Source organism: Centrocercus urophasianus, unplaced genomic scaffold, assembly GCF_019232065.1.
Source record: "Centrocercus urophasianus isolate 14NV4802_14NV808 unplaced genomic scaffold, USGS_Curo_1.0 seq_15, whole genome shotgun sequence".
In the NCBI taxonomy this organism is placed as follows: domain Eukaryota; kingdom Metazoa; phylum Chordata; class Aves; order Galliformes; family Phasianidae; genus Centrocercus; species Centrocercus urophasianus.
In genome coordinates, this window is record NW_024884697.1 from 32,943,262 (window position 1) to 33,012,410 (window position 69,149).

The following is a 69,149-nucleotide window of genomic DNA, read 5'->3' on the forward strand; positions in this document are numbered from 1 at the left end:
AAGAAATCACAAATATCCAGAAATTCTCTAGAAAGTGTTCCAACTCTTGGGATACGTAACAAAACAAAATAAATCAGAAAATAGATGTTTATGTAAAACAACTTTGAAAACTGTTGCTGCTGGCGTTTTGGTTCTAGAGGTTTAATTTCCCTCCTGTGAAACAGTTTCTTTCAGACTGTTTTGTCGCTATTTATTTGCCAAACTTGCAAATCTTGTCTGGTTTAGGAGAAAGCAAAACAAGAAGGCTGTTGTAATGAATGGTGAATTATAAGCCCAAAGTGATTACAACTTGTTTGTGGATCGGCATATACTGCTATTGAACAGCTGGAAGCCAATACAAATGATAATTTTCCTAAGTCACTGCATGAATACATAGGATGTTTCTCCATAGACTGCTGAAATAACAAGAGTGCATAATCACACTGGGGAAAGGAAATGTTACTTGCGTGCTCTATATGAGCCGCTGACGTGCCTTTCTCCATGCCAGTAAATTTAGGAAAAGTAAAGCAAAGAGAGAGCCCTTGATGGGAAATTATTCTGTGTTTTGCTGTGTCAACAAATGTGTTCCGCCTTCAACAACAAGATACATCCACTGCAAATCTTGAAAATGAATACTGACAGTGCACTTCATGTATTTCAGAACAAGCACATTCTACTTACTAGGCCTATTCTAAAATACAGTTCAAATACATATGACAGATGTATAAATAAACACATCTCCTGTTACTGTATTTTGAATTACATGAATTTTCCCCATTGTTTAAACTATGTTGAGCTTTTCCTTAATGAACAACAGACGTCATTAAACTGGAGTTTAGCTGTTTCAGAGCATGCCATATTCATGTGTGAGCACATGTTGCCATATTTAAACATATGAAGTGCTTCTATGGAGAAAATTGAAGTGATTCCATATGCAAAATAAGCATCTAAAAATTGAGTTTAGCATCATATTAAGAAAACAAAGGCCCTAAAAAAGCTTGCCTGCAACCCTGTGGCTGCAGTCCACAAGCAATGTGGCTGCCATAAATCCCTGTGCATCCCAGCAGTTCTAGCACTGGGGCTCTGCATGGCTTTTCTTTGTAACAAAATGTGACTACAAGTTCAGCATCTCCCGTATTTGTCGAAGTCTCAAATTCTGCTCCTTGCTTTTATGCAGATGTTTGCACCAATGTAAATAAAACACGCTGTAAAATAAATACAGTTTTGTTGAATTGCAGTTTGCAGGTAGAAAAATAAGCAATAAATATTATGAAGAAAAATGAATTTATAAAGAAAAAAGTACAGAATGTCTATTTTCTTTTGAATCAAGAAAATTAACTGCGGTTTAAATATCTTTAAAACGTGTATTGTTTCAATGGCAGATCCACTTCCAACCATCTTGATTAGCCATTATGCATTCTGAAGAATTGGAATGCTTCTTTGGATGAAGAGCTCCTTGAAGGTATCTGATTCCTGTCTTCATTACTGATTTTAGTAGTCAGAGAAAAAGAAAATAGGGCTGAAAATGTGTAAGATATGACAGCGCTTGATATATAAGTTGAATAAATCATTCACTATTAATCATACCACATCATATTTGGAAAATGGAATCCAAACATTCTAAAGTTGTTTACAGTTTTTCTGTGCCTCTGACTTACAGTTTCCATCTTCAGATACAATGATAACTTCATAAGGAAGCAGTGCCCTTAATTCACGTGTACAGTCAGAGGCCAGCTCTCTGAATAGCAACGTACAGGATTTGCCTCTGAGGTTGCTTCTTTCAGAAGCTGTATCACATCTGATACAGGCAACATGAATTGCCACTCCTGAGGCTGAAAATGAATGCTTAGAATATACTGATCCCTCTTGGCTAAAAGCCATGCTTTCAATTTATCAGGCATCCTTTTCACTAATGGGTTAACCCTTATAGACAGTTAATGTTCACTCTGCTTCTGGTGGAGTACATTTAAGATAAAATATTTATACCACTCCATTGGAATAAGCAAAAAAAAAAGTAAGAATAGATTGTTCAAAATAAAAGAGGCAAAGCAAACAGAACCAAAAATAGGCTAATACAATCCTTATTTTTTAAAAAACAAAACAAACCAACAACAACAAAAAAAAAACAACACAGACATTCAGGAGGAAAAAAAGGAGGATATTTGGATTTTTTTTTGTCTCTGACATTGATACAGTGGAAGATTTGGTATCACTGGTCAACAACAAACTAGAGCCTGCTGACAAGCGCAAAGTGGCTTGTGACAGTCTGCATGGATTTAAAAGGGTAGATTATGGCTAGCAACATGGATTTTGTAAGGAGAAGACAGAAGAAATTAATGTGTGTGCAGACAGTTTGGCTCTCACTGCCCTCCTCCTCAGCTCATATTTATGCACACGTACAAATCAAAAGATGAGGTGACTCCCAGCCTGTGTCACTCCGCTGGTAAAAGTATTTCAGGAAAAGCTTGGCATTTTCCTATGCAATCACCATGAGGAGCAGGACTGAGCGGGCAGTGTGGCTGCAGCCTCCAAGCTGAGTAATAGGAAAGCCAGAATGTAGGTCCCCTAGAACCAATGGCCATCTCACAGCAGTGCTCCTGTTGAAGGCCAGCAAAGGGATCTGTCTGTGCAGTCCCCCTTCCCCTCTCGCTGACACAGAGCTGGTCCATCAATGAATATGGGGTAAGAAAGGGAGTTCCTTTCGTATTGTTGTGTTGACAAAAGCCTTAAGATGACTTTCCACTGTCCATTGCCATACTCCAGCCATTATCCACCTTCACTTGCCAGTCAGCCCCAAGGCCTCAATGGGAAAAGGGAGTAGTCTTGGGCCAGGCTGGGTCCTCCAGAGCATCTGAGCATGTGAGGAAAAGGGAACCATGCTCCCACAGGTGGGTGATCACTGCAGATGAAAGGAAAACGCAAACCCAGAAATCCGTAGCAGTGGGTAGGCAGATACAAGAGACAGCCAGGCAACTGTAAGTGGCTCTGGAAAGGCCCTTTGCAAACTGCCAGTGACTTCTGCAAAACACATGGATATTTTTTTCTAACTGAATGAATAACATGATGTTATAAAATCTATACAGGCATTTGCAAATAAGCTGAAACAATAGGTAGTGCAACAGATACACTAGCTGGAAACACTGGGAAAAGTTTTTCTGAGCCACTTTAGCATCACCATCAAAACAAAAGACTATTAGCTTAACACTACTCGCATGTTAACCAATACTCTGCTATCTCCTTCGGAAACAGAAATGTGAAAGGATAAGCAGGAGGGATGATTTCATGGCTTCTCTTGGGTGCTGGATAGTTTTTGGATGGTTTTGTCTTTTATCTGGAAAGGTAAAAATGAATACCTGGAGAGAGATGTGTGGAAAAGCAGAAGTGGTAAACATAAGGGGAAATAATTAAGCTGGTAGCAATTATTGTGTAAGCCTCAAACTGTGATTTAATCAGATATCACAACCTAAGCAGGATTGGGCTGCCTTAGTACTTAAGGGGGAAAACCCATTTGCTACTGCAAACACTGCTGAGGATTCAATAGGCATAAGTCTTTCCTCTGACTAACAGGTGACAGTATGAGTTTAAGAGGGCTTGGATATATTTACTGCAAATCAGCATAAGAGAGTCTTAACTTCAGAGAGGATGCTTAGATTCTTCTTCTCTACCACACCACTGCAGTTTTATAGGAGTAAACTATTTTCACAACTTTAAAATGTTCCATACTATTTTTGAATGCTAAACAGCAGTTGTATTTCATGTCAGAAGTGGTTCCTATTTAGGGGCTAAGCAAAGCGATTCTTACATAAATGCCACAAGCTTTACACGCTTAACAAACAAATAGAACAATTTAAAAATTGATGGGACTCCTTCTGTGAGACAGCAGCTAGGTTTTACCCAGGGTTTATGCAATCCCAATGAAAATCTCCAAGGCAGACACTGAACAGCTGGGCCATGCATCAAGAAATCACACGTAAACGCTGCATTCTCTCGGCTGGCAAATGAGCTGCATGGGAGTGAGTTTCACCCTCAGACTGTAACGCCCTTTGGAGACTAGACCAATAAAGCTTTCCTGTAAGTACATAATGATTAATACTATTAGAGCAATATGAATGACCAGTTAGTGAAGTAAGTACAATTAGAAACACTCAGACATCGTGGAAGAACATTCTGTGGGAACGTAGACTAAAAATCTTGGGTCTTCTGTTGAGCGTAATGTACTGCTGCAGTGGATAAGAGGTAATAATTCATTTTACATACAGGAGATAATGTGCCGGAGGGGGAGTAAATGGACCACATCAGTTAAGTCTGCTAAACAAAGTAAGGAATTCTAAAAATGTCTTCTCTGAGAGTTAGAGCCATCCTAGAAAACATGCTGTATCAGTTAACAACACGTAGAAGACAGTTGGATGTAGCAAGAAAAGGTTTTACTACTGGTAGTGAATGTGATGTCTTCAGTCAGTTGTGTATCCAGACATTGGAGTGGTGGCAAATGTCTGTGTCTGAAATATTACTTACACAGCCAGAGAATATGTTAAAGTTTGTACAGTTTGGCACAAGAGCAACGAAGTCTGTCTTGAATATATGTATTATTAAACAGATTTTGACACAGATGAACTGAAGAAAAGAAGCTCACTTTTGAAATTCCTCTATAGGCTTACACTTAGACACAAAGGCCAAATTCCTACCATGTAACAAAGCACCTCAGTCACAGCAAACCTGAGCCAGCGAGTCTCCAGGCCAGAGCACAAGGCAGATACAGCAGGTCAAGGCTCAGGGCAGTTCAAGAGTGTTTGCCGGCTGCATTAGCTCAGGGCAGTGCCGTGCTAAAGCAGCTACATGTTTCCAGATCTAAACAGCCTCTGTGAGTTTACGTGATATAAATTCTTGTATTTCCTCAGCAGGTTAACTCCAACAAAGCCTTTTCTCAGGGCTGAACAGACCCAGTTCACTCAGCCTTTCCTCATAGGAGAGATGCTCCAGGCCCTTCACCATCTTTGTGGCCCTCCGCTGGACTCTTTCCAAGAGATCCCTGTCTTTTTTGTACTGGGGAGCCCAGAACTGGACACAGTACTCCAGATGAGGTCTTACCAGGGCAGAGTAGAGGGGGAGGATCACCTCCCTCGACCTGCTGGCCATGCTTTTTAATGCACCCCAGAACTGTACTTGGTGTGGTCTCTGAGGAGGTGAGGTAGGGAACAAAAACAGCAGTCGAAAGTGGCTACTTAGGCCCCACCAAATATTTCGGGCCAAGCTGTCTTAGAGATCCCTCTAACTTGCATCAGCCAGACCACGTAGATTTGTTCTCATCCAATTTATACCTGGCTGACTTAAAGCCCAATTGTTTTCCAAAGTTATAGATTATGTTCTTGAGATGCTCTGAACCTTCATGTTTCACAATCAAATTCCTTGACTGCATTTTTTCTAGTCTTCCTATTGCATGCAGTGCCCCACTACAGCTATTTTGGAAGCGCTGGTACAAGTGCAGACCCAGTATGGTGCAAAGTGATAAAACTGGAGCCCAGTGATGAGTCTCACAGAGGAATTAAGCTTCAAACCTAAAGGTAGATGGCTGCATGTAAGTATCCGCTAGTGAGCCACGTGTCCCAGCCCTCTGGACTCCAGCGCTGCCTGCCTGCATGGACTTGACCTCCACTGTTCATAACAAGCACTTCAAACTCTCACATAGGCATCTGTGTAGAGACATGGACATTCAGGTATCTTAGTTCTGAAGTGAATAATATCCTTGGTGGATATTATTATGCACAAAAAAGTATTAAGTGCACAAGCCCTGAATTGCTTTTTTGTGAGACACTTGGAGCCCTCAGTACAGAAAAGGTACTTGGTGTTTCTGGACAAAGTGAGTGTGGCAACTACTTCCCCAACAGGTAATTGTAGTGTTTAGCTGTCCTTTGTTTTTCTCTCTTCAGGCAGAAGATGTGGTACAAGCAGACCTTAAAATAAAGGAGGAGCTGGAAAGGATTTGGGGCACAAGGAGAAACTGTGATATGATGGCTATAGAAGCACATGCTTCAGAGCTGAAACGTGTATGAATTAAAGGTTACAATAAGTGAAACAGATTCACAGAAAGTACAGGCATTGTCAGCATGCTTCTTCCTCCTTCCCATCCTTTGAAGCTTGCCAATATTGTGGAAAGTAGCCAGAGAAACGGAAACAGTCTGTATTTATAAGCCTAATAAGCAAGCATAAGACTTTGGACTAGTTTAAGAGAGTGTTAGGAAAAAAAGGTGCCAAAACCAGTTTTCAACCACTTCACAGCATATTTTTTGTAGAAACTGGACATTAATCTTTCTACTTGATGTGTAAATAAAGATGTCAGCAAAACGCAGACCATTACAGGCATGTGGATATCATGGCCACTGTCATCCTTTCCTCACATTTTTGGAAAGCAGCTATTTTATCCATGAGCAGTATTGCTTTTTCGAACATCAGTCTCTGAGCAGATAAGAGAGCTCCTTTCCATTTGGTACAGACTTCCACAAAGGTCTAAAAATGATAAGAGTGGAGATATGTATATATGTACTATGAGTTTTACTGCTGGGAAGGAAATGTGTATATATATATATGTATGTATATATGTATGTATATATATACACATTTCCTTCCCAGCAGTAAAACTCACAGTACAAACTACCTATCTTGGGTTGATCGGGTTGGTTTTGCTGGAACATAATCACACTGGAAGACTGGATATAAGAATGGCAATTTTTAAAGGTGGAATAATGTGTTGTCCATTTCACTAGTACTTCATGTCCTGTAACTAACACTAGGGAGCCATTTAAAGGCTCCTTTTAAATTAAGAGGGATTTCTTTATAAAGAAATCTAGGTGAAAGAAAACAAATGTGCATGAGATTGGCAGGAGTATTAATTTTGGTGACTTTGAGATGTAATGCAGAAAAGCTACTGGAAACAGTTCCAGCCTTGACAGATTTAAAACCACATAACATTCAGATTAGAATCATTTAGATTAGAAGCCACAGAGAATGAGGAAGCAGTATCTACTAAAGAAGGAGCTCAGAGGTTTTTTGAGCGGTCAGCAGTCCAAGCACCTTTTCTTATTAAGTAATTCAGACTGAGTAAGCACAGCTTTGATTTCCTGATATTCATTCCTGTACGAAAAGGCAAGCTGTTTTTTTTCTCATTTTTACTATTTGATGCCACATTTTAAGAAGGTTGGAGAAATGGAAATGAAAGAAGATGATTACATCTAATTAATCTTCATTAGGATGCATCGCAACCGATTGATTGAATGCTATATTTGGTTAAGTTCTTCCATTTTCATTCAAAAGATTTAAAATCCAACACTTTACCACTGAGCATTTCACATTAACCTTATAAAAGCAAAAGAACCTGCTGGAGCTTTTTTTTTCAATTATTTCAATTAACAAAATGCTCCAGAAAGTTTAAAAAAAAAACAATGCACAGATTTTGGTTTTCAAAAGGAACTTGGGTGCACAATGATCCAAGGGATTCCTGATATTTTTAATGGATGTGATAAGTTATGCAGAATGGAAAATGTCTGGACTTCTCAGTCATTTGCAAACTTTTTTTAAAGACAAATAATGTGTGAACCATGCAATTGCAATAAATAAATATTCTCCAAATTCCATATGGTGTATTTGATCAATTTAATGCATAGTTTCAATAGCTTTTTCAGTGACTGCTAGTACATTCTATATTAAAGGAGGTAAATGATAGCTTGATAGGGAAATCAAGGATTTCCATTTGACTGCCATTCACCTCTGCTGAGTTGAAGAGAACTCTGAAAATGTCTCACACCCTCACTATAAGAGACCAGCTATGATCTTATCCGAAGTTATATCTGACATTTGGCTACTCAGTTCCCCTTTTCCTTTTTCCTTTCCTCTCTTTTGACACACTAGGGTCAATTCATATCTGCTGTGCACTTCAAATTGCATTTTACACTACTATAAAGTGAGTATAAGTGCTGCTATTCTGATATGTATTTATTTTTCATGGTTATTAATAGTTGATAAAAATCAAACTTCAGAGCTTAAACTACATACTGAAATGGAGGCTTGGTGATGCTGATTTTTTCCCTGGTTATCTTTGAGTGAGAAAATACTGTATTCAGCTTACATCACTTTATTGATCCACCATGGAAAATCTGACTGAGTCAAGACTTACCTTATCAACTAAATGATCAGAGAGCAAGTTGAGCCAACAGCTTGATCAGTCATTCTGCAAGCTTAACAAATTGCATTTGAGAATAGGCTTTGTGTACTGCATCTGTAAGTAACGTACAAACCAAGACTCTGGCTGAAAAGAGTTCTTCTAGGTCTCTGGGAGAGCAACTTCCAAAGATAAATGCATTCCGATATCAAATGACATCAACGAGAACAGAGCTTAAAAACATACAGAATCTGTTCAAGGAGAAAAATTGAACACGGTACACCTGTTATCACATTTTGTCATAGAAGATGACAGGAATCCTTTGTTGTTTCTGTAGGATTATAATCTCATTGGGAAAAAAAAATGAAGAAAAGTCCTGCAAAAAAATAATTACTTATTTGGGGGAAAAAAATTGCATCATCAACAGAAACTAATGAAATATTCCTTGTTAATTTGGGGTCTCTATTTTTCTGTACCGTGATGTTCTGATAAAAGGTGGGGAGCCAAGAGGACAGGCAGCAGCCTATGGGGATCCTTCTGGTTGCCTTCTGGTTCCAACACCAGCCACTGCTTCGTGGTGACCAACAACAGCTGGCCTGTATGGGACAAGCTGGATGGTCTCAGCCCAGCATACATTAAAAAATAAATAAATCCCACACTCTACTACCACAAATTAGATGCTTAACTGAAACTCCACCGGCATTTTTGGTTGTGAAGGCAAGAATTAAGAATTTGCCAAGCTGTGACAGGGAATTTTCTCCTCGCTTCCAGATTAGCTTTGAGACAAGGCAGCATATGGAAGCAGACTTGGCTGCAGCAGCCTCTGCCTGCTCTGTGAACCTCTGCCAGCTGCCTGGGACTGCATGTCTATCACCAGCTCTACAATTCACAGAACACCAAATGTACGCTGTGTGTTTTGCCTCCTCCAGAGCAGGAGCCTCTCACTTGCATATCAGGCTGCCTTCTCCGTTTGAAGTAAATATCCATTTCTGCTCATATGTAGCCCTCAAATGCCATGGCTGTGTCTTGCTGGTGTGTTTCATTAAGACACCGCTTATGATGCATTACTAATGGACCAATTCAATGAAATACTAAGATTAAACAGCTGAGTGTTGGCCAGTTTAAACCAGTGGTAGTGCAAGAATGGGAACTGAAAGTGCTCAGCTGCTCCATAGTGGCTTCTGGAGCTGCAACACAGCAGCTATATGTTTGAAAACCACACAGTCTCAATGACCATGACACAACACTCTGAAGGTACTGCTCAAAGCAAGGACAAATATTGAATAAGTGACAAAATGAGCATCTTTAAAGAAAAATTCAGTCTCTTACTCTTGAGTGATCTTTAAAGCAATAATTTGAGCTCTCCATCCTGTACGTCTGTGTTTAATAATTCATGCTAACATTCTGAATTTCCCATCATTGCTTTTCTTAATGATGAGCAACAAGAGTCCTCTCAATATGTGCTAACAACTTCCTTTCTTGTTCTCAGGAATGGCCAGAGATCCTGAATGAGGTCAGGAGCTGTTGTAGTAAAAGGTGTTGTGTGCAGAATCAGAACACCACTCCTGCTACAAATGTCTGCAACCAGGGACTAAGGGGGTTGGCACAAAAGGAAGAACCTCGGTAGCTCCTCTCAGATGAATTAGCATTTCCCAACAATACAGGTAGAGCTTTTCTGCTTTCTGTACTAATTTCTGGGAAGTAAAGAAGGCGAAAGAAAATAGTTCCCAGCATCATTTCACCATTCCTTGTGTGCTGGCTTTTTGATCCAGGCATTCACTTAGCTCTGATTTGGGAAGAAAGCTTTTTTCAGGCTGGGTTTAGGGATCATAATTGCACGCCAAGTGTGGTCAGTAGAAAAGGAGAGATTTTGCTGTATGCACAGAGGCCTTCTTGAGCCGGGCCCGCTTGAGGTTAGTGGTGTGACAGCAGAGCGACACACAGGAGCATGGCCTTGGGCCTACGGCAGTGGGAGATGGACAGAATGCAGGGCTCACCAGCCCCTTGCTAACCTTGCTGTGGTCATCTTTTATAGGAACGGAGGAAAAAGGAAAATACAACAGAAACGAGAGAGAGAGGGGAGCCCGGGCTGCAGCACCATCTCCCTACCCACAGTGCCCCACAGCCCGGCCTCTCGTAACGTGGCAGAGAAGCTCTGTGCAGGTAATGTGTATCTGCAGCAGGAAGATACTGAGTGTAGGGTTTGTGCTTTGAAGCAGTTGAAAAATCTGTGTTAAATCTCAGCAGAGGGTTGTTATTTTTTTCTTCTTGGCCTGCAGGCATTCCTAGTAGTGGAACATTACTTTCCTGCCAAGACAAATTCCAACTCTCACTTTTATTTTCTCATGCCACTTCCTGTGCCAATCCGCCTTTCAGTTCTCCTTCAGATCCTGCTATAAATGCACTTCTTAAGCTTTTCCTTCCATCACAGCTCTCTTCTCCAGCACGGCATCCTAACTCACATCGATTGTAACATTTATCTTAAATGCTAACTTTGTCCTCCTGTTGATAAACATGCTACACACTCCTGGTGCTCCTAAATACATGGAGATGAGCATTTCCCCAAAGTACTTCTCTTTGCACTGATAGGCACCCCTTTACACATTACACTAGATTGCACTGTACTTTCCTTTTCACTATTTTGTATTATATGAGGACAGCAGGGGTTTAACAACAAGCTTGAACGAGAGCATCCACAAACGGAGAAAGGTGGCTGTGACCCAAACCAAACCCATGAAGGATTCCAAAATCAGGATCCAGTTGTGGCCCCTTTAATTCTATGCCCATAAATGCTTCTTGCAATCAGCCAGGAGGCTTCAGTGAAGAGCAGCACACTGATATTTTCCACCAGGACTGAGTATACCACCAGTATTCCGTTTCAATAGAACAGCTGGTGCTTAAAAGGCTGGTAATTACAATTTTATTCAAAAATCAGAACTGGTGGAGCTAAGAAGATCATTGATTCAGATGGTTGACCTTGAAAGGCAGATTGCAATGAACTTGTTGAACTTTGGAAAACATAAAAAAAAAAAAAAAAAAAGGTAAAAATAGATCTCTCTGCAACATCTCTGGTACTTTCTGGTAACAAGTGACAATCTTCAATTTCCCCCCAAAATACTGTCATTATGAAAATTGACTGAAAAATATTCTGAAAAGCCTCATTATTTTACTATTCCTTCCAAGGGTGTGGATGACATTCTAAAAACTGCGCTTCCCTGTAATTAAAAGCTCTGCAAAATTTGAGGTTTGAAATAGTACATCATGTTGATGGCGTATTTTATAGAAGAAAGAACATAAAAAGAGCTGGAATGGTTTGAGAGTTGGGCAGCCAGTCCATCTAGCCCAGTAACTCCTCTCTGACTGTGGCCAAAAGCTGCTGTCTGATGAAGAATATGAAATTATAGCAAAACTACTGTAATATTTTCTCTGAACGTTTCCCAGCCTCCAAGTGATCAGAGATAGATTCTGTTATAATTAATAATTATCAGATGTTTTCCTTTTGGCGATCCTGCCCAGCTTCTAAAACCTATGTTAACCTTCAGTGTCTGAAGCATTCTGCAATGGAGTTGTACAACTTAGATATGTATACACTGTGTAAAACAGGCTCACCAGGTAATTCAGCCTGAAAGGGACCTCAGAAGTGTCTAACCTCCTTCTCAAAGATGGACCATCTACAAGGTCAGACCAACTTGCTCAGGACTTTCTCCAGCTGAGTTCTGAAAACTTCCACGGAGAGAGACAGCACAACCCCCTATTCTCAATATTTCATTATTGCCATTGGAGAAATGATTTTCTTTAGAGCCAGTCAGACCTGCCTCTGTATCACTTTCAAAGCCAGTGCTGTTCTCCTGGCACACATCACCAGGAAGAGTCTGGCTCCAGGTCCTGAACCTCTCTATAGGCACAGGTAGTGGTTAGTTGGTACTGCTGCTATGTCCGCCAAAAGCCATTATTCCTCCAGGCTGAAGAAGTCCTGTTCTCTCAGTCTCTCCTTTCAGGGCAAGTGTATGTAGCATATGCAGCGTGTAATGTACAGCCCCAAAGTGGACAGTGTTCCAGCTGTGGCCTAATGAATGCTGAGGAATGGGATATAATCTCCTGATCATGGTGTTTCTTCTGACACAGATGAGCATTCTCTTGGCCTTCACCACTGCCATGGCGCAAAGCTGGCTCTTGTTTGCCCTAGCCCTTTCCTGCAGAGCTGCTCACCAGCTGCTCAGTCTCCCTGTACTCATCCAGGCAACCTGGGTTCCTCTGCATTCATTATTTACACAGCAGCATTAGGCTGGTCTGTTTTCCTTCCTATTAATAGAATTATAGAATGGCTTGGACTGGGAGGGACTTCAAAGACCATTCAATTTCAAACCCATGCCATGGGCAAGGACATCTTTCAGTAGACCAAGACAGCAAAAATACCATCCAACCTGACATTCTAAGAAGCTACTTGTATTCTGTTAGCTACTTTTGAGCATTTTAGCTAATAGTTGCTTAAAAATACAGGTATTAATACCCCTAATTTCTGAGTAGCAAGTAACAGTCAGATCATAACCCACTGTTTCATTTGTGGAATTACTGCTGGTTTTCCCCATGTATCTGGGCTTACATTTACCCACACTAAATTGTATCTGCTATTTTAATATCTAGTTACTGAAATTTGTAAAACCAGTCAGATATGCAATAAATAAAAATATATCCAAGTGTATATTGGATTCACGCTGTTTGTATTTTTAGGTAAAAAGCACATAAACCCCTTTGTAAAGCTTCTTGATGTTCTGTGGTAACCACAGCCCTTGGTTCTGAACACATTTACAGAGATGACACATTGTTTTCTGTCACAGTGATCAGCTTCATAATGCTGCTCAATTCATCTGGAGTTGCCTCTGTAACATACCTGCTCATCTCTTGCTTTCTGCTTGAATTGTCAGGTGCTTACATTGCTAATATAGAAGGCACAATGCTTCTCCATGTTCCAGAATTCTATTTGCAAGGTACCAAATGTTACTAGTCATACACTTGCTTAAAATGCAGTATTGTGAAGGGCTGCCAAAATATGTACAAATATTACAAAAATGAATTCCAGGGGAAACATGATTTCAATTAAGGTATTTTTTTGTGTGTGTTTGTGCTTCAAATAACTAAAAAGGGGAACTGAAAGTTGAAACCAAAAAAGAAATGAAACGAGGGGCATCAGTCATGCACTGTAAAGTCTAACAAGTGTGAAATAGCCAACGGACTACACCTCATCCCATCCATCACATTGTGATAGATACAGGACATCAGACAGATACAGGACAGAAATAAACTTTCGTCCGACATTTATTTTCCGAAAGGAAGGAATGAATATTGTAAGGGAGAATGGGAGATGCTCTCGGCATGCACTCAGGTATCTCTACTAATTTTGCTGGAGATCTAATCCTTTGCTACAGCTGAAGACCTCACCTCAAAACATCTGATTTGGAAGACCACATTTATGGTGTCATGGCATTTTGGTTTCAGCCCTTGCTGTGCATACTGACACCATTGCATGTGTTTCAAGACACTGGGTTTTCACACATCTTTCCACTGTTCTCCATTTCCAAATACACCACCTCCAGTGATGCCTGGTAGATTGACTAGCATGTGATGATGCTCTTCACGGTAAGATTAATTACTGAGCTTTGCTGCAATGCCCCCTATTAAAATGCATTTGCAGAGCCCAGGCAAACTATAGCAAACAGGTGCAAATAGCCTGTGCATCAAGAAAACTCCAGTCTGAGGGCAAGATCAATGATGGACCTTTTCTTTATTGATATCTGAGTTATGCCTGTACATATCATGTGAACACAAACACACACATACGCATTTAAATAGCTTGTATAACTTTCCATTCAAGCTGTTGGTGTTGGAAGGCTAGATAATCATTCCACACTGGCCATCAAACTACTACACGGTTATCATGCTAATCAAAGCCTGCTTTGAAATGCTGTTTAGTTTCATTACCATCACAAAGAAGCAGCTAAAGGACATCTAAGGCAGGCTGGGAGGGAACTGAATGCTCTGAGACACTATAATCTATTTGAACAGCCATGTTTATTGGAAACAGGAGGAGACATTGTTTAGCATAAGCTGGTATCAATCACTGAATGGATTCTTTTCCTTGTTATTAATGTGTAGGCAGCCGGGCAGGGAAGAATGAGCTCGGGAGAAAGACAGACATCTCCCTGCTAAAAGGGGGAAGGATTTTCAGCCCCACACACACCAGATGGACGCCTGCAATCTATCATAAAGGCTAATTTTTTCCCAGATTAGGACAGAGAAGTGATAGCTTTTCATCGCCCAAACGATCCTTTGTTATTTTGTAAAGTTTTTTCCTTTTTTTTTTTTTCTATGCACAGACGGAATTCTGGAGGGAGGAACAGGGACATCCTCTAGAAAGGACACTCCATCCAGTAGGGCAGGAGGCTCTATTAAAATATAAATAAGACTGCCTTTCTAACTGTGCTTTGCTAGCCTCTGTGTAGGTGTGAACGCTTTAACTGTGTTATTGGGTTTGTCGCTTTTCTTATATTATTATTAAAGAAACACACCCTTTCTCTTTAAAACAAACTTGCCTGGGTGGCTCTCTGGACTTTTTTATTTTGGTTTATGGTTAGCAAATTAAAAGTGCACATGGATTTCAGAGGAATTAAATCTAATGCCCGCAGTTACAGTTATGCAATAGATTATAGGTGTGAAAACTACAACCTCCTTTGATGCTGTAAAACTACTGGTAAGAGCAGCATAGGCAGTGATCTATAGGACTTCAACCCAACAGGTACAGCCTTATAAAAGATTTCCCAGACTCCCTGATTTTGGCTTGAAAGCTCATTATGGAGCCACGGTTGTATATATTCATGATAAGTGCTAGAGGATGCTTTTCATCATATTTGAACTGTAAAGAAAACAAGTTTCCTGTTATGTCAGATTGAAAAATTACTTAAACATGCAAATAAATTTAAAAAATACCACAGCCTCAAAACAGATCCTGTTTTCTGCTTATAACAAATCATAATGCATGCTCAGAGTTGGATGCTTAGAATAAAAAGTGGACATATTTTCTTCTGATGAATTCCGAAGTATTACAAGCCATACCTGCCAGGCCGTAGTCACGTCAGGTCTCATAAGCTGTGTGAGTTTTGATTAGGTCAATACTTAGTTGGAAAGACCCAGCAGGTGCATCCAAAAGGAAATTGTTCACCACTAGACAGCAGAATCCCTTTCATATGAGCCTTAAACCAGTATTTGAAAGGGCACGGTGCCACTACAAGTCTTCAGGTTGACATAGACAACTGAGATCTACGTGTTTTTTTACAGGAGCAAGGGCATTAAAACTGCCATTATTGTATTCTGTTCCCTGCCTGTCTTAGAGGGATCTCTGAACTTGGTTCCTGATCTGTATTTTATTTCCTAGTACTATAATACAAACAGGTACAAAATTTCTTTGATGTGACTCTATCAATCATACATGCACTCCTTTTTCTACACCTTTTTTTTGGTGGGATGGCTGACCCATTGATAATCGATAGCAAGGTTTACACTAGAGAACTGGCATTGCATAACTGCAATGTAAACAAGGCAAAAAAAAAAACAAACAAAAAAAGACAACAGCCAAAATATCCAAATATGATAAAGAAATCACGCCTTATGGACTGGGATGATGTCTTCTCTTTTCCAGGCATTCTCCTTCTTCCTGGTTATCCAGGAAGCCACCATTTGCAAATCTTTTCTCTGATGCACATCATAGGGGACAAGGGAACTTGATAGTAATTCTTCTGAAATTGCGTGTTTTTGTCCATACATAAATGGACTGAAACATTTCAAACTGAAAAAACTGTCAAAAAAAGTGAGACATTCTGGTTCCCAGTGAGCCCATGATCAGAGAGATATTCAAGCACTTTTCTTGAACGTCTCTTTCAGAAAGAGCTCTCTGTATTAATCATCAGATCTATTCCTTCTTTCCTATATGAGCTGATTGATTGGAATTCTGCATTTTCTGGTCTAGTAACTGTGCTTGAAATTGCAACATTATTTTTGGAACAGAAAAACCATGTTCCTGCAGACAGATAATTAAAGTTTCTATTAAAACAATTACAGAAGACCTTTATAGATCTCAGTCACCACCGGGTTTCTTTGACTAAGAAACATAATTTATGCTAACTCATGAAACTCGGACTATTTTATGATAAGAACAGGAGGCAGCATGTGGCCAGGCCACTCAGCACACACTGATGAGCAGTGACCTGTCCCTGGTTGGAATTTAGATTTTGAGTGTAGGCAACATCTGATCGCATGCCATTTAGGTAACTATTCACTGCACGGGTATGATTTTATGTTTAGTACAAAGATAGACTGGAGAATCAGAGCGTTAAAAATGGCCACTTCAGCTGGAAGCTCCACTATAACCATATCACTGAAATGAAGTTTCATTTGGTGCAGTTTTACTTCTATTTATAAGGCTCCATCACTCATACAGCTGAGAAGTCCAATGGACTGGAAATAAGTTGTCATCACTTTCAGTCATCTCAGAATGGTAACCAAATTATAAATTCTTTGCCACTAAATTGTCTGCCACTAATTGCTCTTTTGCGTGTAATTATCAGCGCGCATTTAATAAGTATGGAAATATCACTCCGTGCCAAAAGTAAAAATAAGACAAGAAAAAGCAGACTTCAAGGATGTCTGGCAGACAAACTCTTTAATTAATCCTGGAATGCCACTGTGGCTGACATCTCTCTCAGCGAGCATCTCTGGCAAAGAGATCCTTCAAGTAAAATGAGTAATACATTTGCTTCTATAGCTAGAAAGGTGTTGGACTTTGCCTCCAGGTTATGAATTTGAAAAAGAGCATCAACACAGGTGAGAGCAAGACTGAACAGGTCAAGGGAAATGCAGAAAATCTTAACATACCTTAAGAATAGTCACTCCTAGTGAAGTACTGATTCAAAACCTAGAACGGCATCTGAACTGCTGCCAGGCTTTTAGGCATAGCTCTGTCTTTCATGTTCTTTGCATGACCTGTCTCTTAACAGCCATACGGTTTATGTAGTAGCTAGAACAGGAGGTAGGGATGCAGAAACCTGATTGTTCTCTTGTTTCTGATTAGCAAACAAACAAACAACACAAAATGGACAAGAAACCTTACAGTTGTACTTTCTGCTGGATGTTAAATGGCTATGGAAGTAAAATATCCTTAAATCTTCCTACCTATGGTCATAGTCACCAGATAAAATCAATCAGAATACAATCAGATAATGGGACTTTTTGCAGATGTCGTAAGGGTCCTAAATCTAAAACTCATACAGTTAACAGCTAACCTGCCATTTGCTACTGTGAGAGAAAAATCCTAATTCCTGTATTCCCCTAAGTTACCAAAGAAAATGAAGGAAGATGTAGTATTTTGCCCACTTGAATTTCACAACAGTTCTTTAATGGGAAAACATATAAATTTATAGTTGTTAAGCAGATTAATGACCTGCTCATAGAATCACAGAATCTAAGAATTCTAGAATTGGAAAGAACCCACACGGTTCATCAAGTCCGACTCCTGGCTTCACAAAGGACCAACCAAAATTCAAATCTCTATGTCTGAAAGCACCGTCCAAATGCTTCTTGAACTCCAGCAGCCTGGGGCCCTGCGGAGCCTGTCCCAAAGCAGAAGACTAAAGAATTAATTACTTCCAAGAGAGAATGGAGAAGAATGCAAATCTGAAATGTATTTTCTTGAGGAAAAAATAGATTTCCTGCTTTAATTTCCTTTAGTTGCTGCTTTTCAGCTTTTATTTAGTGATTCTGTATAGGGCTAAAAATGCCTTTCTAGTGTTTAAGAATATTAAGAAAATTGACCAAGTTTGGCTAAGCAAACAGCTGGTACTAAAAACTGTAGGGGGGAAGAATTTCAAGGGTTCTTTTTGCTCTTTTTCTAGGCCAAATTTCTTAATGTGAATCAGTCATCCAAAGGGGAAACACTTGAAGAGCTAATGAGAATTTTGTTATTTACTCCTGCTCCAATCAATATGATGTCTTTCTCTGAGGACTCCAAGGGTGACAATTGTGGTGAGACATTTTGTATGTGCTATAACGCCTGTTTACCAGCAACTGTGAGACTATTTCTGCAATAGCAGAAACAAAATTCAATCACCATGGTATTCACTTATTTTGGATTTGAATCACAAACCTTGATGTACAAGACCATATCCAACCACAAACACACTGAGCCTTATGGGCGTTCCGACATGGTTGTGTTATCAACATCAGAGACATCACAGTCTGAAATGAACTCTGAAGGCATTCTGGTATGTTTTGTTTATGTCAGTAAGATTTTTTGGACATAACTTTTTAGGCATACATTTGCTTATGACCATGAGAGAGGAAGGTCTCAGTTTGGGATCTGTTGTTGCAACCCATGTATAAAATTGCAGTGAAATTTCCGTACCTCTCCCATTTTGCAGGTTTGTTATGAAGTCCTCTGAAATATTACCAAAGCTCTAAAATGAAGATAAAAACACCAGGGTAGATTCAATGCCTGTTTGCCCTGAAATACTTCTGCATTCCGTTTGTGACTGATTCAGTGATAAGGAAACTCTCTGGAAGCTACAGCTTTAATTTTCAGATCTTTTTTTTGTTGTTTTTTTTTTTGCTTTCTCAACTAGAAGAGGAAAGGAATAAACCCTGGCTGATTGGATCGCCTTAGCAGCACATTTCTTCAGGACTTCTGCATCACAGTAAATTAGATCACTCTGCGTTGATGTGATATATAATTCCAGCATCTTCTGTGCCATCAGCTCCTTGGATTTTGTTTAAAGGGATGTGAATAAAGCTGCAGCATTGGAGTGAAAATGTTTTTTATTATTGGAACCACAATATTTTTTTACAGGCAAAAGAAAAACTACCACAAATGGCACGCAGTATGATTCAACCTTACATATTGGGAACTTTCACTCTGTCAGCATCAATTGGACGTGCAATACACCCATGGCTTGGAATCTTTATTTTTAGGTGGCCCTGCTAGAAGAAAGAAACTATTTCCTGCTTGCAATTCAATGCACACTATTTTAAAGATTTCCTTTAATTCTTTCTCATATTTAAATAATAGGTTATTAAATAATCATCCAGCATTTCCTTTCTAAGCTTGTCTTGGTGCATCACTTGAGAAGAGCAATGTTAAAGACTGGATGTGCTGTTTGAAAATATTCACTGATGGCAAGTAATGAAATAGTGATGAAAGCTGAAACAATAACTGTCTATAACAACCTGATTTCAGCTGTTGTTAAACTTTGTGATCTCCAGGGAAAAAAAGGAAAAACAAACTATAATGGAATATTGCTCTCCCTGCGTCTTCCATTCTCAAATTGAAGGTTATGATTGCTACATTTTTCTCCTACTGTAAAGAAATGATTCTTTGAAACCAAAGACCCAAGAAGGTCTGATTGCTCCATTAATTCTTGGTACCATTCAGCATTTTGGGTATCATTCACTTCTTTTGCACTTCGTCTGCATTCCTTAATCACTGGAAATACCCTGGAAATTCTTACTTTTAATGTTCTATCCAGAGAACAGGTGCTTTTTTGATGGTCTATTTTGCTTCTCTTTCTAGAAGTGTAGCCTAATTCTTCAGGCACTTATATTCAGCAAAAAATACGATGTTTCTGATGACACCCAAACTATGGTACATACATTCTAAACCTCTTCAGATTTTCTTAAGAACTACTGATGGGGACCAACATCATATAGCAGTGAATTACCAGGTTCCATTTTGAATCTACACCTGATTCTGTTTACACAGATATTTTACTCCCTGATGGGAAAATGAATCAGAAGCTGGGCCTTACTAGACTCTATATGCCACCAACTGTAAGTGCCAAAAGAAAGACAGCTTGAGAGAGTGGTCTTGTCAAAACAGAATGTGTCACTACAGAATCAACACAGAAACAATCACTGAGCACTGAGGGACTGAATGATTCATATCAGTTTGTCAAACATAGTGATGTGTATTCGGTCACTATTCCTTTGCTTTATTTTGTGAAAGGCTCTGATTAGCTAGCTTCACACTAAATAATTTCCAAGCCCTGCAAATATATTTCCAATGGCTAATTCTCTAAATAAATAAATGTGAATGTTGATAATTCTACAGTTTACTACTCGTGAATGTTACTGAGCTTATCTCCATAAAGAAAATCTTCTGGAATACAGCCTGAACAAAGTTAAAGAACAGCTGTCATCAAATACCTCTTTAAAGGAACATTATTTTACATTATGTGTATCCACACTGTAAGCTTGCTGCAAACATTCTGAAGTACATATGCTGAGGAACAACTCCATATTTAAATTTTATTTTTCAAAAGTAGCCACAGTTCTTACTTTGTTATTGTTCTCATCCTGTATTTTACATGCATCAAGAAGGATGCTGCACTGATGCTTGGCACAAGGATTGGTTTACCAGCAGCACCATTAGAAAGGGTTGTGGTATCAGGGAGTGAAGGACTTAATAGAGATGACCACAAAAGAATAAGGTGTTTAGTACTGACAGCCTATACTTGTTGGAATACCTAAGCGGTTTTTGAGTGAATGTGGGATTACTGATATGGCTGAAGTATTAATAATACAGGTATTTTATTGTAGAGAAACATGAGAAAATATGCTCCATTTTTCCTTTTTCCTTCTATAAAGTTTAAAGCCTTGACATTATTATAAATTATTATGGCTTGAGTTGGAAGGGACCTTAAAGACCATCTAGTTCCAAACCCCTGCCGTGGGCTGGTTGCCACCCAGCAGATCAGACTGCCCAGTGCCCCATCCAACCTGGACTTGAGTGCCTCCAGGGATGGGACATCTACAACTTCCATGATGAGGATCTACAATAAAGCTCAAAATGAAGAGAGGGAATTTCTAATTCTACAGCCCTAGCAGTACAAATAAACAAAAAATGTCATTTGATAACAAGTGGCAGTTACCCCAAGTGGCAGTTTCTTTCCAATAGATGTAGTTTAATCTTTGAGCAGCATGTGCAAAAGTTATCTTGAGGCAGAAACTACAAACAGAGCAATTTTACAGGAGACTTTTTATTTGGTAGGAAATGTAGGAATAATTGCACTGTGCAGCCGTTCTATTCTCTCTCTTCTAACAGTAGTCCCTAAATGACCCAGTCCTTTATCCTGAAAGACATGTACATTGAGGGACAGTTTTCATTCTCCTCTCTCCACAAATTAGAATATAGTTCACCGTAACATTTGCTTTTTTGGTCAGTGTTTAACAAATTGCATGAAAATGGATTTTCACACCAGTCCTATTAGTAATCACTCACAGAAGCAAATTTATTATGAATTATCTAACTGGACACCTAGGTGGTCGCTAGTATAAGAGGATTGAAGGAATGTAATGCTGCATTCATTCAGTTCTCAGAAACTGCTTTGTTGTATTTAAGACAACCTTAAATTAACTAAGATGGCTCTCAAAACCCAACCATGCTACACAATTCACCGATCTCCCAAAAGTGTGAAAAACTATGGATCACTGCCAATCTCTTTGACTGCCCTGCAGGTATTGCACTACTGCACTCCTGGATGAGTCACACCACACAGAAACATAATTTTGGAGTTGACTTCTTGAAATAAAAGCTCTCTGCATCAGTTTGTGGTCAAACAGTTCTGAACAAAAATAATTCCTCCCATAGGTTTTTCTGCCCTTCTAGTAATGTTCCGGTTGTGAGTTTTGACTAAAATTGGGTAGTTCCATTGCCATAAAATAACTATATTTACAGGCTGACCTTGAAGCATGTAGGAAGCATTCCTCCATGATGCTACCACAGGCTTGCAGCCAGATGCCTTACTGCAGGCTGTGAGGGGATAATGGAAAGTCTCTTTCAGTCTCAGCAGCTGATGATGTGTAAATTTAACATAATACACAGAGATCATGCTGTTCTTGGCCTTTGCTGGATTCACATTATGACCCTGTTAACACCATGTAGAAAGCAGTGCAAAAGGAAGCACAAGGAATCAAAGCAACACAAGAAGAGGGCCTGAGAGCAATAAGCCTCTATGGTTTAATGAAAACAGTAAAGTGGAAGTAAAAACGTCCTGTATCTCAAAAGGACAACAGCACTCAGACACAACTGAGGCTAGTAGATTTTTTTCAGTCTGTTTCTCCGCTTCTTGGCAGCATAGGTTTTGAGAGAAGAGATTAGGAGATGTCATTTCCTCCTTGCAGTGGCCCTGTCCTGCAGTCCCACACTGATGACTGCTTGATGGAGGCCAGGCTGCAAAACTGCATCTTCCTGACCTCCATGTCCTCACAGCTGCAGACAGTGACACTGCTCACATTGAGACATTTGACTGCAAAATGCCATGAGATCAGCTTGTTCACATTGGGTCTGCATGGGCATAAATGATGACATCAGGTACAACAAAAAAAAAAACAAACCAAACCAAAACAAAAAAACTTCTTTGTTGCCAAAAAATGCATTGCATCATCCAGAAATATTATAGGAACAGAGTTTGAGGATACTTTTAGAAATCATTGAGAGACAAAATCATCTTCATCTAGTGGAATGTGAGCAGACAATCGTCTCTCTGTATTTCATCCTTTCAAATGACATTGCTTTTACAATATATTAGCTCCAGACTCTCTGAAGAACAGGCTAGTAACAGAAAAAAGACTTCTAAAATAGTCTAATTTTGGCCTCTGCTGCACGATAAGAGAACAAAGCCATAATCCTGTATCATTGTAACTGAATACAGAGATGAAACGATGCCCTTAAATTGGTGATACCACAAAAGTATTTAAAAAGAAATTAAATCAAGTGTGTAACTTTGATTGACAGGCAACACTTATGTAATAGGACTCAGCATTTTGACACTTGAAAAGATTGAAAAGTTTGTGGAACTGTTTTTGCTTTTTAAATTACGTTCCTCTGGATTATTCTGTAGCAGCATGGGTTTACTTTTTGATAGAAGTTATTAAAAACGTCTTCTGAGTGCAAAGTACTGGCATCATTAACTCCCAGAGAGATAACAAAACAACAGGAGGTATCTCTGAAGATTGTTTTGAAATTTAAGCATACTCTTTTTGATACATATTTTTCTTACTGGCATCTAATTATATCAAAACTATTATAACTAATTGCAGATGTTTTCTTTTAAGAGCCTCTTCCTGCTTGAATGATGCACATGAGATATATGAGATTCTCGGCCAGCGTTCTTGCTTCTTTTGATACTTTGTTTTGCATTTGCCATTCACATGCATAAGTTTACACAGGAGCCACCAATACTTGGCAGTCCTACTCAATTATATACATATTCATTACAAATAGAATAGAAACTGCACATACCCAGAGGGTTTAACAATTCTAAGGGTGGTTCTAACAAGTTCAAACATTCACTCCTAAGTTTAGCCTATACCCAGGTTTTACAATACATGGTTGCTAATCCTAGAATGTTAGGAATACCTCAATAATATTTAAGAATGTAGTTAATGACTTACTGAAGAGGAAAATGATTTTGAAATAAACTAGGCCCTAAGATTCAATAGATATTGGTCAGATTTGGAGACCCCAGCTCCTTCAGCAGCCTTGCCTCCATGCAAAGTTGAGGTGTTCTTCACTCAAACAAGCTAGGCTGTTAATTAAGTTTAGATAAGAAGGAAGTGATGCAGCTCTCTCACAAGCGAGCACATTGGTATGTTCTGGGATTTGGACCTTACCACTCATCCTCTTAAAGGTTTGGAATCAAAGCATCATATGACTCAAGGTTATGAAGGAAGCAGTGGCAGTTCTGTAGGTGCAAGCAGCAAAAGTGACCTTGTGGTTTTTCAGCCTGTTACGGCGCTATGCCACTGATCTCCTTGCAGAAATAAGTAATGACTGGAAACTGCAAAGACAGGTCCTAATCTGCACTTGATCTAAGGGTTTTCAGCTTTTTGTACGACAGTGCGTAAGTCTTACCATTAATTTGAGTTCATCTCTCAAACAGCAAAATTAAAAGAAAACATCACATTTTAAGAGACCACCCTGCTCCAGCATGCAAGCTGATGATTAATACAGCCTTTCAATGAAACATCCACAGGGCATAAAAAGCCCCAAACATGAGTCAGTTCGTGGTTGCCAACACAGATGCATCCTGAGTGGACTATGCTGGTTGCTCAAATGACGTAGGCTGGCAATTGGCATCATCTGCTCCAAGACGAGAGTGTCACTGAGTCACTTCACCTTAGACTATCCTGTGGATGAGTCAGTCTAGCTACACAAAATTAGATTCAGTCAAGTTATACTCAGTTCCATAAACTTATTCATCCCGATTTGGTTTTAGACCTCTCCAGTCACCTTGATTCATGGAGGAATATTTGTATTTTTCCATCTTTGCTCCTTTTTCTGCTAGTCTCATACATGAGAGAGACAGCACATTCTACTGTCCTGAAATAAAGAACTCCTAAGAAAGAATCAACACAATAACAGCAGTGTTTTAAAGTACTACAAAATAGAGAAGTTTGACACTTTGACAAAGTTTGGCTCATACTGTAATTAGCCAATGTAAAAACATACACATTTCTGAATTATTGATCTGGTCAGTCAAAGCTTTCCTTACACGTGGGTTCCAGAACAAATAAAATTCACAGCACAGCTATCTCTGTCTCTAATAAGCCTGAGCAGTCAAAAACACTTCATATAATTTGTACTTGTATTACTTTTGAAACATAAACAATGTTGTTCAACATCAGAAGTTCCAATTAAACAAGCGCTTGTAAGTTTACTTGAGACAAGTATCTTCAGGACAAGCATTGCTGAGATCATTACAAGAGGAAAGCTGGGTATGCTGATATAATTTGCTCTGAAGGTATTACAAATTTAGAGTTATAAGGAATGAAAATGCAGACGGTCAATCAAAAAGAAAACCAACCTGGATTAATTTTCAGAAGAGGTAGTAATGATGGAAAAAAAAATATTGTCCTCTGAACTGAGTTCACTTGGTATGAAAATAATACAAAGATAAACATCCCGGAATCTGCATTTCTGTCTCATATTTAAAGCTAGATTTCATTTTTTTACTTGTGGAGATGTGGCAAATGTTTGAAAACTGCAGACCACAGACACTGCAAATAGCTGCAGTGTCAGCAACCAGAAGGTAAATATTGTCCTCCTCATCTGTACAGACAAATATGTCAGCTCTTAAGTCAGTGCTTTCCTGCTCAAGAGAGAGAAAAGCACAGACACACAGCACATGGCACGCTGTGGTTTTACCTGCATGACCATGGGAAGGACCAGAGGAAGTGGGATGGTGAACTTACCTCAACCCTAGAAGCTCAGGTATGCAAAATGCAAGAAAAAATAGCAACCAAAAGTGGTTCTAGACAAACTACTGCCCTGGTTTCTATTGAGTAGGCACCTAGGGGGAGCAGAAGGGCTGACCCTAATGAAAGAATTATGTTTCATGTTTACAAAAAGGATATTCTGATCAGGACTAGAGGGGCCTTGCCTCTAGCCATGAAGGGGAAAAGGGCAACTAGATTTAAAGGACCATGTGGATTCCATGGCCTAGCACATCAGAACCACAGGAGTACAAGGCTGTAGAGGATACTGGTGTACTGTGTGCCCTAATGCCATTAGGTTATAAAGAGGCAGAACCTGTCTGTATTTGTGGAGTGATAGGGGCATCCCAACAGCTGACTACTGGAGGCCAAAGTGAGCCTAATTGGGAAGGTGTGCCAAAAAGTACTCCATTGTGACTGCTCCAAAGTCTCTATTCATCCTAGGCATAGACTGCTTCTAGGAGAAGGTATTTCAAGGACTGAACGGGGTACCAATGGGCTTTTGGCACAGCTACCCTAAATACAGAAAAAATTAAGAATCTGTCTACTTTGCCCAGTCTCTGGTGTACCCTTCTGTCGTGCTGTTGCTGAGGATCAAAGAACAGCAGGTTCTGACTGCAACTCCAGCAGTGCACTGGCCACAATATCATACTGAGACTCACTGATCCATAAGCTGGTTCATTGACTGGAAAGCCAAAGAGTGATCAGCAAGACTCATTCACCCTTCAGCCCATTTGTCAGTTGCTTCAGTACATTACCTGTACATAACCAGGTACATCAATAGAATCTTCTATTGTCTCAAAATGAAACATTTAAGTGAGAATCACAGAATCAAAGGGGCTGGAGGGGACCTCAAGAGATCATCAAGTCCAACCTCCTCTGCTAAAGCAGATACCCACAACAGGTCGCACAGGTGGGCATCAAGCCAGGTTTTGAATATCTCCATAAAAGGAGACTCTACAACATAACTGAGCAACCTGTTCCAGTGTTCTGCCACCCTTACCATAAAGAATTTCTTCCTCATGTTAGTACGGAACTTCCTATGTTCAAGTTTTAGGCCATTACTCCTTGTCCTATCACTACACACCACCAAGAAGAGGCTGGCTTCATCCATTTGCCTCCTACCTCCCTTTAGATATTTATAAACATTTATCAGTTTCGCTCTGTCTTCTTTTCCCCAGGCTGAAGAGATCCAGGTTACACAGCCTTTCCTCATATGGAAAATGCTCCAGGCCCTTAATTATCTTTGTGGCCCTCCACTGGACTCCTTCTAGGGGATCCTTGTCTTTTTTGAACTGGGGAATTCAGAACTGGACGCAGTAGTCTAAATGTGGCAGTAGTAGAGGGGCAGTAGTATAGGGGCAGTAGTCTAAATCAGGGCAGAGTAGAGGGGCAGGATCACTTCCCTCAACCTTCCTGCCATGCTCTTTTTAATGCTCCCCAGAATAACGCTGGCCTTCCTAGCCAAAAGGGCGCACTGCTGGCTCATGGCCAACAACCCGTTGTCCACTAGGACCCAGTCTGTCCAGGTTTTGTTGAATGGTAACACACCCTTCAGGTGTGTCAGCCAATCTGCCCATCTTTGTTTCATCAGAAAACTCGCTGAGAGTGAACTCTACCCCTCCATCCAGGTCACTGATGAACAACACAAGAACCAGCACCAACCCCTGGAGAACACCGCTAGTTGCAGGCCTCCAACCAGACTCTGTGCTGCTGATGACCACCCTCTGATCTCTGCCAGTTCTCAATCCACAGTTCTCAATCCACCTCACTGCCCACTCATCTAACCCATATATTCTAAGTTGCATAACAAGGATGTTGTGGAGACGGTGTCAAATGCCTTGCTGAAGTCAACGTACTCAAAATCCACTGCTCTCCCCCCATCTGCTCAGCCAATGACGATGTCACAGAAAGCTATCAGCTTGGTCAATCATGATTTCCCCTTGGTGAACCCATATTGACTACTCCTGAGAATCAACACAGTAGCATGCTTTAAATTGTTTTTGTATAGATACCTTGAGATTTTTACTTAAGTTTCATGTGAACAATTTTCCAGTTGTAAGAAGAAAAAAAACCCACAACTAAAACTTTGGTCTTATAAGGTGAAAATAAGCTGATGTTTAGTTCCAAATTTTCTCTACTTTAGAAATTGCTATCATTTTCTGTGGGACGTCACCCAAATTTAAAAATAAAAAAAGAGAAAGAAAAGAGAAAATAGAGGAAATTTTAAAAAATCTTAGCAGAGAAATGCTATGATTAAAATTCCAGAGCCAAGTTTTCAGTTCTACAACTAATCCTTCCCCATCTCTTGGAACACAGAACTTTGTACAATGCATTACAGCATTTAAAACACACATTCAACCATGTGACTGGTCTAATATATGGAATATTGTTACTTCTATTTGTTTACTGTAAGTTAAATAGTCATATCATTCCTTCTTCTTCCGTGTTTAAGGATCACTTTTCTGACTCCATCTGCAGTGTGTTACTATAATCATCCAACAAAATGTTTGAAGTCTTTCTTCCAATCTTTTGTCAGGATTCAAAGTTCAGATGTATAAAGTCAGTCACCTATCTAAGTGATAAACCAGGACTGTAAGGTTCCCTGGCTCAAAATATCCGCTTATGCCAGTGAGCAGCTTTTGACTTGGAACAACAATTTTCCTTTTATTTCCCCAAAACCAGCTGTAAAAACTGATAACCAGCTTTAAATTTGTCATCCTAAAGGATTCCCTTTAAGCCTCGTGAAGCTATAGCTCTTTACATGCTGATGTATCAACATGCAGCGCATTCCCGGTTTCCTCTCTCAATCATGGGCTCACAACCCCCTTGTGAAGTGAAAGAGCAAATTGGTGAGGGTTCAAATTCTGGTGCTGTGAATGCATCTCTAAACGAACACTGCTCTTCTCTCATCTTCAGCATTTGGGGAATATATTTGCAAGTATAAAGCAAGATAAATCCTTTCAGGTTCCAGCATTTAATTAAGCTTTCAGCTATCTTTGTGAATGAACCAAGAGCATCTAATATGCATGTCTACAGGGAACAGATCAGGAGTACCACTCCATCTGTGAAGCTGTTTGCTATCAGCTGGAAAAAAATCTCTTCTCAATTAGCCTCTATCTGTGTCTAACTTCCTCTGGAACACTGCATCTACAATAACTGAATCCCCATTGTAATAAATGTACTTGAACAAAAAGATACTTTGACTTCCTCCATCATGGCCTGAATGGTAGTAATTTGAAAGCAGGTTTAAAAAGCGGTATGCTAAGCTGGCTGAGGTACGTTCAGTGATTTTAAAATCTTTTTAAAAATGCACAGGATTGCAAAGCATCCTGGATGTGCTAGAGGCCATCAGTTATATTTACATCTTGTACTGCCGTGGCAAGAAAAAATTCCTACTTTTAATATCATCCTTGGATATACAAATATTTTCCCATCTATGATTCTCTTTGAGAAGGAGGGAAACATGATTTTTATGCTATGAATTCATTTCTACCTTCTTCAAGTCCTTGAAGAACCTTTAAGGAAGAGATTTGTGCATGATGATGCCAAACCCCGACGTGAAAGAAGAGAAAAAAAAGGTTGAGAAAATAAAATAAGCAAGATAAAATACCCCTGGAAATGAGAAAATTGACAGGATTAGAATCTCTGGGATGGAAACTGGGGAATGCAGCCTCACTACAGACAAAACATGTATCAGTTGGAAGTATGAACCAGAATAGAATTGTTCTATATAACTGATTTTTTTTTTCTCTGCATGAATGACTTTATCATAAGTGAATGTTTGTAGAATTCCCAAAGTGAGAAGTAGTTTGGTTTAGTGTCTAATTTGAAACAGTAAGAATCTATAAAGTTAACTCCCAGCTTCAGTGCATCTGCTTCCAATGAACACTGGTAATGCTTTATTCTATAGTAGTGATTGATATAAAGGACCTCTCCCATAACACAACATTTTCTATCATTAGGTTCATTTCACATGCTTGCCCAGTAAAATGCATCATGGTAACCATGTAGGCAGAGCATTTTTTAATAGATGATCTTTCACTGTCCCATAACCACCTGATCCTGACGTAGTACCAAAGTCATGAATGCAAATGGCCTACTTGAAAGGGCTGCCTCTCATTCTGAGAGCTTCCCTTCATTTCTCCTTGAGAAATCCTCCTCCTCCCTCTGACCACTGCCACTTCCCTTATCCCATCTTCAGATCCTACCCTCTGCGATGCCATCGATTAAACTCCACGCTGCCCACTTCATTCCTACCTGTCCCCCATTTTGCTGCACAGCACTGACATGTCACCAAGCTGCATCTGGAGATGGAAACAGTACGTATTGAGCTCTCTTTCCAGCACAGCAATTAGCACCTGTATGCTTCCAAACAGTTGTTTGTACATGGTGACTGGATGACAGGCCACAACAGAGCCACTTGTGATTTCTGTTCACAGAATCAGAGTTGCAGGGGTTGGAAGAGACCTCTGGAGATCACTAAGTCCAAACCCCTGCTAAAGCAGGTTCCCTACAGTAGATTGCTCAGGAAAGCATCCAGCCATGTCTTGAATATCTTCAGAGGAGGAGAGTCCACAACCTTTCTGGGCAGACTGTTTCAGTGCTCTGTCACACTCACAGTAAAGAAGTTTGTCCTCATGTTTGTATTCTTGTGTAGCAGTTTTTGCCCATTACCCCTTGTTCTATCACTGCAGACCACTGAAAAGAGCCTGGCCCCATTCACTTGACTCTCACACTTCAGCTGTTTATAAACAGTGGTGAGATCCTGTCTCAGCCTTCTCTTCTCAAGATGACCAGCCCCAGGTTTCTCAGCCTTTCCTCTGCAGGGGAGATGTTCCAGGTCCCAGACATCTTTGTGGCCTTTCACTGGACTCTCTCTAGAAGATTCCTGTCCTTTTTTGAACCAAGGAGCCCAGAACTGAACACAGTACTCCTGATGCAGCCTCATCAGGGCAGAGTAGAGGGGGAGGATCACTTTCCTCGACCTGCTGGCCACGCTCTTTTTAATGCAGCCCGGGATATAGTTTTAAGTTGAGGAAGGGAAGATTTAGGTTGTATGTCAGGAGGAAGTTCTTTACAGAGGTGCTGGCACAGGCTGCCCAGAGAGGTTGTGGATGCCCCGTCCCTGGAGGTGTTCAAGGATGGATGGGGCCCTGGGCAGCCTGGTCTAGTATTAAATGTGGATGTTGGTGGCTCTGCATGTGGCAGGGGGGTTGGAGATTCATGATCCTTGAGGTCCCTTCCAACCCCGGCCATTCTGTGATTCTGTGATACCACTGGCCTTCCTGAGCACACTGTTGGCTCACGGCCAACTACTGTCCACCTGACCTCTAAAACTTTCTCCTCAGAGCTCCTGTTCACTTGGTAAAGAGCACAGGCCTTCCTCCTGCTGCTATGAAAGGCTGCCCAGAAAAACAATAAGACCGCCATGTACAGCAAGGAGGTAGGCCAAGCTGACTCTGAACAAATGCACTTCTATGTAGTTGCTGACACCAACACTTGAGCTATGCTGTGTGCCAGGAGGCTGCTGGGCACTGTGCTGCTCAACTCCACACAACCCTAATGCAGCTCTCAGGAATGTGCACATGCTCAGCCCAGCTGGCTGCCACCTACTGCTGCTGCTGTTTGTCAGGATGGGTTTTTAAGCTGTGCCAACCCCCGCCCCCAACCGAAGCTCCGTCGTCCCACTAAACCACAAATCCCGACACGCACCGCCGACGGCTGAGGCGGCGCGCGCGGTGCACGCCGGGACTCGTAGTCCTTCGCGGCAGAGCGGCTCGAGCTTCCCGCGCACGCTCCGCGCCACGTACGCCGCGGCGCCACCCGCCCGCGCGCGGAACCAATCGGCTGCGCCGGCGGCGCGAGGGGCCCCCGGCGACCTTCGACCCCGCGCCGAGCGCGAGCGGCCGCCGCCCCGCCCGTCCGCCCCCGTGCAGCCGCAGCGCAGGAGGCGGCGGAGCCCGCCCGCCTCCCCCCCCACCTCCGCCCCGCGCCGTCCCCAGCAGCGGGCGAAGTGGAGCCGGCCAGGCCGGCAGGACGCCGCCCTCTCCTCCTTCTCTCCTTCTCCTCCTCCCGCAGGCCGCCGGCGTCAACATGGCGAGCGCCTCGTACCACATCTCCAACCTGCTGGAGAAGATGACGTCCAGCGACAAGGACTTCAGGTGGGGCCCGCGCCGCCCCCAGGCCTCGGTGATGGCGAGGCCCGGCCCGTGCCGGCTTCGACACCGAAGAGCGGGGCCGAGCCCGCGGGCGGAGGCGGCGGCCCGCCGTGCGGAACGGGCCGTCTGCCCCGTGCCGTGCTTGCGGCCGTGGGAGGCGCGGGGCCGGGCCGCGGGCGGCCTGCTTGGGCCGAGGGGCTGGGCCGGGTGAGCCGGGCCCGTCCCGGCCGCCGGGCGCGCGGCTCTTGCCGTTCCGCACGCACAGCCCGACCAGGCCGGAGCTCGCCGTGCCCCGGGTGTCGCAGCTGTGGGCAGAGCGGCTCTGTGCCCCCCGCGTGGCTTGGTGCTGCCTCTGAGACTGCGTGCGTTCCGAGGGAGAAGCCGGTGTAGTTCTGTGGGGACTGGCAGCTGTGTTTCCGAGCGGGGCTTCTGATTGAATTGCTTGGTTGCTGTGTAAGAACTGGAAAGATAAAAAGGGAAAAAAAAATAAATCAGAAAATGAAATATCGTAGTGTTGCTATCGTAGGGGCTGGAAGGGACCTCTGGAGATCGCTCAGTAATAAGTTAAATATATATATATCTGTTTGTGTGGTTCTAACAAAGCATTAGCTTAAGGAGGATTGCGTTTCTTCATCTGCATTGAGATGAGTCGCCAGAAATTCACATTTGAAGCTTTGGGCTGTTGAACAGAGTGCATCAGAACAGATATGTATGAAACACTCCTGGGTTTTACACCATTGCTGCAGCTTTGCAGTGCTTAGGTTGGAGTTCAAGAGCTTGCTGACATCCAAATCAATCTCTTGTTAGCATATTAAAGTCTAGCAGAAAACAGCTGATGGTTAAATAGCCATAGAAATGGATTTGGAATAGTTTTGCTTGCTTTTGACAGAACTGTTGAAGCGCTGGGCACATTTGTTTATATTTTTTCACGTCCACCTATTTGGAATGTTATGGTAGGATACCTGCAATATCTGAATTGCAAACTTGCCAAATCTTAAAACTGAAATTGGTTAATCTGAAGCACATAGTTCAGAGTTGCCTGAGTTGTTTCATTACACTGAAAAACAGATACTTTTTTTTTTTTTTTCTCTTCTGAGTATTACCAAATATTTTTTAGCTTGATTTTTGTTATCTTTTTGTGTGTGGTTAAGTGAACTTTGCCTTTTGCACTCAAGGGAAGGGTATCTCAAGAAATGGTGTGATGTATTTGCTCCCGATTTTCAGTGAGTTTAAAACTTCTTGCATAAAATAAATGGGTAATACCTGTTTGATGCAGCTGTAGCAAGCACTTCTTTCCAAGTGATGCATCTCAACTACAGAACAAGTTCTAACTTTTGGAGATCACGTTTAATGGAGTTCCCATTTCAAGATCTTCGAACAACTGTGGAATTCTGAAATATAAAAAAAAAAGTGACCAAAATTAGAATCCGAATTACAAGCCATAAAAATGAATGCTGGTAGGTCTTTACAAACTGGCTGCATTAGCATTATGTGGGGTTTTTATGAAAACTTTGTGACATGTATTTGCATAATGGATATAGTAGTTCTGAGTACCAGTATCTACAGATGGTTTTATTCTTAGACGATGTGTATTCAAAGAGAGATGGTATCGTTGTTATCAGTGAGCCGATGGCCAACAGTGCTTCAATAGCTATCTCACTGTAAATTTGAATCCTCCAGTTTCTGGATAAACTAACTTTTCTGATGCAGTTGTTTGTGACGTTTATTGTCCAGCAACTGAAGTTCTAAATGGGCAGCAGTGGAAGGTGACAGTTTACTTTGGGGCTGTGGGAGGAGCGCTGTGCTCACAGAGGAAGAGTATGACTGCTCTGTGAATGGGGGGGGAGGGAGGAGTGAGGAGCTACAGAGATGTTGCTGCTTTGCACCATGGGAACTTTGATGTGTTCAAGGAGGAAGCAGTTGTGACCAAAGACTGTATCTAAACTACTCAAAATCATGTTTCTAAATAGCAGCTACTTCGATTTAAAGTTGCTATTCCTGCCCATACCACTGTGGGGTTTAGGTATTTTGATTATTTTATGGTCTGCCAGGAAGATCCCTGTTGTGGTTTAGTGCAGAAATGCTGATGAACTGATGATGTGTGATCTCTGCTGAGTCAAGGAAATTGTCACAAGTAGGGGGTGAGAATTAACAAGGCTAGCAAATGGGGGCTATTGATCAAGGGCGTGATAGGAGGCCATGAAGGTTTAAGAAAAGAAAGTAAACAGAGCAGTAAGGTGGAGATGAGTTTCTTAAAGTTCTGCTTGACTTTGTGGATGTCCTTATTCCCATCCTATTTGTCCGTTACATTTACTTTTCAAATTGCCTTTTGCCTTGCTCTGCTTAAAGGCTGGTGCTGTTTACATCCATCATGCAAGCATCTGGTTCGTGTCAGATTGTAGGCTTGCTTCAGTGGGATTCTTGGAGTGAATGGAAAATGAGTGAGGCCTTCACTTATCTTAGTGAGAAACATCTTAAGACTATTAGCCTGGAATGGCTGTTAAAAGACAAGAAGTTGGTCTGTTATGTGAAGGGAGGCATCTGGTGTTTGTGGTGCACGTTAAGATTATGAAGTCTTGGCTTTCATTTTCAATACAACAATTATCGAGCAGGTCAAGCTGTAGAGATAACCTTCCAAGTATGACCTGAGCTGCAGTGATGTCTGCAGCTAATGTATCTCAAGCCCAAATGTCAGCCTTAACTGGATAATTGCAGACCGTTTTTTCTCTGGGCGTTTGGTTGGGGTTGGGATTGGTAGTGAAGCCCCTGGGAACTGTAATTGAGTAAAGCATCTCTATTATTTTGCTTGAGAAGAAAGGACACATGAAAGAAGAACAGATTGGAAAACAGACTTCAGAAAGAAAAGAAACAAGAGGCATGAAAGCAGTATTTTTGGAAAGTCATTTCTCAGTATGTTCTTCTGCTGGTCAGTGTGACAGCAGAATTTAATACCAAATCAGTTGGTATGAAAGCTGCTTCTGTTTGATTGATCTCTCAAGGATTAATCTGAGACTTCAGTGTTTCATCCTGGATTGAGGACTGGATAAACATCTTTGGCTATTGTCTGGATTATAAACAAACCAGTCTGGGCAGATGATGAAAAATGCATAAATCATGGTTTCACTTCTATTTCTCCGTTAATGCCTGCGTTCTTTTTGTGAACATCTGGAAGAATGTATTGTTCTTCTTGCTTCAAAGTTCTTTTCAAATAACCTCAGAGCAGAGATGAGACTTTCTTACAAGCTTGGTGTAGCTTACAAAATTGGTATAGCTAATGGAAGAACTATTTCAAATGGGGGAAAGTGTCAGCTTTGTTATGGAGATCATCTGAATCACTGTGTAAACTGTGGAGGTAAGATGTGTAGCTATCCTCATCAAGGAAAGGTGATGACCTAATTAAAAGTTAAGTTGTGTTTTCAAATTGTGTTTTCTTCCTATTTATTGTGTAAGTAGAAGAAATGCTGCTTGCAACACAAAGTAGATAACACTGTGTGGGTCGTGTGGTAACAAATGGTGGAAACTGAAAATCTTGACTTGTAGAGCACTGAGTAACCCGTATTCTTTCAGCAATAATTATCTGACTGTCTTTTGTCAGGTTTATGGCTACTAATGACTTGATGACAGAACTACAGAAAGATTCTATCAAGCTGGATGACGACAGTGAAAGAAAGGTGGTGAAGATGATTTTGAAATTACTGGAAGATAAAAACGGTGAGGTGCAGAACTTAGCTGTCAAATGGTATGTATTCTTTTTCTATGGTATAAAGAATTGTCTGTTGACTGAAAAACAAAGGGTTAGTTTAAAAAAGGAAAAACAGAAAACAAAAAACTTAAAGGACTGCTGCTGTGCTGAATTAATTGAATTTTTTTTTTTCCACTGAGGAACCCTTTTAGGTTATCTGCCTTAGTTTTAGTTTCTTTTGTTGATACAGCAATGTAACTCTTTGGATTTAAGGTGATAAATATGGTGTACAGTCATTGCTGATGGTATATGATTAAAATGCTTGTTCTGTGGTGATGACTCTTAAATTCTAAGTAGGTTTTATAAGATGATAGTTGGTGGGTAGTTGCTGCAATGATGTTTGTCAGTGAGAAGGTAGATGATAGAATTGTTGTATTGGAGTGTTTTCAGGCAGAAACAAAAACATAAGGTAAATGCACAGTCTTGGTTATCAAACATGGAACTTGCCTCTTCACTAACATTCAAGTGATCGTGTGGTTTTACATGCTTTGCAGGAACTGCAAATATTTTATGGGATTGTGGTGCAGTTACTTGCTTTTCAGAGGCTTCTGCAGCTTTGGTACCCTTTCTTCCTTCACTGAATTAACTTTACCTGTGGTGGCTTTTCTGGCTATTGTACCTCTCTGAAGAGTCACTACCTTTATTATAGCTTTCTACACTCAATCTTTCTAGCTTTTTGTGCCCTCACAGGAGGGCATCTCTGAGAAGCTCCTTGGTATTCCTGAGATTACTTCTTGTTCATGAACAACTTTTTTTCTTTAAATATTTCAACTGAGCTACTGAAAGTTTTACATTTTGTGAGGCATGTAGTGAAGTAAATTCACTGTGGAGGAGCTTGGGACTGATTTGAAGAGGAGTTTATGTTGTGACTGGATCCGGTTGTTTCAGCTTTCTTTACAGTTGATGCCATCAAACTAACAGAAACTAACAGAGCAGAAGATTAAGGACTGCTCATACATCTGCTTTTATACTTACAAGAAGTATTTACATCACCTTCTGAAATACTCTAAGAGAACTAAAACCTTTCAGAGAGAAAGTAACACAAAATATGTTGCTCTTGCATTTGAACTTGTGGAACGTCAGAATTTCTTGTAGTACAGCTTACACTCTGTGGCTTTGAAACAGAGTGCCTGTACTCAGGAGAGAGAGATGCACGAAAGACATTATGTAATTATGGAACTTGGCTAGGGCTTAGAATTGTCTTTTACTGAAGTAACATTTTGTGGTGAAACTTGTTGCAGCATACATGCAGTGCTCTTCTGGAATGCTCACTTGAAGTTACCTGAAGTTCAGATTAATGTGTGTGACGTATGTGTAAGTCTTTAATGGCAAGGTTAGAACTTTGAAACTCCAGTCCAAAGTAGCATTTATTAAAACATTAAAGAAAGGCTGCAGAGGGAAGAAATTGAAAGGATAGATGATTGTCTGTGCATGTAGGTGTGCCCTATACTTCTCTTATTGTCTTCCATTTTCTTTTTTTTTTTTTTTTTAGAGTTCTCTTTGACACACTGAGGAAAAACTTGGATTTAATTAAAATGAAAGAATCAATTTAATGTTTAGAATACTTTTAGTTAAAAAAAAAGTCCAGATCGTGTTAAAGAACAGCATTTAGTCTCTTGTGAGGGGATAAGAAATGTGATAAAAGTTTTCAGAAAAATTGTGAGCCTTCATCTAAAATGTACACATTCTTGAACGTATCAAGTTCTGTTTGGTCTGGTCCCAATCCCTTGCAGATAGCTTGAGGGACACCGTAGGACGGAAGGACACTGTAAAATGCCTTCTTTTCTTAAGGTAACTTAGACTCACAGTACTGTTTTGCAACAGTTTTAAGCGAATTTAAGCTGATTTTGCTGTTGCTCTGATGTTCTCACCCTTGTTTCTTTTTTTTATTTTTATTTTTTTTGCACTGTTGCATATCTGATTTTGTTGTAGACTGGTTTGGGGAGTTAGATTTCTTCTGGCTTAGCTCTTTCCTCCTATGATCAGATAAGCATTGGTAGCACAGCAGTGTAGTGGGGGTAAGGGATAGGAGAGGTTGAGGTGCAGTTAGCTGTAGCTTTTTTAAGACATTTGGAGGTGATGCAGTGTCTTCCATCTGCTACAGTAGTGGATGGAAATGTGATTTGTTGAAAAGTTAAATTTGACCAGCATATTTTTCCCAACTTTGTGTGCTGTTTCTGTTCTTTACTTGTCAAGTATTTTCTATCCCTTTCAGCTGAGGAAAGCATAAACTGTTTAGTTTACCTTATTAAATTAAATGCTCTGGTGCTCTTTAGAGACTATCAGCAGGAACTTTAATCAGGCTGATGCTTGATGACCCATTCAAGTATAGATTCCCTCTCAGAGGAGCGTCTTAAAGGTACATGGAAACTTAGTACCTCTAAATCTGTGTTTCAGACAGCCCTTTTCTTGAGGAAGAAAGATTCCCAATTTGTTGGGGGAGCTTCCTCTTCCAGCTGGGTCTGTGGAAACTCTGAATGGTAATGGTATCGATTACTCCTTAAACAGGAAAGAATCTCTTGAAGGAGAATAGTTCTTTCAAGGTTTGTTTAACTGAGGTCACTGAAGAGAGCAGATTTAAAATTACTGAGAACAGCCTCAAAGCAATAGTCGTTCTTAGGCAAGTGTAGTAACAAGTGTAGTAACAAGTTTTGCCTTATTCACTGATCTCTTTCACATCTAGTTAGGAAGTGCACCGCTTGTTAAAATGCTAATTAACTTTTTTCTCATCTCTTTCAAGCACATGCTGGTTTTGTTCTTGACCCTTTCAGTTTGTGCTGCTTTTGGATAGGATAAAGTATGTTTGCTTTTGGTTCGCACTTTGAGTTGATGGATACTTTGGATAGCGACCTTGCAAGACAGTTGTGCTGTTCACCTCTGAATAAAAAGGGAAGTTAATCAACTGAGTTCAGTACTCTTGTAGTAAAAGTCAATCAGTAGACCCAGTAGAAGAGAAAGGGTTGTACTCATCAAACTCCTGTTATTCCAGACAGTGGACGCAGACTAGGTCAGGTGTTTAGTTGTTTTTTTTTTTTTTTTCTTACCTTGTCTGTCGTAAGAGCATTTAGAGGTTTTCCTGTCAGTTTTACTCTGAAGGAGCTTTTTGCTCTGTCTGATAATCATAGATTATCATACCAATATAGAAAACACTTTTGGACACTCTCGCAGCGTTCACATTTAAAGGCTATTCGTGTAGTCCGGAATGGTATCCTGTGTACCTTTTGGTGGCAGTAGCTATACTGCCTGTAGTTCTATCTAAGATTACATGCATCTGAATTAGACAAGCAGAATGGTGTGCCTAAGCATAAGATGCACTGTTTGTGCTTCACTGTTAGTAATGTTCTGATAGCCCAAATTGTCACTGATGAGTTCATATGTTCAGTGCTTCAGTTTTAGGATGAACTGCTGCTCATTCTGAGCAGTTGTTTGTGATGTGATGCTCTGCTGTTGAGAACAGTTCTGACAAATTTGTATTATTTCATACATGAAACTTTAAATAACCATTCATATGTGTGTATATACCTATCTCAAAATACAAATAAAAACATGGCATTGAAATAATTATTTTGAGTGATTCCTCTTGCATCCTTGTCGTTTGACTGCATTTATCAATGTGACTTCTCTGGGCAGTAGTTCAGTATAGGGAACCCTGCTTGAAACTGTGAGTGTGAGTCATTAATGTGAACAGGATGATGCACATATGCTGTGTGGCTGATCTGGTTCAGCAGCTTTTGAAGTGTTTTGGATGTGCAGTAATACACTGTTATACATCATGCTATATTGGTAATTCGAGTGAAATATATTTTTCCATTTGTGATTTTTTTCTTTTCCTTGTGTGTTTATTTAGCAACTAAAAATGCTGATTTCATACTGTAGTTGGTTATGAGATGATGTCTGTAATAAAGAGGATACTCTATGGACAACTGTATTTTCAAATGTATTCTACTTAAAGGTCACACTGTCACAGTTGCTGCTGCATAAATAGGAATGAAGATGCTGACTCAAAGTCTACTTTAACACTTTCTAGTAACTAATTCCACACATTTGGATGAATGGCTTATATCACATCAGTGGTTCATCATCTTTAAACATTAGCAAATAAGCATTTGTTGTGCACAGAACCACACAGAATGGTTGAGATTGGCAAGGTGCTCTAGAACCATCTTGTTCAGCCTCTGCTTAAAGCAGGGTCACCCAGAGCAGGCTGCCCCGGCCCGTGTCCAGGCAGTTTTTGATGATCTTCAAGGGGGAAACCCCACAGCCTCTCTGGACAGCCTGTGCCAGTGTTCACTTACTTACAGAAGTGCTTTCTGGCTTTCAGAGAGAGCCTCCTGTGTTTGTGCCCATTGCCTCTTGTCTTAGCAGTGGGCACCACTCCTACAAGATACTTACATCCATTGATGTTTAGCCTGGTCTTCTCCAAGCTAAACAGTCCTTGCTCTCTTATCCTTCATGAGAGAGCTGTTCCAGTCCCCAAATTACCCTCATAGTCCTCTACTGGCCTCACTCCAAGAGCTTCCATGTCTTTTGTACTATGGAGCCCTGATAGGACACAATATTCTAGATGTAGCCTTGCCAGGACATAGTGAAGAGGGAAGATAACCTCCCTTAACTTGCTGGCAATACTATTCCTAATGCATCCCAGTATATCATTGGCTTTCTTAGCTACGAAGGCACACTGCTGGCTCATGGTTAATTTGTTGTCCACAGGACCCTTAGGTCCTTCTCCATAGGCCTGCATGCCAGCAGGTCAGCCCCCCATCCTGTTATGGGGCATGGACTTGGTCCTACATAAACGATGTACGGACCCTGTACGTGCCTTTGAATTTCATGAGGTTCCTCCTCTCTTGACTGTGGAGATCACTCTAAATGGCTGTGTAGCCTTGTGGATTATCAGCCACTCCTCTCAGTTTTGTATCAGCAAGCTTAGTGAGAGTGCACTCACTCTTCCTCTTTGTCCAGGTCATTGCTGAATAAATTGAACAAGATCAGACCCAGTACTGACCCCTGGGGGGCACTGCTAACTAGGGATCTGCAGCTGGTATGCCACTGATCACAACCCTCTGACCTTTGCCAATCAGGCTCTTCAGGCTCAAATCTACCACGCTGCCCACTCATTGAGCCCACGCTTCCAACAAGGCAACAGTACTGAAAGCCTTGCTGAAGTCAGCATAGACAACATATACTGCTCCCTCCTTATCTGCCTACCCTATCATTCCATCCTAGGAGGCTACCACATTGTTTCAGCGTGATTCCTCATAGTGTATCTATCCTGACTACTCCTGATGACTTTTTTTTTTAATACTCATTAGTGTTACACTGATCTTGAGCTTGGAGGAAGTAATGCTTGATTGCTGACTACCTCTCTAAAACTCCTTTACCTTCCTTTACCCTGCTTTGGCAGGGGGGTTGGACACAACGATCTCTGGAGATCCCTTCCAACCCCTACAATTCTGTGATTCTATAGCCTTCACCCGTGGGATTCCTTCAAGTAGGTCCCAGGAGAGGCTAAACTTAGCCCTCCTCTAGAGTTGCAGTCCTACTTCCTCATTTCCTCTGTGCAAGATCCTGAACTCCACTATCTCGTGTCCACTATGCTATACTTTTCTTAACTGATGATCTAGTGGATCTAATTGACCAGCTTTTATTCTGATTATTTTAATTTAAATTCCAGCTAAATTCCAATTAATTTAGTTTAAAAGATTTTATTTTAGTGTAAATTCCATTTACAAAATAAACATACTTAAGATTTTATTAGATGCTCAATAGTTAAAAAAAACATCCTTATAATAATTTTAGGTGTTTTTCCTTATGGATCAACTGTTTTTGGTGGAGGTGGTCTGTCAAAATCATTGCTGTATAAAGGGCAGTGCCAGCTGCAGATGTTTAGGATGTTGTGGCAACAGCTCAGCACCAAGCAGCCATTCACTTTTTCCTACTGCAGTGGGTTGGGGGAGAGAATTGGAAAAAGGTAAAACTTGTGGGTTGATATGAAGACAACGTAATAGGATGTAAAAGGAGGAGAATATAGCAGCAATGATAATAATAAAAGTATATACAAAAGAGGTGGTACGCAGAGCAATTGCTCACTATCCACTGACTGATGGTTAGGCAGTCCTTGAGTTGTGGCTGCCCCTGTCCCAGCCAACTCTCTTTTACTGTTCAGCATGATGCCATGTAGTATGGGACAGCCCTTTGGCCCTCCTGATTCTGTCCCATCTCAGCTGCTTGTGCACCCCCAGCTTCCTTGCTGTCACCAGCGGAAGCTGAGATGTTCTTGACTCTGTGTAAGCGCTGCTCAGTAACAACTAAAGCATCAGTGTGCTATCAACATTATTCTTCTCCTAAATCCAAAACACAGTGCTGTGCTAAGTACGAGGAAGAAAATAATCCCAACTGAAACCAGGACACTTGTAGAAGATGTATTTTAAGAGAGCTACACAAGTCGTTGCAAAAGCAGAAGATAGGATCTTAGAGATGATGTTGCTACTTGGAATCTCACTAACCAGATCACTTTTATTAGAGAGTGAGTTTGCTGACTTCCTGGATTGCTACTCTGAAATCTAGCTGTATTTTTGAAAGGTTGCTGTTGTTCAGTTTTAACTGAATGTATTTCCATAACTGCACATCTGCTCGTTTGTGCTTACCAGTCTTCAATTTACAGTACTTCTGTTGGAGCATGAGGCATTATGGATGTGAAATACTTTCTACAGGTTCTGCAGTGACACTTTTCTGGACTGTAGCATTTTGACTGAAATGGTGGAGTTCCCACTTTCCAGACTACTGTGGACAGTTATCATACCTTGGAATTATGATTGTTGCTGTTTTAGATGATTTTTGCTTGGGTTGCCTGCAAAACAATGTACTCTGCAGCAAGTGCAGGATAGGGAATTGATGCCATTAGTAGCTGCTGACTGACAGTGGTGTGTATTTGAAGATAAACTAGTGATGCACTGGTAAAACATTGAGGGAAAGCGTGGCGGAAGACTAAGATCAGCTTGTGAAGAAACTTGTGAACTTTTTGAGCAACTGGAGAAAATGTTTCAGCTTTTAGGAATGCAGTCAGGGATGGCTTGGTGTGTTTGTGAGAGAGAAAATTCTTGGTGGTAATCTATATCTTGGCAGATAGTCATGTGCAAGCTCACCAGGAGCCCATCTGTTAGGGGAAAATGGCCATTGCTGCTATCAGCATCCAAAAATTATTTTAATAAAATTGTATTGTTCAGTTAACTTGATTGAAACAGTAATGTGCTAAGATTAAGATTGTAGGTATAGTCTTGTAAATCCCTGCTGTCCAGGGTTTAGTAACTGTGGAGATGGTTAGGTGGAATCTAAAGATGTCTATACAATCCCTTTGTCCTAAATTAAAGGGCAGTGCCAGAGAAGGGCCTGAGTTTAACTTCCCAGCAAAGGGTGAGGAGTAAGCTGCAGTCTTCCTGAATTTATGGCATTGGGTTGATTGTTGTCTGTGGTCTGACCAGAGGAGTTGACCTCAATGTCAAATTTGTCAAGATTGATGCTATAATAAAGCTGGAATTAGTCAAATGTAATATTTCAGTGCATGCTTTTGGTAAATGTGTTTCACCTTTTCTGCCTTTTTTTTTTTTTTTTTTTTTTTTAAATAATAAATAATCCCCAAATTGTCCTTATTTTGAGCAGGTTTTATAACCCAAGTAATGTGGTGGTGGTGGAGAGAAAGAAATATAAGAGAAATATAACCAGGCAGGTTACAGTTTGTGAAGGCTGGCGTGTAGAGGAATAGGTGTGATTATCTCTGCAACTGGGAATTGCGTGTTCCAGGCTTAATAGAGTAGGTGCTGTGCCTCAAGCACAAATGCTCTGTTGAGGTCATGGGTGTGAGGCATTGTGAGTGCAGCTGCTGAAAGAGAAGCTGATAGGTTTGTCTGTGACTGACTGCTAGTGACAAGATGTTACTCTGTCACTGCTGTTACATAGTAAGTTACACATGGTGCTTCAATGCACATATTTGGTTTTTGTGATAGATATCTCTGTTTGCACTTGCTTGCTGCCTTTGGCTTCTGTTGAACGTTTTTGATGACAGTTAAGTCTTGTTACTGTGATTATTTTTTTTTGATGTGAGAAAGAAGCAACATTGGGGCACATACAGCAGGGTTGGGGAAGGAAGATTTTTATTTTTGTCTTCACATACGGAGAGGCATGTCTGCTAGTTGTCACCGAATGAAAACTGTAGGTCTCAGTCCTTTGAGTTCAGCTGGAATCCCTGGCTTGCAGTCTTCTGAGTTTGAATTCTAACTGCAGAGTAGCAGCTTAGCTTGAGCTGTTGAAGCACTATCTTATTTTGGGAATGGAGAAAATAGGTGATCAGGTGGAACTGTGGTTTTAAAGGTCTAAGTCATCCTGTGGTTTGAGCTGTATGTGGAGAGGCAAGTGTGAAAGGTGTAAGGGAAGTTGGAATGTGTTTGGAAGCCATTGCTGCAAAAGGCTTGAAAACCATGGTGTTCTGAGATGGGGTAGAAGATAGAGTTTCACAGGAGCTTGAAGCATGTGAGTTTCTCTTTATCCTATAGGTACTTCTAAGCTGTTTGACCAGATCATTCTTTTTGCCCCATGCACAGTCAAAAGGACAGCAGCCCCACCCATTAGTGGGAGCCAGTAAAATATGCAGTTCCAAGATGAGCAAATTCACTGTCCTGTTTGACCGTACGCTCAGAAGTGAATTCAGTGTGGTGCCCAGCGGCATTTCATAACGGTGAGAAAATCCAAAGCGCATACAGGTCAGCAAGTAAAATTAATAGCAGGGGGCAGTTCCTTGTTGACAGCACTTAAGAGTTAAGCTGCACATCCTCAAATCTCTACTACTAAAAAAACCACAGAAATAAGGGTGGTTGTTTTTTTTCCCCCCCCAGTAGTACCAAAGAGGTGATGAAAGCTTGGGGTTGTCTTACTCTCATTCTTAGCAAATACAGTCTTGAGCTCCTAAACTAACATTATTTAGTGCCTGTATGGTGAATGCTGTTGCCTCAAGCCTTTCCTTCTGAATGGTGATGAGTGACCCACAAGTTTCCCTACAACTGCCTTCCTCACAGTTTTATTAGCTGGTGGTGAACTCAGAATCCAGCTGTGTTCCTGGGGAGCTGGATTTGAACTCCAGTAAAACAAGGAAGACTGCTTTGCTTGTCAGCTTGCACACTGTTTGCTTGTCTCTCAATACATGTGAAGTAAGGAACTTTCTCCTTTAAACTGTGAAGACTCAAGGGTGATTCTTCTGTCTGAACATATTTGTGGATTTTTGTTATACAGTAGTGTGGGAGTTAGTTGATATAAGTACTAAGTTGAAGAAAGCTTTTGCTTGAGTGGCAGAGCTTGATTTAGGTTTTTGACTATCTGCTTTCAGAATAATGGCCTTTATTAAGAGATTAGTATCATGCTAGCTTGAACAGAATTTCTGCTTGCCTGTTGATTTTTTTTTATTTCTTTTCTGGTTTTGTGCAGCTGACTTATGCCAGTGCTTCCTTTTTTTCTAATGTGAAACTTGCTCTTTTAATTCAGAATCACTCTCAGAAACTTAGGAAATAAAACCAAAGCTTTTCTTTTTTCCCTCCTGTAATTGCTGAAAGGAAATACTTTACATCCAGATAGCTTCTTTTCAGTACTGTGGTACAATTATGATAGAACATATCACATATCTTCACTTCTCTGGAACTGTGTAACTGTTTGTTAATCAGGGTTTAGCTCTGCACCATCATCTAATAATTCCCTTATTATATTCTATGATCAATTGTATGAAGTTTGAAGTTATCCTACCTTTTTCCCACCTCTTTTCCAGTATCTTAAACTTGTTCTCTTTTTTTTCCAATTTAACCTTTCAAAGCATTTTACAAAAGCAAAACAAAAGATCTACCCTTGTTTATCAGACTGACTTGTGACCAAGCTGTTCTGAAAGTGTGGTAATTGCTATTTGTTTCCAAACAGTGAACACTGAATTGTAAATTCGTACACTACAACTTTATTACTGTTTTTTAATCAACTTGGCAAGACAGTCCACCTTTCCACAAGATACTCCTTTTAAGGCTAACAAGGAATTAAACTTGACAGATACTTCTAGTTGAATGTTGTTCTGGTGATAAATACGTTAACCTATTTTACAAGTAGATGGCAAAATTATGTGTAAAACTTCTCCAAACTTCCAGTATTTCAGTGATGTTATGGCCCTTAATGTCTGCAGTCTCAAAGATCTCATGTACTTTATAAGTACTGGGATAGATTTGAAGACTTTAATCTTTGCTTTCTTACGTTTAATATTATTTTGATAACAAGATCATTCAGTTTTCTTGTTTAATTTCAGCTCTCCAAAGCTGGAGTTTACTATAACCTGGCAGGGATCATGTTGGTCTCTGCTAACTTTGCTAGAATAAAGCCTTAATGAAAAGCAGGCATACGCAGTATAAAAATTCAGTGTAGAAGAAATTTAGTTTATATGGAGGCATCCCATTCTAATGTTGTCCTAACATGATGAGTTTGCAGTTGGCTTTAATATGCTCCTTCTTTTCTGCATTTGTTCATGCCCTTATTTCCATATATTTCTGGTTTGTGAGGTGGTTGTCTCTGTACATTGTACACATTGTTGAAGGACAGATAAATTTTTCTCCGCCCTTGTAAGCTGCAGAAACATGGATGGTTTCTGATCTGTAGGGCTTGGCTCTGTCTGGAGGTTGCTCTGGCTCTTGAAGTCGCTCACCTGCTGTCCTGGCAGCATAGGAGAGAACAGACCAGAGAGAACCATCATGGAATCATAGGACAGCTCAGGTTGGAAAAGACCTTAAAAATCATCAAGTCCAACGCAACCCAACCATACTTCCCTAGCTCTAACAACCCTCTGGTGCTCTGTCTCTGAGCACCACATCCAAATGATTTTTTTTTTTTTTTTTTTCCCCACAGGCTCACTTGGACCTGTGTGTGGGCCTCAAGTTGCACCCTCACTTTCACAAAAAAAAAAAAAAAAAGGTCATAGCACCAGAGTTTAAGCTTTTGAAAAATTATTCCTAAAAAATAACAGTGTTGCACATCTTGCCACTTTCTGAAATCTTAACCAGTGTAGGTGAGCCCATCGTATCAAAACACAGCTTCTACTATTCGTCAGCGTTTGCACTGAGAGAGAGGTTATATAGAATGTCATGAAAGCCTTCTCTGCTTTCTTCTGAGTTGAATTTGATGGTGATGTGTATAACCTGAAGCGTGTGCCACAGGTGGAAAAGCATTGGGACGCTCTTGCAAATTGAACTGTAGGATTTCTTTGGTGAGACATCTTGATCAGTAGTAAAACATAACTAGGGGAATGTCTGCACATAAGATCAAGGCAGTGCTATCCATTAGCCCTTCTATTTTTATGGAAGAAAAGATTATTTCTGGAGATACGTCTGTGTTTCTGTTAATTCTACAGTTACACAATTCCTGTTTTCTGTAGCTGGTCCTTGCTACTACTGAGTCCATTTTTGCCTCAGGGCATTGGTTGTGCTCCTGAGTGACTTGCATGCAGCCTCTTGTTTGGTTGCTATTCCTTCTTGTAGGTTCAGTGCCAAACCAAAGCCTCTACAAACTCGGTAACAGTAGCTTCATGTTGCATCTCACCTTTTGAGATTCTGACTATGAACAGGAAGGAGTCCATCTGTTTACCAGAGTGGATAGTGATAGTGAAGGGGGAGTGGTTTTAAACTAAGATGGGAGGTTTAGTTTAGATATTAAGAAGAAGTTTTTTCACACAGAGGGTGGTGATGCACTGGAACAGGTTGCCCAAGGAGGTTGTGGATGCCCCATCCCTGGAGGCATTCAAGGCCAGGCTGGATGTGGCTCTGGGCAGCCTGGTCTGCTGGTTGGTGACCCTGCACATGGCAGGGGTTGAAACCAGGTGATCACTGTGGTCCTTTTCAACCCAGGCCAGTCTGTGGTTCCAGTCTATGGTTCCGGTGTTGACATCACACCAGTAAGCATGATTTGTTAGGGTAATAATGTTACAGATGTCACCACAGAGAAAATAGCTGTCGAGATCAAAATGCAGAAGCTTGTAAAATTAGGGAGGTATGTCTTTCAGAGCAGTTACTGTCTGTCTGGGTTAACTGCTGTGTTTTTGATGAACGCGTGGTTTTTTGATTGCGTAGCTTACAAAGCTAATTTTCCAGAATTTCTGAGGTTTCCCATTCCTGAGGTGGTTTTTCTGAAGGCAGGTGTTGTAAAAAAAAGAAAAAAAAGAACTAAGTAAGCAAGTCTCGAGTGAAAGGGGGAGAGGGGCAGTGAGGAAACTTAAGTTCTCATGCTTCTTTTTGAATGTTAACAGCTGAATGGAATTTTAAAGTAACTAATTTTTGCAAGGTGGTCTTTCTTGTTTTGCTGGTAAAGCTTTGGTGATTGTGGGCGAGTGCTTACAGTACCAGTTTTGCAGTGTAGAAACAATTGTATTGTGGTTCTTGATTCTAGTTTTGATTACTTATGAAATATGCTGTGTACTAAAATAAGGTCTTTTTTTTCTGAGCTACCCCTCTTGCTTCACAACAAATAGATTTAATTGTACCCTGTAGTGTTTAGTGATCAAACCTAGTAAGAAAATGTGTTAGCACAGCCAATATCATGGGAATGTTTTCAGTATTGGTGCAAAATGAGGGAAAATGGATGGAGGCCTCCAAGCCACAGTGAGTCATATACTCTGTGACATGTTATAGATCTCCTGTGTAACGGCACAGCATTGGGTTTGTGGGAGAGAAAAGGTGTGTGTACTTTTCTACACGGCTCAATAAAACCACAGTCCTGCTCATGTGTCTTTCCTAGAGCCTCAAGAAGGAAGTGGAAGACTTGCTTGCTAGTGTTAGAAGGAAATAGAGACAGAATAAGGCATTGTGATTTTTTGCATAACTTCCTTTCTGGAACAGGGTATTAACAATGGAGAGGCAGTGGAAGTTGACAGTAGGGTTAGGAAGATAGTGAAGGATACTGTATTTCTTAGCAGTGAAGTAGATTTCACTGGGCCATCTGCAGCTTCAGTGCTTTGAACAAAAGGAAGCGTTTGATAAGAGAAACAAAATTGTCATCATCCTTGAAATATTTGGGATGACTAAACATTAACCTTTCAGTGACATTTTCTCTTTTTCCCCCAAGTGCAGTGTTTATAAGGGTCTCTGTGAGTGAAGATTTGTCATGTTTCTGTTTTATATTTCACTGCTGTATTCTGTTAAGGCACTCTATGGCATAGAGCGAACGTGTCAAAAAGAACCCAAGTGTTTTGTAGAATAAAGATGTGGTAGTAACGAGGTTTGCTTTCTTGTCTGAACTTTGTAGGCAGCAATAATCAAGTACATAAACTGATGTTTCTGGGTAGGTAATTTTATAAACCTTGGCTGTCGCCTACAACACTTGGCATTAAGTGTGATGAAGTAAGAGGGACTCAGGTTTTGGTACCATGAAGCAGAGCAGTCATACAAAATTGTTTCCATCACTAGGTTAAAAAAAAAAAAAAGAAAAGAGATGTGCTAAATCTGTATTTTGTTACTAGATCTAAGTAGATAGATTATCAGCCTAACCAGCTAAAAGCTGTCAGATTTAAAACATTTGCTTTGACCGAAACTGATCTTAAGTTTGTGACTTCAAACAAAATACTGAAATAAAAATGAAGGATTTTGATGTTTTTATTTGTCATTGCAAATGTATTGCCTTTCTTCTGCTTATACAGCCTTGGTCCTTTGGTGAGCAAAGTGAAGGAGTATCAAGTGGAGACCATTGTAGATACGCTCTGTACAAACATGCTTTCGGATAAAGAACAGTTGCGTGACATTTCAAGCATTGGCCTTAAAACTGTGATTGGAGAACTCCCCCCAGCTTCCAGTGGTAAGGTGTTTTGTATTCAAGATGTTTTTTTTTAGTTTGTTCTGTTACTGTACTTTGGAATTTTGGTGGTTTAAAAAACTTAGTTTCCCACTCTGATGTAACTCTTCAGGAAAAAAACTTGTGTAACAGGAACATTGGCGTAACAAATGGAGCATAAAAGCTTCTATTTTAATAATCATCTGGTGGAACATCTCTGGGCTGTACTCATAACTAAACCTCTTCTTGCTTTTTGGTTGATAGAATATTGTTAAATTAAAAATTGCATGTTTTTCTTTAATGATCAAATTTCTTGCCTCAGTTTAGGTAAGTGTTTTGGAATGTACCTAGTGTTTCTAACAATTGCCTGTTAAGTTACTGAAATGCTTGCTTGTAGTTTTAAATGAAGGCAGCTGGCTCCAGAAGAGATGCTAATGATGAACAGCTCTTCAGTTAATAGTACTACTTTTTTACTCAAGTGGATTTCAGATATTGTATGTAGGGTATAAATGAGAAGGCTGATAAAGAGGGCTTTGAAAATGTGGTTTTTAGAAACTGAAGTTGCTTAAATAGGAACAAACAAACAATACAAACACACTCTGATTTTGACATCCTTTATTGAAAGCCCACCAATAAATAACCACGTGTTAATCGGGTAGTAGTGAGATGCATAAACTTAAAAATAAATAATTAAAATGTGGATTGGAATGGCTTTAATTTCACATCAACGTTCCAAAAGTGTGATTTAAATGAAAGCAACAAAAAACCCTTCATGCAGACAAAGATGAGTGCTAGCCATTAGGAAATGAGTTGGTTTGTAAAATTACTTTGAGCAACATTGAATGAGCTGTGTATGTTGGGGGAAACTATGCAGGTGTAGCAAATACATTTTAACATGAGTTTTAAAACACATATAATGTTTATTTTAGCAGTCTTTCAAGTAGATTTAAATAGCTTCTTGTGTAAAGGGGTTTGACCTTGTTTGTTTTTTTTTTTTTTAAAGTGGCTCTATCTACTTCTGTGCTTCTCTTAGTTACTTTATTTTTTCCTGTAGTCCTTCCATTTATTGCTCTAAGCTTATCTTGGCCTTTGCTTTCCATTGCTTGCCCTGCCAAAAGACTATCCTTTCTGTTATGTACAACTTATGGAACTAAAGCTGTCCTACTCTGTATGTTTTGGGATAGATAGGTAGTCTTTCAGTTCTAATGCAGAGCATAATACTTTATATTAGCAAAGAAACTTGCTGTTTAAACTTGTTTTATTGGGTGGGAAAGATGATTCATGTTAAATTCAAGTTGCTTCCCATAGTCAGAGGCATGATCTCTGCTGTTAATAACTGTATTTTCTCATTATGGAAATGCTGAGGTTTTATTGTACTTTCAGGTTCTGCATTAGCAGCTAATGTTTGCAAAAAGATCACAGGGCGTCTCACTAGTGCTATTGCCAAGCAGGAAGATGTGTCTGTTCAATTGGAGGCACTAGATATCATGGCTGATATGCTGAGCAGGTAAACATCCTTCTTCCAAAATGCTGATGAATGCCAGTAAATACTCCTTTAACTTCCTAATTTTCAAAATGTGAAATAAAGATTACTTGAAGTGAAATAATATGCAAGATATTTAGTGTAGATGGAACCTTAGTTAAAACTAAAAAGTGGGATGTATTGAAGATAAGTTGATCAAGAAGACTGATAATTTGTTTCATTTTCTGATAACTGTAGTTCTAAGCTAATTTTCAATGTTTACTGCTTTGAAGGTATATTTAAACTCGTTTCTTGTTTTTAAAAGTTCCAAAAATTTAAGAACTTAATTGGAGTCTCTGTGGTGTTCTGGGAATATTTAAAGTAATTCTGGTAGAATATATGAACAAAGTTATCTAGATTCAATTGGTTTGAGTTTGTGTTTTGTCTGTTTTAAGGCAAGGAGGACTGCTTGTTAACTTCCATCCTTCAATTCTGACCTGTCTGCTCCCCCAGCTGACTAGCCCCAGACTTGCTGTGAGGAAAAGAACCATCATTGCTCTTGGTCACCTGGTTATGAGTTGTGGCAATATGGTTTTTGTTGACCTCATTGAACATCTGTTGACAGAGCTGTCTAAAAATGATTCCATGTCAACAACTAGGACCTATATACAGTGTATTGCTGCTATCAGTAGGCAAGCAGGTCATAGAATAGGTAAGAAAAATATATAAATTATCTGTAACTGGGTGGACTCTTTAGATGAGAGTAATTACTTTGCTAATATTTCCTTATCAGGTGAATATCTTGAGAAAATAATTCCTTTGGTTGTAAAGTTTTGTAATGTAGACGATGATGAACTACGAGAGTATTGCATTCAAGCATTTGAATCCTTTGTTAGGAGGTAAGTAATTCTCAGGTACTTACTTTGAGTTTTCTTAATGTCTAACAGTGTGCTGTTTGCTTGTGAGCTGTTAAGGTAGTCTCCTTGGTGTAAAATATTTTTGCAAGATTTGAACTGAAACTTCCTATAACTTACACCTTAACTGCTAAGCAGTGGGTTATGTTTGGATGTCATAAACTCTACTGTGTCAGTGCTACTAATGCACACAGGAGGGAGGAAGTATTCTAATAATTCTTGTTGTTTAGTAGTGATGAGGAAAATAAATCATATCCAAAGGCGTGTCTTGCTCTTCTGCAAAATTCCAGTCTAGTAGATTGGGTTGCATAGTGGCATTGTCCAATCTGAATTACAGATTCAGATGGATGCATCTGATGGTATTTGGTTTAGCTTTGATGTCTTCAGAGTACTGCATGTAGTGTTAAGTCTTTTAGGCAGAAATATTTTAATTCTTATAGATAATCTGACTTTACTTTTGTTCTGGTACTGTGCAGATGTCCTAAAGAAGTTTATCCTCATGTATCTACTATAATAAATATTTGTCTTAAATATCTTACCTATGATCCAAATTACAATTATGATGATGAAGATGAAGATGAAAATGCTATGGATGCTGATGGTGGTGATGATGATGATCAAGGTATATTTGTATTTTGGTTTGGGCGAGAGTCTTGAGAACTTGCAGTGGTCTGTGAAAATTGAAATGGTGGCAGTGCTGCTAAGTGTCAGTATTTGAATGACTTGCATAGCTCCAAATTGAATTTCTGTATTGGTTTATAAGCATGACGTATGAACTCATTTCTCAGAATAAAAGTATTAGATGTTACTGCTGAAGGTAAATAATTCCAAGGGTGAACATAAAGTGCAAGATAAATATTTTAAAATACATAAAAGGTGGTAAAAGGTTACAGCATGTAGTATGATAGATCTGAAGTGAAAAATATGTCAGTTAATGAATTGGAAATACATGTTTGACATAGTGGGAAAGATTTCTCACTACTTCCCCTGTAAAACGTTATTACTTAATGCATAAAATCAAATAGGTTAAAAAATGCAAAATACTCAATATTTTTCTGTAAGATAAAACTTTGATGCTTTGATTGTCTAGATTTGAACATCTGCATAATTTTATTTTTTCAAGGGAGCGATGATGAATACAGTGATGATGATGACATGAGCTGGAAAGTAAGGCGTGCAGCTGCTAAATGTCTGGATGCTGTTGTTAGCACACGACACGAAATGCTTCCAGAATTCTACAAAACTGTGTCTCCCGCTTTAATAGCCAGATTCAAAGAACGTGAAGAAAATGTTAAAGCAGATGTTTTTCATGCTTATCTTTCTCTTTTAAAACAAACTCGACCGGTGCAAAGTTGGCTTTGTGATCCTGATGCAATGGAACAAGGAGAGACACCTTTGACAATGCTTCAGAGTCAGGTTATTCATCAAGGTTTTTTGTTTAACTTTGTGAAAACACATTGATATTTTGTCCTATTCATATTGATAGCTCTTGAAATATGCCATGCTATGCTTTTGTCACATATAGATTGCAGGTTATAGTACTGTGGTACTGTGTTCTGGGATTGCAAGCCTTAGAACCAGCCCAGAAAAGTGCAGCAGTTAATTTCCAGTCATGGAAATTAAAATTACTGGCTTGGGCAGATATGCTTATCTGACTTCAGTTGTTTACCTTTAGAAGTTGCATGTCCCATGTAATTTAACCACTTTGACAAAGCAAACTAGTTATTTTTCATGTCCCAGAACATAGGCGAAGCCTCTATTAATCATGATAAAACTTGATTTGCTATAACGTTTTATTTGCAAAATAAAAAGGATAGTGCTGACAAATGGCATTTTCCTTTTCTTAAAGTGAATTATTTGACTGACTTCTCAATTGTTTCTCTGCATAGTTTTATTAATGCAAATGTAGTTTTCTTTTGTTTCATCTCACCTTTTGAAGTTGTAATACTATTTTTTTTTAGTTTGTGATTCTTTTGAATCTTCATTTCTTGCTATTTATGCAATAACTGATTCTGTGGGGAAATCAGAAATAGAGAAAGGTTTGTCTTAGCCTTCTCCCCAAGTGATGATAGATGAAAGAAATGTCAGCTATTGAATCGATTAACAGATGTGTGATGGTTACAGGTTCCCAACATTGTTAAAGCCTTGCACAAACAAATGAAGGAGAAAAGTGTGAAGACCCGTCAGTGTTGCTTTAATATGCTGACTGAGCTAGTAAATGTGTTACCTGGAGCCCTAACACAGCATGTTCCTGTGCTTGTACCAGGTATGAGAAGCATGCAATTAAACTAAAGATTTACTGAGAACTTTGATATGAAACTAAAGGACAAAAGTCTTGACTATACTCTGTTTATATTTGAAATTGGCAACGTAATCAGCTACTGTATGTATAAATTCGTGTACATATTTTAATTCCATTTCCATTAATCTTGAAAACAAGGGCTGGCTGTAAGACTGGATTTTTTTTCTTCTGTATTTTAATGAAATGTTCATTTGCCTCTAGTTGATTATCTCAAAAAATATTGCTTGTATTTTAGTTTTTAGTGCCTTAGATACTGAATTTTGAAGTAAAAAAGGAAAAGTAATCTTGGAAAATGTAAAGGTACAGATTCCTTTTATAATAAAAAAAAAAAAGGCATCACAAACCTTCAAATGGCCCAGGTCCTCTGTGTAGAAAAAGTTTGTAGAGTAATTGTTTGAATAAAATGGCAAGAAAGGGGCTTGGGAAGCATTCAGTAAGTGTTTTCCTACAGTCAACCTAACACAGTATAGCTGCCTTCCTTCAGAAGTTTGAAGTGTTCTAACAGGGTATAAATATCCTAACCTAAAAATACATTTTTCATCTTTCTTCCAGGAATAATTTTTTCACTGAATGACAAATCAAGTTCTTCTAATCTGAAGATAGATGCTTTGTCCTGTTTGTATGTGATCCTCTGCAATCATTCTCCCCAAGTTTTTCATCCTCATGTTCAAGCACTGGTGCCTCCAGTTGTAGCTTGTGTTGGAGATCCATTTTACAAGATCACATCAGAGGCACTTTTGGTTACTCAACAACTAGTGAAAGTCATTCGTCCTTTAGACCAGCCTTCTTCCTTTGATGCCTCTCCATACATCAAAGATCTCTTTACTTGTACAATCAAGAGGTTAAAGGCTGCTGACATTGATCAGGAGGTGAAAGAAAGGGCAATATCTTGCATGGGTCAAATCATTTGTAGCCTTGGTGACAGCTTGGGCACAGACCTGCCTAGTACACTTCAGATCTTCCTAGAGAGACTGAAGAATGAAATCACTCGGTTAACTACAGTGAAGGCCATGACACTGATTGCTGGTTCTCCTTTGAAGATAGATTTGAGACCAATCTTGGGGGAAGGAGTTCCTATTCTTGCTTCTTTTTTGAGAAAGAACCAGCGGGCTTTGAAACTGGGCACTCTTTCTGCTCTAGATATTTTAATTAAGAATTACAGTGACAGCTTGACAGCTGCCATGATTGATGCTGTCCTGGATGAGCTTCCACCTCTTATTAGTGAAAGTGATATGCACGTATCGCAGATGGCCATCAGTTTTCTGACAACACTTGCTAAGGTATATCCTTCCTCCTTGTCAAAGATTAGTGGGTCCATTCTCAATGAACTTATTGGGCTGGTGAGATCGCCTCTACTGCAGGGCGGAGCGCTTAGTGCCATGCTAGAATTTTTCCAGGCTTTGGTTGTGACTGGTACAAATAATTTAGGCTATATGGATTTGCTGCGCATGTTAACTGGTCCAGTGTACTCTCAGAGCACAGCACTTACTCACAAGCAGTCTTATTATTCCATTGCCAAATGTGTGGCTGCCCTTACTCGAGCGTGCCCTAAGGAAGGACCAGCTGTGGTAGGTCAGTTCATTCAAGATGTCAAGAACTCAAGGTCCACGGATTCCATTCGGCTTTTGGCTTTGCTTTCACTTGGGGAAGTTGGGCATCACATTGACTTAAGTGGACAAATTGAGCTGAAGTCTGTAATATTAGAAGCATTCTCTTCTCCTAGTGAAGAAGTCAAATCAGCAGCATCTTACGCATTAGGCAGTATTAGTGTTGGCAATCTTCCTGAGTATCTGCCTTTTGTCTTACAAGAAATAACCAGCCAGCCTAAAAGGCAATACCTTCTTCTTCATTCCTTGAAAGAAATAATTAGCTCTGCATCAGTGATTGGTCTCAAACCATATGTTGAGAACATCTGGGCCTTACTTCTGAAACACTGCGAATGTGCAGAAGAGGGTACAAGGAATGTTGTTGCTGAATGCTTGGGCAAGCTTACTTTAATAGACCCAGAGACCCTGCTTCCACGACTCAAGGGATACTTGGCATCAGGTGAGTTGTATGCATAAATTGTAAAAAATGGCCATATATTATCTTAATAAATTGCTGTGAGATTCTTTTAGTGATTTGCTTAAGTTCTGTAACATTCCTGAAATTTGCTTGCCCCCCAAAACCCTCTGCCAAGAACAATATGAAGCTTAGTTCCATTTGGGCAGGAGAAAGTAAGTCATGCAGAGCATGAATGTTCTTCTTTCAGAGTATGATATTTAATTTAATAATGTTACATTTAACAAAACTGTAAACTTAAACTGTAAAACTTAAAGGGGAGAGCGTAGGCAGCAAAGGACAGTACTGCTTGATAGATTTGTTGCAGAGCGTTAGCATTTTATATATTCCTAATTCTTGAATAAGAATTCTGAAATTTGTTAGGTTAGGAAGGATGGAACCAATCAATGAGTTTATCTAGAACTGTATCGGTGTGTTTTCTTCATGTCCTGCTTTAAAGAGGAGAATTGTTTATAGGATTGCATGAGATAAATTAAAAGAGTGTGCAAGTAGGCTCATTGCTTCAGTTTTCTGGAGCAGAAAAGATTTATTACACATACTGTGTCTCAGCATTTAATATGTAACGCCAGTGTATCTGTGGAGGCTACATTGTGTTACTAGTAATAAGAAGCATTTATTCTTCAGCTATTGTAAGGATATTAGAAGCTGGTAAAGAGTGGGTTTAAGTGTGATTTAAATTCTGTAGTTGTAGTGTTTTAACTGTTACGTACTCACGATTTAATTTCATGTTAGGATCCTCATATGCTCGAAGTTCTGTGGTGACTGCTGTTAAGTTCACTATTTCTGATCATCCACAACCCATAGACCCACTCTTGAAGAACTGCATAGGTAAGTTATTTAGTTCTAGTGACAAATTCTAAGTTTTCAAGTGATGGAATTGCATTTAAAATGTATTCTGTGTGTCTTCAGAGAAAGATCGTTTTGTAGATGGAACCAGAAATAGCTGCTTATGTTAACTGTTGAAACTGAAATGGTTTCCTTAGGATCCAATTATTTCTGTTAACTCTAGCTTATTTGAATTCAGAACGGTACAAGATATGTGATAAAAGTAGCATATATTGAAGCTGCAATGGAAAAGAATATAAGGAGCAAGGACTTTTAGAAAGATGGTACCTAAGAGATGATTTCTTCTTCCAAGATCTTTCTAAATTATGTCAGCTTGAATTAGTCAGGTTCTGTCTTTACCCGGAAAGGTGGTCTTGGAAATGTTTGGTCTTAAAATATGCATATGTGTGTTAATTCTGAGTATTTTCAGATGGTGGACTGTAAATCTAGGTCTTTGTGATTCTGTAATGCTTTCTGGTCTGAAAGTTATTTAAAGCTATTGTTTGTGGATAAGATAATCAGAGCTTTCAGTGTGATAGAGCTTTGCAATTCTGTGGCTTTCTGAGCTTTTCTCGTTTGTATGACATTGTTGTAGATTTCTTTAATATGCTGTGGTGACTGTTAGCTTTATAGTGGATTGATTACCCTAAAATCTTTAGGAAGAAGTGTATACCACTAAATCTAATAAGGAGTAAAAAGATTCATCTTTACGAACAGTTTTGTGGGGAGCAAGTTGTTTATTTATGGTGAGGCGATGTCAGCTCTTACCTTACTTTCATTGCTAATCTTTATTTCTTTTTTAATAATACATTAATGAGTTGATTGATTATGTGTGTGGGCTTCTCCTACTATCTTCCACTAAAACTGCTTTACCCCTTTGATTTCTGGAAATACTTTTTGGGTATTGAATACAGTAAGTGAACTACTGCTATCTACTACTTCAAGAATCTCTAATTTTTAGTCTCGTTACCTTATTTTTGTGGGTGTAGAAGCTGCTTTGTTTACACCCTGTTTTTCTCCTCTTTAAAGGTTCAGCGATCCTGGAAGTTGCTGAATACTGTGGGGGCGGGAATACTTGTTTCTGCAGGCTTTTGTTTTACCAAAGCAATGCTACAGAGCAGCAGAAACTAACGTGAAAATGTATGGAGACAGGCCTTGTTACACCAATACATACTGAGTAGGCTTATCTTCTGGTAACTTAGGAATTTGTTGATTTATTGCAGTTTATTGCAATTGCAGGTGATTTTTTGAAAACACTGGAGGACCCGGATCTCAATGTCAGGAGAGTAGCCCTAGTGACATTTAACTCAGCTGCACACAATAAACCATCATTAATAAGGGACCTCTTAGATACTGTGCTTCCTCATCTTTACAATGAAACAAAAGTCCGGAAGGAATTAATCAGAGAGGTATGTTAACTGAGAAAAATGTGACTAGATTAACGCAAATAGACTCCGTTTGTATAAATGTATTATTTTTTAACTTTGTTTTTATTTGCTGACAGGTGGAAATGGGACCATTTAAGCACACAGTTGATGATGGTTTGGACATTAGGAAAGCTGCCTTTGAATGCATGTATACTCTTTTGGATAGCTGTTTGGATAGACTAGATATATTTGAATTCCTAAACCATGTTGAAGATGGCTTGAAGGATCACTATGACATTAAGGTTAGCTGTCATTTTGCTATGTAAGCAAGCGAGAAATGTTTTGAATAGTGAGTGGACTGAAATGGTAAGAATGCTACCTCGTGTGTTTAAATATTTCATTATTTAAAATATCATTAAAGTGTTGCTGTGAACGGTTGCACAATGTTCTAGGAAATAATTGTGTTGTGCATGACTGATTTTTTGGTTTTCTCTCCAACTAGATGCTAACCTTTTTAATGTTGGTGAGACTGTCGACCCTTTGTCCAAGTGCAGTGCTGCAGAGATTGGATAGGCTTGTTGAACCTCTGCGTGCTACATGTACAACTAAGGTATTGTTTTAAATTGCAACTTCTGTTTGTTAATTAACTTGTGTTGCCTTACAGAATTATAAATGAATTTGTGTCTGAAGAACGCTGCTTGTAATCTAGGTGTACTGCTAGAGCTTTTCCTGAATTATAGTTTGTAAACTGCAGAACGATGCAAATACGTGGATCCTTACACATGTATTACTTCTCCTTAAACTACAAATTAAAGAGCAAAATGGTCAGCTCATTTTTAAAAGTCCTTTTTTTTGCCATTTTTTTTGTTTCTCAAAAACGTAGTTGCTACTTCAGCAACTTGTGTGTTATTATAAACAGTGAAAGTAGAATACTAAGGGTTTTTCTGACTTCTGATGGTTATGTTGTTGCAGACAAACATTAGAGTGATGAAGGTAGCATAAAATGGTGCTGCTTTTGGTTTGTTTTGTTGTGGTGTTTTTTTTCTCATTTATGCAGTGAGATTTTTGGGTTTTGGCACAGTTGGTCTCCTACTCCCACTCATCTTGATTCAGCTGTGTGCTCTGATACTGATTTAATGCCTGATTTATCTTTTTTTTCCCCATTACTGTAATCTGTTATATTGACTGTCAAGAATTTTTACCTTTTTTAATAATAATTTATCACTGAAATCAAGAGAAGGATAATAGATTATTTTAATAAAAGCAGTTTTTTTGTTTAACTGTTGTTCTCTGAAGTCTGGAAGTATTTGTGATAACACCATTTCAGTGTTATTTACTGACTCTACTAGCTAGAGGTTAGCTGCTAACATTTCTATTTGGTAATTGACTTGGTAACACGCAGCATTTTTGTGTTTACTGTGCAGTGTTCAGTTTTGGTCTAGTGAAAGGAAATAGGTCTTTATAAGATAAGTGTGGGTTAAGGTGGGTTTAGAGGGAGAGTTGAGCTACATTTTCAAACATTTTCACTTTTTTCCCTAGGTAAAGGCAAATTCAGTGAAACAGGAGTTTGAAAAGCAAGATGAACTGAAACGATCTGCGATGAGGGCAGTAGCAGCACTTCTAACCATTCCAGAAGCAGAAAAGAGTCCGTTAATGAGTGAATTCCAGTCACAGATAAGCTCTAACACCGAGCTGGCAACTATCTTTGAAAGTATCCAAAAAGATTCCTCATCCACTAACTTGGAATCTATGGACACTAGTTAAATGTTTGCCCAAAATGGGGACCATTATGTTGAACCATAAGATGCACTGAATTGACAGGTTATGAGTAAGAAACAGAAAAAAATATCTAATCTACACATTGTTCCACTTTATTTACCTTTATGGAGACAGTTGGCTTTTCCCATTGTTGCTTTTCTAGCATCTATTCCAGAAATGTATTTCCATAATCCAGCGTTTGTTAACCACTCTTGTTTTAGTGGATTTGGCCACATTTGGGAATTAAAAAGTTGACGCATGGTGTATGGAAGTAGGTTCCAACATCCATTTTCCTTGTAACATTTAGGATTAAAATGTTAAAATTTTGTGACCATGATTTTTTTTTTTCTTTTGTTTACTCTTTCTATTTGTAGACAACAACAAAGAGGTGTGGGGGAGGTGGGAATCAAGCATCCAGGTGCACCATGTTTTTGTATAACTTTTTATTTTTTTTTGTTTCAGCTTCATAAATTGGTTTGGCTGGCAGATAAATCCTGTGTAAGATTTATTATATTAAAGAGGGGGCTTTGGCACAGTTCAAAAAGAAGCAGACATAAATGTCATTTTTTTTAAGGTGTGGGGATTAGAAAACAAATATCCCTGTTGTGCACACTAATTTTGCATGAGCAAGTTTACAAATATATATTGTCTGTAAAACAGCATGTGCAGTTTATTCGTAATACAAGTTAAAATAAGTGCTACTGTATCAGTGCAGTTTTCAGGTATCTTAACATACAGAACACTCACGTAGGAAGGGATGAATTGAAAGTTAGTTGTTTTAACCTGGCTTTTAAAAATGCCAATGATATGACCATGCAGATCTGCTCACAGCAAATATGACAGCTTCTGCAGTTTTCATGGCTTTTCAAACTCATAGACTGAATTCCCTGGAAATGGGGTGGGCAAACAGAAGATCTGCGGGCAATAGGATGAGCTGTAGGTAAAACGACCAGAGAACACTTAGCTGCTTGATGGCTACTGAACTCTGGATTCAATTCTGCTTTTGTTAGCAAGTAGGAAAGGAGGTCTCTTCAAATGCCTTCTACCTCCTATTCTTTATGCAATGGCTTCTTTAATTAGGGCACTAATATGTGGTATTACCTTGGCAAGCATTGCCAGAGTATCATTCTGTGCCCATCAGAATGTTTTCTGGCGTGTGGAGCCACCAGTAGATCACAGTGCTATTACTGTTGTATTGGTACTGCTGTATTGTACTGCTGTACTGGTATTCTGATGAGACAAGAAACAGAGTGGTTTTAAGACTGGAGAGAGAGAGAGAGAGAGAGAAATGCTAGGAAACAAGCTGAACGGGAAAAACCTGTGGTGAACATGTTTAGGTATTCTACAAGGGGACCAGAGGATGGTAGCCGGCAGTACTTCAGTAAGCTGGATTTGGAGTTCAATAGCAGAAGTTGGAGAGCCACTGCTTCAGTTTGAGTCTGGTCATTGTTTAGTTAACACAGTTGGTTAGTTGTCTCTTTTAGTCAGGTCTGAGTTTGATTTTCCTCTCGTTAACTAATAGCTGAAATTTTTGGAAACCTGTTACTTGATTATGTAGCAGAAGCTGCTACAGGACTAAACAAGCGTACGACTTCAGAGAGTTTCCTGTGAGCGTGGGGGTTCAGGAGCAAGTTCTTCTCATACTTACAGCTTGAGGGAAGCAGAGTAGATACTGGTGCATTTCACTTTAGTTGTAAGATATGAATGAAGAAATCTATCAACTCATTCAGTAATAACATTTCTAATGCTGTAGAAACTTTGAAATTGTAGCTTTCTCTGTCTCTGAAGTCTTCGTACTTATGTATCAATTGTCTTCTAGAAGAAGAAATAAATGAAATTAAATGTACCAGCATATCTAAATGTCATGAAAAAGTATGGGATGACCCTAGAGAGAAACCATATGGTAGAAATGCACTGTGAATTAGGTGCATTCTCCCCTGCTGTATAAATCATCTACTTCAATTACAGCAATATACAGGCCTACTGATTAAGAATCTGTTGTGCTAATTAGTTGTCAAATTAATCTTATTTCCTTTGTGTTAAGTTTTCAGAGTGTATTAAGCTTTTTTTTTTTTTTAGGCTGAGAATTAAGTATGAGAATGATATGATAAACATGAAATGTGAGGGTAAATTATGTGAAAGGATTAGAGGACTGGTAAGTAAATAGGGTACTTACACTCACAGCTGAGAGATGTATGTTTTTATGACTACCACAATGCCTGTGTTGTGGATTCAAATAATCTTCACTTAAGGAAAGAAGGGAAGGTTGAGGTGTATTGCATAGTAAATGCTTTCTTGCAGGAGAGTACTTTTTATTTTGACCACTGACAAAGCAGGTGGGTACATAAGAATTTAAAACTTAAATTACAAAAGAATGAGGAAGATTTCTAAGTTTTCTGTAAATGATAGAAATTCCACGATAGGATTCTCGGTGGGTAGGTGTTGGATATTTTAGCAAAGCAGCAAGACAGACTTAAGATGTAACTGTACCATAATTGTGATACTAGGTGTTGGTTTTATAAAATCTAACTAGGTTACATGTTCAGATTGCATTGCCTTTAACTGGATTGCTTGATCTAAGTGCTTGTTTTTGGGAGAGGAGATATTTTTTTATTATTTTTTCTTGTTTTATTCCCCTACTGTATGTCAAGTATGTTTGCTTAACTAAATCTGATGTATTTGTGCTTTTAGTGCAGTTAGGTTCAGGCAGTTCTGTTAAGGATGATGCCAGAAATACCTCTAGCTGTTTCTTGAACAATAAATGTCTGAAGCTGAAGTACAAAACTGGAATTCTGGAAGGCGGCTCTTAAAGATTCCTGATGTGGTTACAATTTTCTCTAGTATTTTTGCATACAAGCACTTGAGAAAATTTAATAAGCTTGCATATAATACAGAAATGGTTGGCCATGGTTGCCATTAACAATTTATTTGTATCTCAAAAGTAATTAAGGTTTTACTAGAAGAGGTTGTTTGGTGTGCTCACATTTTTCTGTGAAAGATCTTGGCATCTTTGCGAAGGACATGTTTTCTTTAAAATAAAAATAAATCATTTTTATAATTATACATATACTATACACGATACAAAGAAATACATATTTCTGTATATAATTTAGATATATATTTTGCTGCGTTTAAAGTTGATAATTTTCCTTCAGTGTTACCTCTAATATAGCAGTTGCCAGAGCTGAATTGCATTCAGATTGTATTTATGTCAACTAAACAAAACAAGTTCAAATAAAACTCCTGTTTACATGAGGTCCATTCGTATGCAGGTAAGCAGCACCGCTTCTCTCCATTGAGGAATTATTTTAACGTAACTCAAATTAGAGATGTGAGTTAAAAGTTGATGTGTGTGATGACTGTTGTATTTGGCATAATACAACTCAATAGAAACACGAGGAACGTGTTCACCCTGCTCTGGTGCACTGATTGGTAGCAGTGATTTGAGCAGCTATGTGCGTATTTACTGGTATATCGCCTTCCTTTCTTCCCCTTAGAAGGCTCAAAAATCATCGTAGGATGTCACATTAGAAATGTTTTGGTTCTGTTGTTGTTTATCCTCATCATTCAGACGGACAAATTCACCTCTCTAACAAATACCTGACATTTTAGTCTGCATCCTCTGGGTTTTATTTCCCATTTGACATAAACTTCAGATAAAGAGTACTTGTTATCATTTCTAAATTAAAGCTACCAGTCACTTCATTACTTCCTTTTTGTCCTTACTCTTTGGTATGAGAAGGGAAAGCTTTGCTCGTTGTGCTATCGAGCACAAACAGATGGGGTTTGTGACTGCATGCATTCCCCTGGTGTTCTTCAGTGTAGACTTAGAGCCAAAATATTCTTTTACATTTAAACCATACTTTCTCATCAGTATCAGTCTTTCATTTTTCATTGTTTGGGGAATTTAGGAGGAAATCGGATTTCTTGACCACAGTAAAGTGAGTTCATCTTACATAATCAGTGTTGAAGCAGCATTTTTCCGCAAGTGGTGATGTGAGCAATGGACCATTTTGTCTCAGTAGGGTGGTAAGCTTCTTCAAAAGATCATCCATCCCCCAAAACAAACAGAAGGGTTTCTGTAGTCTGTATTGTGTTTCAGAATTTAGCTCTGAAGTGGAGAAGAAATAAGAATGTTTCTCTGAGAACTGTGTGGACACTGATTGGAAGACAGACGTCAGCTGAAATAATAGCACTGAGGAAAACAAAAGTCTGAACATGCTGATATTTTTATTTAAAAAAAAAAGACAATGTTTTCTTCTGTGTTCTGCCTTTGAGCTTATTTTGAAAGATTAGGAAATACAGAAGAAATAAAAATTGGCAAGTTGTGATCTTCTGTGATTCTGGAGCTTTGGGGTTCAGTTTCTGTTCACTGCTACTTCCATTAAATCTAAAAATCCACCCAGCCTCCTAGAGGTATTTTGGCAAAAGCACATAGCAATTAAAAGAAAACCTTTTCAGAGGGTTTAAGTTCTTTTAACTGTTTTTGTTACTGTATTCATGCTGAAGAAATTATTTCCCTTGACAACATGAATTTCTCCCACCTGATAATTTGGAGGCAGCTCAGCACTGCTGCCACATTCTTTAGGTTATAAGCTGTGTCACATAGTTCAGTGCTGTGAAGATATTCACAAGTAGAACAAACTCCCTCTGCTTCCCCTCCTCAGGAGCTGCAGAGAGCAGTCTGCAGCTTAGGTTGGATGTCAAGGGGAGGTTCTTTACTTTGAGAGTGGTGAGGTGCTGGCACAGGCTGCCCAGAGAGGTTGTGGATGCCCCGTCCCTGGGGGTGTTCAAGGCCAGGTTGGATGGGACCCCAGGCAGCCTGGTCTAGTGTTAAATGGGGAGGTTGGCAGCCCTGCATGTGACAGACAGCATGTTGGAGCTTCATGATCCTTGAGGTCCCTTCCAACCCAAGCCATTCTATGAGGCTGCTTTAGTCTCTTCTTCAGCCCTGTGCCCTCAGCCTCTCCTCACACCAAGTAAAGCCCAAGGAAAGCATCAGACTGTTGCTTTCCCACCAGGCACCAACTTTAGAAACTGGGAGTAATTCAACTCTATTAAAATGATAGGATATTTTTGTCTCCCATGTGTCTGATGTGAAAAATGGCAAATGTGTTTGACGTGGAAGATCGTGCACTGTTGTTTTACATTTTTTTTCAGTATTTACTTGAGTTGCAGATTGGTTTCTAAGAACTTGACAACTTCTCAGATCTGCTCCTCTCCTTCACTCTCAGCTTTTTAGAATAAGAGGAATACCACAATTCTGTGATTTCTGTAGTGCTGTTGTCTTTTGATTTCTGCAGGACTGTGGGGTTTTTTTATTACTTTCCAGGAATAACAGGTAAATGGTTGAATGACTTTGAGCTTTGTGCAGTCATTGAACGTAGAGGTGCATAAGAAGAGATGTTATTTCTACACATAAAAAATTAATTCTTTAAGAATGATTTGAATAAATGTATTCAGATTTTATTGTTGGGATATAATCAAGGGCTATGTAAGGACAAAAACTGTCTGAAATTGTAAAAATTTCTAGTTCTCCATGGATGATTTCTTACAGATTTGGGTGACTAAAAATGAAGCTAAAAGGATGGTGAGGGCAGACTGTCACACATAACACTTTACTGTTGTATTGCTACTTAGCAAATGGTCAATATTTATAGGTTTGGTATTTTTCTCAACACTGGTATCATTAGGGATTGTGTTGCCCTGAGATTTTTCGTACTTTAACTATCAAAAGCAGTTGTTGCACTGTATCCAAGTTGTCTTTGGTTAAGGGAGAATGAGTTCAAGTGGTGGTTTAGAAAGTGCGTAGAAGCAGTTGAGCAACTGACCAGGTTTATTTTTTCCTATGTATTTCTTAATGTCTGGAAGAACAGGAGAGAAGAAAGATTTGAGCAGTTTTGTAGAAGGAGTTCAAGAAGAACACTATAGAATATCATGGATTTTGTTTGATCAAAGTAATTTCCCTGTTCTGTGGTGCACATCTGGGAAAAAAATTCAGACCTTGTAAAATCCTGTACGTCTCTGTGAGATCAGAGCTTGCAGTTGAGAGAAGAAGTAAAATCTCAAAACCTGCAGGAATTACTCGAGAGAATCCATTTCTTTTCATGTGCCAATTGGAGACAGCTGCAGTTTCAGCAGCAGATTAGGGCTCATTATTACCTGGTGGTAAATCAGAGGGTTAAATTGTGTGATTCTGTAAGAACAATGCGAAGGCTGACACTGAAATACAAATGCTACTTGTATGCCTACCAACATCATATAAAGGGGTACGTGTGCACTGCAGAATGGAGTTGAGAGCTGTTTCTCTATGTGCCCGTTACACGTGCAGAGTGAGGGCCTACAGTATGGGTGCTGGGTAGCACCCCAGAAGGATGGGGTTTATGGGGTTTTATGCACAATATAGTGCATAAAATAATCTCGTCATGCCTTTTTAATCACACCATTCATTTTGCAACAGGTATGTAGGTGTAAGGGAGCTTTGTTTCTTGAGATAGTGGACTCGTGCTAATCTGCAGGCCTATGTAGTAGCCTTTACTTTGGGTATGTCTTTTTTAATTGTGCTTTTAGTTAAGTACATTTTTAAGGGAGGGTTAATTCTAAAAATCTGCTTACTTCACTGATCAGCTTTTGGAAATCTCGCCCTCACTTAATAATACTTTTAATCATTCCAGTAAGTGAAATTCATTTTCAGCAAAGGAAATTTGCTGCTGTGTAATGCACCTGGGACCTTAGTGTGATTCCTATGTATAAACTAAACCATCCTGCAGAAACTGAGTCATGTTCCTCCTACCTCCTGCTTTCAGAAGTGATAACAGCAAGTGGGATGGTATTTACACTGTGTCCATCTCCTTTACTTGATAATTGAATGAATGTGATTTGAAATCAAGAACATACATGCTTTAAAAAATAATTTCCTCATTGACTTTAGTATGTTATTTAAATGATGGAGAAAACTTCTCTCTTAAAAAATGACCTCCTGCTGTTGTGGACTACAGCTAATATTGGAATGCATCAAGGGGTAAACTGGATAGTGTTTAGAAAAGGCAGAGAACGTAGTTGGAGATTTAAGTATTTATTTACAAAGTTGGTCATAAATGTCACAACAGTGTGTGCTGCTGCTGTATTTGTTTATGAGAGAAATGTTCAAACACATGCACTTCAGGCTTGTAAACCACCACTGACATCTTCTACTGCGAATGTTTGCTTGCTTTATGTCACTGCAAACCCAGTCTTGCTTGCCTCAATTAAATCTTGCATACTCTTCTGTAGTTTTATCTAGAGTTCAGCCTATAGCAATGAAAACAGAATTCATTTCTGACAAAGCGAATGTTACAGCAACAGAGGAGCCCTAGGAAATGTCTGAGGACTGCACACAGAATAATGTTGGACTAAAAAGATGTCAGAGCTAACATGCCCCATGTTGAGGCCAGTTATTTCTTTGACAAAGCAGTGGAAATGGGGTTATTAAAAGCACAGTACTTGAGAAGAGCATCAGGAATACCTTTGACGAATCTGTTCTTACAGCTGGTTGATGGCATGGCTGAAGAGCAGTCTGCTTGGTGCAGTCTGTCTTCATTACTCGTTGCTCATCAGTGCCCTTTGTTAAAGAAAAAAACAAATCTTTCTGCCAGGCTTTATTAGTAAATACTCTATTATATATTGGTAAATACAGCACAGTGCTGAAGGTTATTTTTCTGCTCAAAAGCAAGATGCTGCATTGTGTACACAGTATTAGCCCGTGTTACTCATTTGACAGTTTTAGGGATAACATTTTAGTGTCTACAGAAACTGCCTTTCTCCTGAGGGAGACCTGAGGCCCTGGGACCATTATGTTACATTGATTAGATCATAAAAATACCAGTAGTTTTGCCTCTTTTTAAGGAACAGCCTTAAATATCATGCCCTGAAACATTTTAATGAAAGAAATGTTTTTAGATAACCAAAGTATTTAATTCTGTACCGATATAGAGAAATATAGTTGTCTGGATGGATATGACAACTCTAGAGATGCAGTGGTGATGTGTGGTACTGGATACAGTCTCAGCCAGTGCGATAGCTCACCAACAGAATTAATACATCTGCAACAACGAGTGCAACCTCCACAGTAAAAATATATGCCTTATGGCACTGATCACTATCAGCATGCACTGAGAATATAGCCGAGCAGCTAGGAGTACTGCTATCATACACAGCTGTAGGGCTAAATTACCTGCTTGCCAATAAATCTGGGTTCGTGTATTTCGCGTTCTCTTAAGCGGCTCTCCAATCCAACCTCCTGCTGTGCGTAGACGTGTGTGTGAAAACGGGGGAGTTTTTGTTTGATCCGTTTTTCGACGTTTCGGTTTTAGAAGCAGCCGTTCCAGGAGGTGGCGCCGCAGCCTCGTTAACGAGTGCCCGGCAAACGGAAGGGGAAACTGCAGGGTCCTTCGCGAAGTGGGAAACTGCGGGTGTTTGAAGAAAGGGTTTGAAATGATCTTGTAGTCTTATTTTCTTGACAGGACGTGGGCGGTTTCTGTTGTGGTTGGCTCGCTTTGAAAGTCCCTTTAAATCTGTTACAAGTCACTCCCGAGCTTTGCTTCTGTGCAGCGTAGCACGTCAAGGCCTGTGCCCAGCAGTGCCCGTGCCCTGGGGTGAGCCCTGTCCTGCACTGAGCTGTGGGTGATGGCATGGCAGAAAGGCCTGCCAGGAGCCACCAGCTGCCTTCTGTTCCTCATCAAGCTGATTCCATGATACGATTCCATCTTCTCCCTTGCTAATGCTTTCCTTTCTCCCACCTTTCAGGAGGCAGCTGCAGAGGGAACGGTGGCCCTGAGATGAGAGGCCTGGCACGCTGGCAGCAGGCCGCTGAGCACACTGCCATGCCTAGAGAGTTTGTCTTCTTCAGAATACGTATTGGTTTAAAACATGATGTAAAATAAACAAGAGCCTTTGACAAACCCCCAACCATGATATCCTGTTATGCCATGCAGTGAGGGTCGCGCTGCAGAAAGATTTGACCCAAAGGAGGAAAACAGTACTGCTATTCCACAAAAGACGTGCAGTTCTTATGAACCACAACCTGCAGCGTGACTATAAGAACAAATGGGACAGATATTCCCTGGCAGTTGTCAGTGAAAATGTGTGTATGAACTAATGGCAGCTTCAGGAGCTCACAAGGCTGTTGAGGGGTTGTTCTGGCAGGGCTGAGTACAGTCTGGAAGTACTGAAGTAAATGCTGGTGCTCTGCCAGGTGCTTGCTACTTGCTTCTCTTGCTTTTGCTGCTAAGAGCAGAAGGAAAAT

At 39.7% G+C, this 69,149-nt stretch overlaps 1 protein-coding gene across 1 annotated transcript; it reads left to right on the forward strand.

Annotated features, from left to right (window-relative positions):
* Positions 1–31,437: 31,437 nt before the first annotated feature.
* On the forward strand, positions 31,438–60,203 carry CAND1 (cullin associated and neddylation dissociated 1). The gene is made up of 15 exons (XM_042815695.1): positions 31,438–31,608; positions 35,201–35,344; positions 49,047–49,201; positions 50,561–50,684; positions 51,095–51,351; positions 51,433–51,538; positions 52,030–52,175; positions 52,677–52,969; positions 53,678–53,819; positions 54,408–55,901; positions 56,649–56,744; positions 57,981–58,150; positions 58,246–58,410; positions 58,611–58,718; positions 59,648–60,203. The coding sequence occupies exons 1-15, from the start codon at positions 31,541–31,543 to the stop codon at positions 59,870–59,872; spliced, it is 3,693 nt and encodes a 1,230-aa protein (XP_042671629.1). The 5' UTR covers positions 31,438–31,540; the 3' UTR covers positions 59,873–60,203.
* Positions 60,204–69,149: the final 8,946 nt, after the last annotated feature.

Bases quoted from the DNA above. Each gene is read 5' to 3' on its own strand.
- CAND1 (XM_042815695.1), top strand. From the start codon at position 31,541: ATGGCGAGCGCCTCGTACCACATCTCCAACCTGCTGGAGAAGATGACG. The intron at 51,539-52,029 runs GTAAGTAATTCT...GGTACTGTGCAG, and splicing joins TTTGAATCCTTTGTTAGGAG to ATGTCCTAAAGAAGTTTATC. The intron at 58,151-58,245 runs GTATGTTAACTG...ATTTGCTGACAG, and splicing joins GGAAGGAATTAATCAGAGAG to GTGGAAATGGGACCATTTAA.